General features: G+C 42.2%; 1 non-coding gene and 1 pseudogene across 1 annotated transcript; one reads left to right on the top strand and one right to left on the bottom strand.

Annotated features, from left to right (window-relative positions):
• Window positions 1–30,707: 30,707 nt before the first annotated feature.
• LOC131502056 (nucleoplasmin-3-like) lies at window positions 30,708–53,412 on the bottom strand (annotated as a pseudogene).
• Window positions 53,413–54,603: 1,191 nt separating this feature from the next.
• On the top strand, window positions 54,604–54,688 carry TRNAR-UCG (transfer RNA arginine (anticodon UCG)). Its single transcript has one exon. It is a non-coding gene; the product is annotated as a tRNA-Arg (tRNA).
• The last annotated feature ends 17,401 nt before the right edge of the window (window positions 54,689–72,089 follow it).

The raw sequence follows: 72,089 nt of genomic DNA, 5'->3' as shown, positions 1-72,089 counted from the left end.
GAACCCTCGGGACGTCATGAAGACAACAAACTTCTGCACAATGACGGAAACAATCAGCAAAACTAAAAGACGTCAGACGGAATGGGTGGCTTTGCACCTTGAAAGAAAGGTCGTAGAACTGGGAAAGACTGCTGCAGACTTCCGGGGGAGTAGCATATGATAGGGCACACGTTTGGGGTCAGAAGAAATCTCTCCGGGAAACTGAAGTTGTACCATATAGCGGACGGTCCCAATCCTTGGTCCGTGGCTGGCAAGCATTTTATTGGACCCACACGGTGTTTTTAAAAACTTGAATATCCGCCAACATTTAAAAACTAGGCGATTCAACCTAGAAAGCTAGCTTTGTACTTTTCTCCTGAAAAATCCGAGGACCTGACATGACCGTATCCATATTCTTCGGTGACAGCAACCTCCTGGAGCTGCCCTCTGGTGAGATCCAAGCTCTCCTGTCATCACAAGCCCTACAAGTTTTCTGGTCTATTTCGCTCACTTCTGGGCTGCTGTAGGCATCTGAGTTGAAGGCCTCTGAAGTACATGACGGTCTCTTCTGCCCATGGGAGGGGCACCATCCTTGAAGGTTAAGTCTATGAAGAGACCTGGAGGCCAAAATACTGTTTGCTTTCTCTTCCATTTTCCTTCCAGAGAGCAGAGAATAAGTACATCAGCCCTCATATTCCAAGGCTGGGAAATCTCTGACAAAATAAGGGCCCCGTGAAATAAAAAGCGCCCCAGACTTGTGGGCAGGGCTCTGCAGTCTGATGAGGCTGTGTTCTCATTAAGAGTCAGACCTTTGTCTCAATCATAATTAAGGTGCTGAGGCCACGGAGAGCTGGCAGCTAGCTACATTCACCACTACGATTTAGCTGAGAGAATTGAAAAGTATCCAGGCCCACGAAAATGGCAATAGGCCCATAAAACTCACAGGACCTTACCCACTTTTGTAGGCATTCTTTCTCCCCTAACTTGGTCGTCGCGATGTCCACTCATGGGGAAACCTACTCCCTCTGTTGATCCTTAACTAATCATAATGCATTTCCAATCGAGGGGTCACATAGGAAAAGTCGTCAGGATTCATGCTATATTGTAATAATCACAACTGCAATTGTACCTCAAATTCATCCAACTTCTGGTTTATAACCAGGCGCTGTGCTGAGCTCTTCTAATGCCATATCTCATTTGATCCTTGCAACGATCTCGGAACTAATCATCATCACTATTCCCTGTCTACGGATAAACAAACCGAGACCAAAGGGGTTGAGCCATTTGCCAAAGGTCGCACAGTTAAAAAGTCTTGGAGTCAGAATTCAGGACCAATTACCAGGGATGGGTACCCTTCCCGTGGGCAAAGACGGTCTCCATCTACACTATTAACTTTGGAAATCTTTCATTAAAAACCCACAATTAGGAAACCTTTTCAATCAGAGTTTGATATGTGCTGAGAATTTAGTAGTGAGTGGGAGAACTTGAGCAGATCTGTTGAAGTCGAGACAGTACCAATGATTTCCCCTTTAATGGGAAATGCCTTAAACTTTATATCCATGGAATATGGTGCTCGCGTGTGCCTGGATAATTTTATGTCTCGGGGCGACGTAAACATGGCCATTATTCTACCAGCCACCATTCTTCTGTTTTATGTGGGACTCCATAGAATGGAGCAGTTCCATTCTCCTATTCGCAGAAGGTTGTTATTTTTTCTCCCCCGCCCGGAAGAAAAATATGGAGTGTGCTGAGTTATGTTTAGGTGGTAGCAAAGAACAAAGGTGCAAATGACAGTTTGAAAAATTTTGGTGTTGAGTGGGCAGCTCTAAAATGTCATAGAAATAAACTCAGTTAGATCTTTGGCTGGAAACCATCAAAATGGATTATCACCGCTTAGGCTGGCTTCTTGTAGCCTGAAACAACGTGGCACAGAAAGGGTATTCAAAGGCATTGGTTGTAGGAAAATTGCTACCCCAAGCAGGGCTTGGGCAGGGTGAGTTTTGGGGATGGAGGAAAAAGAAACCTCTTTGTATATGGGCCAGAAGTTAAAAAGGAGACGGTGATAAAACCGAGACAGCACTTTTCTGTATCAAAGCACAGACCTCACCTCTGAATTAGCAAGCAGGTGCCCTGAGCAGGTGGCCTGTGCGTCCACCATCAATCTCTATTGAGCTCTGCAAAGCGTGAGGGGAGCGCGAAGGGTGCCAGAAGGGCCAAGTTTCAGAGTGAGTTAAGGCATGCGGAAAGCACAAAGAACACAAAAAGGGCTCATTTAGTCATACACAAAAGAAATGCAAGGAAGGGAGCTGTTCACCAAACGGGAGCAGGTCACGGGATAAAAGCAAAATGCCTCAACTTTTTTTTTTTTTTTTTTTTTGCCTTCACAATTGAGAAAAAGGATCTTCAACCTCCCAAATATATAGTCAACAATGCACGGAGGGACAAAAGCGCCAGAGAATTAGAGAGCTATAAAGAGCTCTTACCCAATAAAATGGATTTAAATTATACCCTGGACACTGAAAGAGGGTGTGAGAGGCTCCCGAAGAATGGGGATGGTCCTATGAGTCTAGTTCCCTGGGAAACAGACTCTGAGTCAGAGACTCACATTAGGGTGTGCCTTCAGGACCAACGCTGGTGAAGCAGAACAGGAAAGAGAGAGAGAAACTGAATGGAAATTCAGTTACAACAAAGACCTGGGTTGATCCCATGGTGGGCTCTGAGGCAAGAGAACCAGGTCTTTACAAACTCACTTCCACCAGTTGACAGATATGAAGATTAACCACTCCCTCCCCCCACCCAGGAGCGGGAGGTGGCCTTAGGAGAGGTGGCTTCTCTTTAGCAGGGGGCAGTGCCCAGAGAAGGATGCAGCTATAAGCTGTCAATAACCTAACTCCCAGAAGTTGGAGAAATGAGTTCCTTGGTCTTAAAGGGGTATCCAGCCGTGCACCGTCAGAGTATCCCGATCTACAAAAGGAAGAGAAATTTAGATTCCAGAAACTATATACCGGTACCCTTGATATTGTACCTCAACCAAATTGTAGAAGGATTATCAAATAGATGGTCTTGGGGCCTTTAGAAAAGGAAGTGGGGACCACTAAGAACCTAGGTGGGATCAGAGTGCCTGGGTGGCTCAGTTGGTTGAGTGACTGACTCTTGATTTTGGCTCAGGTCATGATCTCATGGTTCATGAGATCAAGCCCCGCATCGGGCTCCGTGCTGAGAGTGCGGTACTTGCTTGGGATTCTCTCTTTCTCATCCTATGCCCCTATCCTTCATGTTCTCTCTCTCTCTCTCTCTCTCTCTCTCTCTCTCTCTCTCAAAATAAATAAACTAAAAAAAAAAAGAGAGAGAACCTAGGTAGGATCATTGGGAACAGTGTTACATGCATGAATTTGTTATTGTCCATCATGGTGACAGCCCTCCAGACTCCACTTAACTTTGCCATTTTCAGCATTTTAAGTCAAATGCCTGGCAGAATACATATAAGACACATTTGTCAAATCTGCAGATGACCTAGAGTTTGAAAGCTAGCCAAACCCAAAACACGTATAACGTATTTTTTTTAAACCGTGTCCAAAACATCAACAGAATGAAATTTAGGAAGAATGAATGTAAAGTAATTCCCTGAGGTCCAAAAGTGCAAGAAGGAACAGATTTGACTAACAGTAGCTCATAATGAAAGGTGACGTTGGCTTTCATATAATTTCAATCAGCGGCGTGACGTGATTGCCAAGAAGGTTAATGCAGTATTGGGATTCACCAAGAGAGAGATGATGTCCAAATTAATTGAAGTAAATCCCAACTTATCAGCAGCTCTATTAGAGAGAGTGCTCTATGTGAGGTTTTTCATGTCTTTAGAGAGAGACCTTCTAAGATCATCACCATGGAGGCAGAAGCAAGGAACCTGCCTCAGAAGGAGTGGTGGCCTTGGAATCCCTGAAAGCAAACTTTCTTATCATGGTGGGACTGAGAACCTTAGAAAAAGGGTGCCAGATAGGCTTTAAGGGGTTGCCTATGATCCCAACCTTCTAGGATTCACACCTTTCTATGATCCCCTCCCCTTGAATGTAGGCAGGACCTGAGACTTCCCTCTAACTAATAGAACCCTAGCAAAGGTGATGGAATGCAATTCCTGTGGTTATATTTGGTTATATACCATTCCATCTTGCTAGCGGACTCACTCCTTTCCTCCGTTTCTGAGTCTGGAGAAGCAAACCGCCATGTTGTTGGGGTGCCTAGGGAGAGAGCCACGCGGCCTTCAGGAACGGTGAGAAGTCTCTGGGAGTCCAGGGCTGCCTCCAGCTGGCAGCCAGCAAGAACCAAAGCCTGGAATGGATTCGGACAACAACTTGAGGGAGCTTGAAAGCAGACCTAGTTCCAATTGAGCCTCTGAATAATAACTGAGCCTTGACCAGCACCTTGATCCGAGCCTGACAGAGGACTCAGCTAAGCCAGGCTCAGACTCCTGACTGACCTCCATAAACTGATACTTTAAGCTGCTACACTCGCGGCAAATTTGCTTCGCTCAGCAACCAGTCAATAATATGGAAGGGAAGGCAGGGTGGAGGAAAGAAAGAGAGGTTGGGTTGGGGGGCTCTGTGTTTGTGAGGTAACAGATGCCCGATCACGTGCCCATACATGATCCAATCAGTGTGGCCACAGAAGGTGACACTCGGATTGATCAGGCCTGTGTCCTGTAACTACCCTGAACACAGAGTCTTGGAGGGCAGGTAGCGGACCCTGTTAATGCCTTTTCCCTCAGCCCATCTTTAGTCCACTGGTAGCTGAAGTTTTTCAACCTCAAATTCCTGAGCCTTTCTGCTTTTTTTTTTTTTTTTTGCCTGAGGGCTTGCTCAGCCTTCCAGTAGGGCAAGCCAGAACTATTAACCATGTTACACCCCCCCCCCCCCCACCCCGGGGCCACCTCCAGCTGCTGAGGGATGGGAGTCAATAGATAAATGCTGCAGCTTCCCTCGCCCTTGATGGAACAATTGTGAGGCATGTTTGACACAATTCCTGTGAGGGTCACAGTGGGATTGAGCAAACTACCCATTAACACACCCTTTATTGACTTTCCTCTCTTCCTGTCTCACGTGTGCTTCTGGGACCATCTCCCAAATCAACTACCTACACCCAAGTCCTTGTTTCACAGCCTGCATTTGGAGAAGCCCAAAGTAAGACAGAGGATCAAACCCACTGGCGTCACCTAAATTGACAGGAGGTGGTGTTGAAGAAAAGCAGAGAAAACGCATTCAGAGCAAACCTGAATACCAGATTTCATGGCAGGATTGATTTCAGGCATTTTGTCGACTTCTCTGTTCCTATTCCATAGGGAATGCCAGCATCAGTTTCCTATACTTCTAAGCCTGGCCATTCCCCTTACTGGAGAAGGCCACTGGCGACTAGAGAGGCCAAGTTAGAGTGCGGGATGGGTTGGAGAAAGCCCATTCTTTCACCTCAAAATACAAAAAGTCAAAATACAGGTTTAGTAGACAGTAGCTCAATGGTATCATCTTTCTATCCTTAAAGGTGAAATTTACAGTCCATTTTCTGAAGTTGAGGCAAAATTTAACAAAGTGGGAAGATAATGTGATCTTGCGTACGTATACATACAGACTATCTTATTTTTAATGCTTATGTATTTGTTTTTGAGAGAGAGAGAGCACACACAAGCAGGGGAGGGGCAGAGAGAGAGAGAGAGGATTGAGAGAGGGAGACACAGAATTCACAGCAGGCTCCCGGCTCCGAGCTGTCAGCACAGATCCCGCCCGACGCGGGGCTTGAACTCACAAGCTGTGAGATCATGACCTGAACCGAAGTCGGATGCTCAACTGACTGAGCCACCCAGGTGCCCCCAGAATATCTTATTTTGATGCCAATAACAAAATTTAGACAACATGTTCATGTTCCCTTGCTTTTATAAAATAATCCAGTGGGATTTAGAATTCAATACTCAGAAGACTGTACTGTTGATTACTAGGCATATTATAGGAGAGATAATATCCATTCTTGCCTTCTTTTACCTACTGGAACCCTGTATTAATGGAAGCAACTATGTGCCTGGCTAAATGCTACCATCAGTTACAGATGGGGGGGCCGATAAGGGGTGCTGATATAATTGGGAAATGTACCTTTCCCCCTCTTCCCCTTTCCTTCCTTTCTGATGCGAGATTGTTGGAGGTCTAGAACCATGTCTAATGATGAGAGTCTTAACAAAGGGAGCCGTGTGTTAGGATGAGTTAGAGCCATGTGTTAGAGTCAAGGGACTAAAGGGACGTCTCTGACATCTGTAGACCTGTTATACCAGTTCTAGAGAGCTTATCATCACAGTATAATGTGGGCAAGAAATTGGTGTTGCGTCTAAAACATGGTTAGTTGGCTTCCGTGGTACCTTCAACCAACCTTGATCCTAGCTGCTACATATACCCGCACATAAAGTCAGAAGACAACCGTTGAAAGGCTAGCTTGAAATTATCAAGAGTGAAGATGGTTCATTAATATCAGCGATGGGTATGCTTGCACAACGCAAGAATAGTTCCACTGCAAACCGAATTATGATGTGCACAAACATATCCACAAACATAGGCACGGTTGGATAACGCCGTTGTTTGGGAGTATGGTCGAATTCAACAGCAGGATGTTGAGAAAGGGGACCTGTTCTGGACAAAAAGTCTGTGTCCCCTCCAAATTCATATGTTGAAGCCCTGGCCCTCAGTGTGATGGCATTCAAAGGTGGGGTCTTTGGCGGGTCATTAGGGTTGGTTGAGGTCACAAGGGTGGGCACCTCGTGATGGGATTCATGCCTTTGCAAGAGACCAGAATCAGTTCTTTCTCCTTCTGCCATGGAAGGACACAGCAAGAAGGCAGCTTTCAGTAAGCCAGGAAGGGACTTTCATAGGAACTGATCTGCCAGCACCTCGACCTTGGACTTCCCATCCTCCGAAACTGAGAAAATAAATGTCTGTTAGTTAAGCCGCCCAGTCTGTGGTCGGGTATAGCAGCCTGAGTTACACCACGAGAATGTGTGTGTTTTCAATTTTTCCCTTCCCCTCGATTATCCGAGACTCAGAGATCTTATATAGCTTGATGTAAACTCAAGCATCTCTTTTAACCCCATCCCTTTCGAAACGAGAGAGCCAAAGTCGCCCCCTCCAGTCCCTCTGTTACCAAGTTGCGCAAACCTTTCTTTGAAACACGGCAGATTTATCTTCTCTTTCTTGTGTGTTCTCCTCACATATCAAACCAGCTCTCACCGCTTCACTTGGGAGAGTCCACTACCCCCTCACTGAACCTCCCTGTCTACGGTCTCCCCTTCCTTCAGTTAATTCTATGCCTTTCTCCTGTGCCAACGATCCTCACAAAACCCTACTTTTGCCCAGCGACTTCCCTTTTAGAGCACCTCCGACGGTCTTCAGTGGGCTCATCAACCCACCACCGTGGGTCCTGCTTTTCCCCAGCTCTAAATTTTATTCTTTCGCATTCGACTGTGCCCAGAGAAAGCGTTTACATCAATCTTTACTATTTCAATGGGCTCATTCATCAGTCTCAATAACGGATCCATCAGATTTAGCTGCCCCGCTGCACACTCAGGCATTGGTTTGACTTGCAAACAGGCAGAGGCAGGTTGAGACAGAAAGCAAGGACAAGGAACAGAAGCAGTGTGTGCAAGGACTGCTGCGTCCACAGGGAAATGGGATTCGCCACCTTGCCTCTGATCGCGCTGTGCTGACCCGGTGCTCCTTTCTTCTCTCCGACCATTCAAATTCTGTGACATCCACCCAGAGAAGTCAAGTCCCCCTCCTCTCTCTATGACTGTTGGAGGCATTTGGCTGGGGATTTTGTTTTATTTTCCAGCTTATTATATAGCCTGGTTTGGCAGTAGCATTGTCTGAGATATGCAAGGCCCATCTCTCCCAAATAATGTTTCCAAATAATGAGAACTAGTGGTATGTTGTCGTAGACAGATAGATAGATAGATGATAGATAGATTGATGGATAGATAGATGATAGATAGATAGATAGATAGATAGATGATAGATAGATGATAGATTGATAGATAGATGATAGATAGATTGATAGATAGATAGATGATAGATAGATAGATAGATAGATAGATAGATGATAGATAGATGATAGATTGATAGATAGATGATAGATAGATAGATAGATAGATAGATAGATAGATAGATGATAGATATATAGATAGATAGATGATAGATAGATAGATAGATAGATGATAGATATATAGATAGATGATAGATAGATAGATAGATCGATGATAGATAGATAGATAAATGATAGATAGATAGATGATAGATAGATGATAGATTGATAGATAGATGATAGATTGATAGATAGATGATAGATAGATGATAGATAGATTGATAGATGATAGATTGACAGATAGATAGATGATAGATTGATAGATAGATGATAGATAGATGATAGATTGACAGATAGATAGATGATAGATTGATAGATAGATGATAGATGATAGATAGATTGATAGATAGATAGATGATAGATTGATAGATAGATGATAGATAGATACATAGATGATAGATGATAGATACATAGATGATAGATATAGATATAGATATACATATACATATACATTTACATATACATTTACATATACATATACATATATTATCACAACAGGGCTTGGCATATAGAAAGTACCAAAGAGATTGACTGAGATTATCTGAATGTAGACAAAATATATTTAACATATATAAATATGTACAGTTGAGAAAATTTTCTTCAATATAACAAATATTCTCTTCAATATAATACAAGTAAATTTGATTTGTATAATATTTTACTAATAAAATTGAACATTCTGTAGTCATTAAAGCTATACACACCCCGGAGGCACCTGAGTGGCTCAGTTGGTTGAGCGTCCAACTTCGGCTTGGGTCATGATCTTACAGTTCGTGAGTTCGAGTCCCACGTCGGACTCTGTGGTGACAGCTCGGAACCTGGAGCCTGCTTCGGATTCTGTGTCTCCCTCTCTCTCTCTGTTCCTCCCCCACTCACGCCGCTCTCTCTCTCTCTCTCAAAAATAAATGAAGATTAAAAACTAAAAAAAATATATAGACACCCCGATTCTTTAAATCGGCAGAAACTACATTCAACATGTTTTTCACCATTAGATTGACAGGGACTTAGGGACTCTGATCACACAGATTTCTTTTTCATGAAAATTTACTATATATACACCAGCAGAGCAATTTCAACCTGGATGGTTAATCAGATCATGAAAATAGGCTCGTTATGTAATTATGACAGTTCAGTGGTACTCATTAAGATCAGATTCCGCCTATAATATTACATTTTATAACATCAACAATAGAACATTTTCTCTGCACAACAGAGAAATACAACGTCTGTGAAAGCATATTCCATGGACTGATGATGTTAATGGGTCTTACGTTTAGAAAAGAGGTTCCTTAGTCCAACAAGCTCGGGAAAGCTAAGCTGACATCTCGGTGCCTTTTAGATAGTAATGTGCTTTTTGAGTCTCCATAAGAAATACGTAGCTACGCCAGCTATCCAAGAACAGGCATCAGACGTGTGGATAATGAAGTCATCTGAGACGCCCCAGCTCTAGCAAACGTCACGTGGAGAAGAATCCAGGAACTCGACCAACAGGTAGAGCCGTGACAGCTTTCTCCAGCCATTCAATCTACTCTAGTTAAGACCTTAGTTATTGTGGAGCAGAGGTGAGACCGCCCCACCGTGCCATCTGAATTCCTGGCCCCAAAGGCTGTGAGATGAATACAGTTGCTGTTTTGTGACACTAAGGTGTAGGCTAATTTGGTAGGCAGCAGCAGATTCCTGGGCAGTTTTGGTGACATGAGTACAAACGTGAGGTTTACCTTGATATTTGGCATAAAATGGATGTTCACTAACATGAGTTTCTTTCCTTTTTTTCCTCCAGAGGCCTTCCATCACGTGGCCCACATGCCCATGGTTGACTCTATTCTTATGTAGGTCGTGATGCTGAAAGAGAATAAAGGTGATGACAGGACAAAAGTCAAGATTCCAGATACCGAAAACACTGAAATTGTGGATATCCGTGGGGGTGAATATCTGGGCGAAAGAAGGTCTGTCTTAAGATTGACCGGCACTCAGTCATTCTCCATAAGGAATGTAAATTGTCCTCCTCTACTTTCTGGTGTATTTGCAGTGATTTTTAAATATGTCTGCAAATTTCTTGACTCTCACCACATTGAGAGGTTGGATCTAGATCCCCACCCATTGAAAATGGGTGGGATTTTGTGACTGGGTTGACCAAACAGAGTATGACAGAATTAATGTTATGTGACTTGCAAGGCTCGTCATAAAGACGATTCAGTTTCTACCTTGTGAGCTGGAATATTTGCTTTTTTTTTTTAATGTTTGTTATTTTTTTTTCAACGTTTTTTATTTATTTTTGGGACAGAGAGAGACAGAGCATGAACGGGGGAGGGGCAGAGAGAGAGGGAGACACAGAATCGGAAACAGGCTCCAGGCTCCGAGCCATCAGCCCAGAGCCTGACGCAGGGCTCGAACTCACGGACTGCGAGATCGTGACCTGGCTGAAGTCAGACGCTCAACCGACTGCGCCACCCAGGCGCCCCATGTTTGTTATTTTTGAGAGAGAGAGAGGAAGAGAGACAGAGAGAACATGAGCAGGGGAAGGGCAGAGAGAGAAGGGGACACAGAATCTGGATCAGGCTCCAAGCTCCGCACTGTCAGCACAGAGCCCGACACGGGACTCAAACCCATGAACCGTGAGATCATGACCTGAACGGAAGTTGGACGCTTAACCAACTGAGCCACCCAGGCGCCCCTGGAGTATTTGCTGCTGAAGCTTTCAGCAACCATCAAGCAGTCTGATAGTTACAACGAAATCCGAACTAGCCCATGTAGAGAGACCACATGGAGAGTCCCAGAGACTCCTGGAAGAGAGATACCTGAACAGCCCCTGCTGTTTCCAATCCAGTCTTTGCCCGGCTGCAACCACATGAGAAAATCAGAGCCAGAACCATTCAGATGAGCTCTTTCCCAACTCTCCTCTAAATTCCTGTCACACAGAAACCATTAGCAATAATAAAATAATTGTTCCCTTAGGCGGCTAACTTTTGTGGTGGCACGGGCTAATAGCCAATTGGAACTGTATCCTTTCGGGGCGCCTGGGTGGCTCAGTCGGTTGGGCGTCCGACTTTGGCTCAGGTCACGATCTCACGGCCCGTGGGTTCGAGCCCCGCGTCGGGCTCTGTGCTGACAGCTCAGAGCCTGGAGCCTGCTTTGGATTCTGTGTCTCTCTCTCTCTTTATGCCCCTCCCCCACTTGCCCTCTGTCTCTGTCTCTCTCTCTCTCTCTGTGAAAAATACATAAACATTATGTGTCTCCCTCTTTCTCTGACCCTCCCCTGTTCATGCTCTCTCTCTGTCTCAAAAATAAATGAATGTTAAAAAAAATTAAAAAAAAAAGAAACTGTATCCTTTCAAATACATTAGTAAAGTGTTAGACTCTTGTTAAATTATGATCACCAGGTAGTGCCCATTTTCCTTTGTGTGTGTGTGATTCTATTAAATTTGGTACTTTTTTTTTTCTAACCACTCAACTATCTGTGGGCAAATGATATATTTACCCATGAGCAGAAAGCCTCCATTCGTTAAGCTAACTCAAACTGCAAAAAACAGTTCTGACCTATGAAATAAAAAAGTTACGGTGTGGGGGTGCCTGGGTGGCTTGGTCGGTTAAGCATCTGACTCTTTTTTTGCGTTTTTTTTTTTTTTTAATTTTTGAGAGAGAGAGAGAGAGAGTGAGAGTGTGCATGTGAGAGATGGGTAGGGGCAGAAAGAGAGGAGGGGAGCGGATCCGAGGCGCCCCTGACTCTTGGTTTCAGCTGAGGTCCTGATCTCACGTGGGATCGAGGGATCAAGCCCCCACTCTGGGCTCAGTGCCGACAGTACGGAGCCTGCTTGGGGTTCTCTCTCTCTCTCTCTCTCTGCGCCTTTCTTGCTCACCAACACGCATGTGCTCTCCCTTCCTCTCTCTCTCTCTCTCACACACACAATAAATAAATCAGCCTGAAAAAAGTTCAAGCGCATAATTGCTTTTTACATTTTCAAACACTCCAATCATTCTGTCTTCCAGTGGGCGCATACTTCCCCTGGGTATTAAGATTTCTGGCAGACCAGAGTCCAGAGTTTGTGGACACAAGAAAAAGCATTGAGGACGGTGTTACTCAGACTTCTTTTCTTTGATTCCTATTCAGGAGGACATGAATAAAAGGACTATTTTTACTCCTCTCTGGGCCATCTCTTATCAGTCTACTCTGTATGGCGAGTGAGACGTGAATATTTTAGAGGGGAAGAAATTTCAAGGAAGGATGCACAAACTCTTAAGGGCTCAGCTAACACAGATCTCCCCTCTTACTATCACATTGAAAACTGCATAGCTTCTCCATAACACTAATCACTGTTTGGCTCATTTGGCAGGGACCCCAAGTCCACAGCCTTGGCAAAACTCAGATTTTTAATTGCTCCTGAGCTGTACTTCCAAATGTGCCTCTCTGCTTTCCACATGATTGAAAGTGAAAAGACCGGTTGGCTTCTTTACCTGTTTTCACAGAAAATCACCTGCCAACTACGATGACCAAGAGTTCAGCAACTTTGCTGTAGATCTTAAAGGCCGTGGAGGGTTGTGAAGTCACAGAGGACAAGGTGTTCTTTCTCTCCTCTGGCTCTCACCCTCTTTCTCCTTATGTCACTAGATCATCTTCTCTCCTTTTCACATGTACTGGTTTCTTACACTTCTCACCCAAAAGACCTTTTGGATTTTAATTTTTGAAAGTATGCCTTAAAAACTATAAATCGAGGGGCGCCTGGGTGGCTCAGTCGGTTGGGCGTCCGACTTCGGCTCAGGTCATGATCTCACGGTCCGTGAGTTCGAGCCCCGCGTCGGGCTCTGTGCTGATGGCTCGGAGCCTGGAGCCTGCTTCAGATTCTATGTCTCCCTCTCTCTCTGCCCCTTCCCCACTCGGGTTCTGTTTCTCTCTCTGTCTCTCAAAACTAAATAAACATTTTTAAAAAATTTAAAACTATAAATCCAACTACAAACTAAAACTTTTGGCGTCTGGAGAGAAATATATAGCCTTAAATGCTTAAGCTGAAAAAGAAGAAAAGAAAAATAATTAACGGGATAAGCATCCGACTTAATAGAGGGTTTATAAAACCAAGAGTGAATTCTTTGAACAGACTCATATATGTGCAAACTTGTGGTAAGATTGATCAAGAAAAAAAGCAAAAATACAAAAATACTAAGAATGACAAAGGATACAGGGGTGCCTGGGTGACTCAGTCAATTAAGCACCTGACTCTTGATTTCAGCTCAGATCATGATCTTACGATTTCTGAGTTTGAGCCCCACATCAGGCTCTGCACTGACAGTGTGGAGCCTGCTTGGGATTCTCTCTCTCCCTCCCTCTCTGCCCCTTTCTCTCTCTCTGTCTTTCTCTTTCTTTCTCTCAAATTAAATAAATTAAATAAAAACTTTGAAAAAAAGAATGAGAAAGGATACAGGCATTAAAAAGACTTTGTCCAGGAACCCATGGGGGAGGGGAAGGAAAAAAAAGAAAAGAGAGAGGTTAGAGTGGGAGGGAGCCAAAGCATAAGAGATTCTTAAAAACTGAGAACAAACTGAGGGTTGAGGGGGGGTGGGAGGGAAGGGAGGGTGGGTGATGGGTAGTGAGGAGGGCACCTTTTGGGATGAGCACTGGGTGTTGTATGGAAACGAATTTGACAATAAATTTCATATATTTAGAACAAAACAAAACAAAACAAAATCAGGAAATTATTCTGAATAAAGTATGCACTTTAATTAATAAAAAAAAAAGAACTTTGTCCATATGTTAAAAATTTCAGGCAAAAAATTAAAAATATGATCCAGCAATAGCACTGCTAGGAATTTACCTAAGGGATACAGGAGTGTTGATGCCCAGGGGCACTTGTACCCCAATGTTTATAGCAGCACTCTCAACAATAGCCAAATTATGGAAAGAGCCTAAATGTCCATCAACTGATGAATGGATAAAGAAATTGTGGTTTATATACACAATGGAATACTACGTGGAAATGAGAAAGAATGAAATATGGCCTTTTGTAGCAACGTGGATGGAACTGGAGAGTGTGATGCTAAGTGAAATAAGTTATTCAGAGAAAGACAGATACCATATGTTTTCACTCTTATGTGGATCCTGACAAACTCAACAGAAGACCATGGGGGAGGGGAAGGAAAAAAAAGAGAGGGAGGGGGCCAAATCATAAGAGACTCTTAAAAACTGGGAACAAACTGAGGGTTGATGGGGGGTGGGAGGGAGGGGAGGGTGGGTGATGGGCATTGATGAGGGCACCTGCTGGGATGAGCACTGGGTGTTGTATGGAAACCAGTCGGACAATAAATTTCATATTTAACAAATAAATAAAAATATGTACAAGAAAATTTCAGGAAAATGCTCAAATTCCTAGAAAAATATAAAATTAACTCAAGATGAAATAAAGTGTCTAAAATACTACTTTAAAAACTCCTTTCACAAGGAGGACACTTACAAAGAACATACACATTTCTATAAGTGATTCCAGAGGGGAATTGCCCAACTCTTTTTATGAGACCAGCATAAGCTGGATGTCAAAACCCACCTTCGACAGTACGAGAAAGGAGAATCATAGGCTATCTGAATGATTGATATAATGCAAAATACTAAATCAAATACTACCCAATAGGACAGTGTAATGTAAAATAAAAGTAATACATCATGACAATATTGGGTTTATCCCGGCAATGGAAGCTTGGATGAAATAGAAAATCATCTGAATACACGTAAATGTGTTTAATGCACTTTTAAACAATTCTGAGCAAGATTCATACTTAACGTAAGAACGGTAAAAGCATTTCCTTACAGAGCAGGAACAAAAGACAACGGACTGTGTTATCAGAAGTTCTATATCTACAATTGTCATAATGAGCACAGTAAGGAGAGAAATCAAAGATGCGAGGGGCTCAAAAACAAGAAATAGTAAACTGCTGTTTTTCAAGAGTGAGATTATTGTCTCTATCGAAAACGCAATTTATTAGAATTTGTAAAAAGTTGAGCAGGATGCCGGGGGCGGAGGGGAAAGTTGTATTCAAGAACGGATTGTCCTCGACAATAGTTTGTTAATGGATAAACAATATAAAAAGGTGTGAACGGTGACATCCAAAGCATAAAAAGGTGGAGACTCAAAGGGTAGAGTGATCCAAGGTAAGTTGCTATCAGCTTAAAATAAACCATTATGTCTATAAACAGTGTTATGTAAGCTGCACGGGAACCAAAAAGAAAAAGCCTACAGTAGATACACAGAAGATAAAGAGAAGGGAACTAAAGCATATCACTACAAAAACATCAATTCACAGAAGCGCCTGGGTGGCTCAGTCGGTTGAGCGGTGACTTCGGCTCCCGTCGGGACCTCACGGGCTCGTGAGTTCGAGCCCCATGTCCGGCTCGGTGCTGACAGCTCGGAGCCTGGAGCCTGCTTCGGATTCCCTGTCTCCCTCTCTCTCTCTGCCCCTCCCCCACTTGCGCTCTGTCTCTCTCTCAAAAATGAAAGAAACATTACAAGATTTTTAAAAAATCAAGTCACAAAAGAAGACATTGAAGAGAGGAGGAAAAGAAAAAGCAGCCAGGGAATAATGAATAAGTGGCATTAATAAGTCCTTACTTATCAATAATTACTTTAAATGCACATAAATGGCTTCAGTTCTCCAAACAAAAGACAAAACTCAGCTATATACTGCCTACAAGAGACTCGCTTCTGTTCTAAGGACACATTTGTTAACATATCTGAAGGGAAAAATCAGCAGTGGTACAACAGTGTAGGGCTTCAGTACCTCACTTTCAACAACGAATGAATCTTCCAGAGAGAAAAGCAATGCAAAAATGTTGGACTTGAACTGTACGTTAAACCGGAAGGACCTAACAGACATACACAGAACATTCCATCCAACGGCAACAGACACACGCTCTTCTCAGAAGCACACATGAAGTATTCGCCAGGATAGGTCATGTTACATCACAAAACAAGCCTTAGCAAATTTGAGAAGATTAAAATCACGCCAAGTATCTTTTCTGACCACAATAATATAAAGCTAGACATAAGTAGCAGGAGGAAGATAAGGCAATTGATAAATATGTGGAAATTAAACAACACGCTCCTAAACAGCCAATGGACCAGAGAAGAAATCAAAAAGAGAATAAAAAAACATCTTGAAAGAAGTGATCACGGAAACAGAGCATACCAATACTTACGGGATGTAGCAAAAGCAGTTCTAAGAAGGAGAGTTATAGTGATAAACACCTACATTAGGAAAAAAGAAAGATCTCAAATCAATAACCTAACGTTACACCTCAAGGAACTAGAAAAAGAGCAAACTAAGCCCAAAGTTAGCAGAAGGTAGGAAATAACAAAGATCAGAGCAGAAATAAATGAAATAGAGACCAGAGGACATTAAAAAAAAAAGATTAACAACACGAAGGGCTTTTTTTTAAAAAACAAAAAAACACAAACCAAATTGACAATGCTCTAGCTAGACTAATTAAAAAAGGGAGAGGACTCCAACATATAAAATCATAAATGAAAGAGGAGAGATTACAACTAAAATAAATGTGTGTGTCTATAATTAACCAAATCGAGGGTTTCCGGGCCATTACTTTGTTGTTATAAATTTGTATTAGATTAAGAATCATTTTAGAAATGAGCAGAGCCAATGTAGCAAGAAGTCAGCACCTGTGAAGGCAGTCGGGATCACTGGATGGGCTGAGGACCAAGAAAAGGACAATCTTCCCTGTGAAAAGAAACCTTAACCTCTCATTCTTTAACGACCCCCTAGGCCCCCCCCAGGCCAGTCCCTGAAACAGCTACTCCCCAAAAAACCCCCAGGCCTGATTCCCACCTGTCTTGTCAACAGACCTTAGACCAACCCCTAGCAAAACCCGCAACTGCAAATCCCATTGGAGGGCAACGCATTCCGATGCACCTGCAACTTTTTACTCCTTGGAATTCTTGCCACTGACCCCTCTCTTGATTGATGGTACTATTTTTATCCCCAGCAGCAGGCCGAAGTTCCCTAAAGCTTCTACCTTATAGATTCCCTTATGCGGGCACTTCCTTGAATTCTGACACTATTAAATTTTCGCTAATTCTTCAAACTCTTTCTTCCTGACATCACGTACCCATGATTTTTCTCCTACTTCTATGTACGAGGGGCATCCTCCTCTGGAGGCTCATCAATAGAGTTTCTCAAGACTCGGTTTGTTTGAAGCCCCTTTTCCCTCTCTCTCTCTCTCTCTCTCTCTCTCTGTAACTCTTCTTATGAGGCAAAGTCATCCACATCCAAGGATGATTGTTATGTTTTTAAACATTTATTTTTATTTTGGAGAGAGAGAGAGCACAAGTGGGGAAGGGGCAGAGGGAGATTGAGAGAGAGAGAGAGAGAGAGAGAATCTCAAGCAGTCTCCACCCTCAGCACGGAGCCTGATGCAGGGCTCGATCCCATGACCCTGGGATCATGACCTGTGCCGAAATCAAGAGTTGGACCCTCAAGCTCCTGAGCCACCCAGGTGCCCCCACAGGTGATTATTAAAAACGGTATAACCCCATCCCAAATCGCCCCTCTGAGATTCAGACCAGTGCATCCAATGTCAGACACCCCAATTCAACAGGTCCACGTTGGACTTTATGCTTTCTCTCCAATGTCTGATCCTCTCTTAGTGCCCCTTACTGTTTTGATTGTTTCCAGTAGGCTCCATGCTGGGTGTGTCAAAGCTCAGGTCAAACTTCGTTTCCTGAAGGAAGCCAGGTAGAAATGCTTTTCTACCCGCACCAGAGTACAGGCCAAAGGAGGCCTCCAGGGCAGGAAAGGAAGGCATTTGTAGAACCTTGTTTTCTCATTCTTCCCTACATCTGTTATATATGTTGGTAACTTGGGAGCTCTAGTTTCCAAAACTCCCTGCATCTCCTCATATCACCACAAGGTCACAGCCGCGTCCCTGGGAAACACGGGTCCATGGTTTTGCATCATGGCCAACTTGGCAGCTGACAACTGACTCAACTTTGAGATATAAAGGACAAAAAAATCCATCCTTTCCTTGTCCCCATTGATCTTGAGATCAAGGAGCTGTTATTCTTATTAGGCACTAAGGAGCAGAAACCAAGAACTTCCCTTTTTCAGCCCGGATGGACACAGATCTCCAACAGTTCAAGATTGGGTCTAAATTTAGAATTGCTAATGTTGGAGTGTTTGCTTAGTCCGACAAGTACGCTATTCTCCCGAGTCTAATATTTAAAGCCTACCTATTTGTTTTTCCCATTCACGAATCGCTACAGACTGTGACTGCTAGTCAGCTGGGAGTTCTAATCGTAACCCTTAAAAATGCTCAAGTCATTCTGACTTGGACCCTGTTCACCCAAAGACATAACCAACGTATTTTACTTCAGCAAAACGTACTTACCATTTTCCCCATGCGAGTCTGTCTTACATGTCTCCTGGTTTCTCCCCAGAATTTAGTAGTGAAACTGCCATTTATGGGAGCACATTTTGCTAGTTGTCCCAATTTGGAAGAGTCACAGGAGCCACATTGTTAAGTTGTGATGACACATTGAGCTGTGGCTGAACTGCCCCAAACAGGAAAATATAAACTGTAACAATTTACTCCAGAAATGGGAGAATGGGCCACCTCCTTAGATTTGATTAGATATTAATCGTGTCAATCATTTAGGGGCCCCCGCCCATTTTTCAATCATTTAGGCACACACCCCCCCCCCCCCCCCGTTTTTTCCAGCTTTCTGGAGATGTAATTGACATATGACGTTGTGTAAGTTTAAGGTGTACAATGTCGTGATTCTTTATATATGCATATATTGCAAAATGATTACCACGATAAGGTGAATTACCTCACCTCCATTACCTCACATAGTTATAATTTGTGTGTGTGTGTGGTGGGAACTTTTACATTCTGCTTCATTAGCGACTTCCAAATACACAATACGGTATTGTTGTCATGCTGTCGATTACATCCCCTGAACTTAATCACCTTATAACTAGACGTTTGTACCATTTGACTACTGTCATCCATTTCCCCCACTCTACACTCCTCGCCTCTGGCAACCGCCAATCTGTCCTCTGTTTCTAGGAGTTCAAGTGTTTTAGGTTCCACGTATATGTAAGATCATACAGTATTGGTCTGTCTCTGTCTGATTTATTTCCGATTTAGTTCTCTGATTTCTTTAGCATGACGCCCTCAAGTTTCATCCACGCTTTTGCAAATGGCAAGATTTCATGAGTTTTTTTTTTATGGCTGAATATAAATACGAAGAGTATATCCAGGGGCGCCTGGGTGGCTCAGTCGGTTGAGTGTCCGACTTCGGCCCAGGTCATGATCTTGCAGTTCGTGAGTTCAAGCCCCGCGTCGGGCTCTGTGCTGACGGCTCGGAGCCTGGAGCCTGCTTCGGAGTCTGTGTTTCCCTCTCTCTGTGCCCCTCCCCCGCTCACACTCTGTCTCTCAAAAATAAATGTTTAAAAAAATTTAAAAATGAATATATATATATATATGTATATATACATATATAGTCTTTATCCATTCATCCAGTGATTGATGGACACTCAGTTTGTTTTTATGTCTTGGCTTTTGTAAATAATGCTGCTATGAATATGAGTTTGCAGATATCTCTTTGATATGATGATTTCATTTCCTTTGCATATACACCCAGAAGAGGAATTGCTGGGTCGTAGGGTAGTTCTATTTTTAACTTTTCGAGGAACCTCCATACTGTTTTCCGCAGTGGCTGCACCAGTTGGCATGCCCACCAGCGGTGCACCAGGGTTCCTTCTCTGTACACGTTTCCAAGCACTTGTTATGTCTTTTTGATAATAGCCGTTCTAACAGGTGTGAGGTGATGTCTCGTTGTGGTTTTGATTTGTATTTCCCTGCCGATGGGTGATGTTGAGCGCATTTTCGTGTCCTTGCTGTCCATTTGAGTAACTTCTTGGTTGTGACAGTTTCTATCGAATTTCTCAGTTAACTCGTTGCATTTCTCAGCTCTTGGATTTCGGTTTGGTTTTTTTATGGTTTCTATTGTTTTGCTGAGCTTCTCATTATGTCCCTGCACCGTTTTCCTAATTTTGGTGCCTGCCTGTGTGTCCTTGTAGTTTGCTGAACATCTTTATGAGGGTTATTCTGAATTCCTTATCAGAATTCCTTGGCGGTTGATAGATCTCTCTTTCCTCACCGTCAGTTATCGGAGCTTCGTTAGTATCTTTGGCGATGTCATGTTTACCTGATTTTTTTTTCCATGACCTTCGATCCCTTGCATTGGTCTCTATTCATCTGAATAAGGGGTCTCCTCCTGTAGACGTTACAGATTCACTTGGGCGGGGATAGTTCTGCACCACTCGGCTCAGCCTGGTGCCCAGGATGGGTCAGTCGGTGCCATCCTTGGGAAGGTGGAGCTTCCTTTTGAGGGTCTCTATTTGGGCAACACGCCGCAGCCTTGGGGGTGGGGTCTCACACGCTGTGATCCCCAACGGTTCTCTGCGATGAGGCGAGGATTCGCGCTGTGCCCTGGAGTCAGGCTGGGCCGTAGGCTGGGCTTCGTGATCAGGTAAGGCCCCTGGTTGTGCTCGGTTGCTGGTCGGGCTCACTGGCCGGACCCTTCGGTCAGGAAGATCGTCCAGTTGTGTCTTGCAGTTGGGTGGGGCCAGAGACTTGGCTCCACGGTTGGGTGGGGTCACTTTTCCCGGGCTTTTTGTGGTCGTTGTTGTGGGGAGGGGCCGCAGGGAATGCGTCATGACTGGACTGCATCACTGGCTGGGCTCTGGGGCTGGGGGGGACTGTGGACTAGCTTCTGAGGCCGTCCAGTGTCACTGTTAAGGCTTTCCGGTTATTCAGAGCCAGAGGCTCTATTCTTCACTGTTGGGCTGCAACACCGGCTTCATTTCCAGCCCAAGCATGGCTATCGGATGGGCTCTGTAGCTGCCCAGATTCTCTTGGCAGGTGACACTCCAGGTGGCAGTTGGGGCTTCACATTGGCTTTCCTGCCCGTGTGGCTCTGAACCAGGCAGAACTGCCCACTATGCACCCCAGTCATACGGGGGCCACTAGCTCAGCTCTGGGGCAGAGTTGCTGGCCGGAAGCCCTTCTGGAGCACAGCCGGGGCCTTATTGCCATCATGGTGCACGTATCATCCGTCCTGTGCCGGAAGGCTTCGACTTGCTCGTCCATAGATGCTCATGTACTCAGGCCAGATTCACTCACAAAGCCACACAGGCATTCCCGCAACACCACACTGCCAAACACACCAACTTGTGCATGGTGGGGCATTATCCGTGTCTTTTTGGTTGACTGCAGTTGTTTTAGGGAAGGCCCACCGACAACTTTGCGGCTTGCTACAGTGTAGGGCGTGAATCCGTAGGCCATACTCACACGCGGCCTGAAAGCGCATGACTGGATTGGAGAAAAGAACCTGTCCCGATCAAACGGTTAAAGTCCCAAGAGCTTGGCAGAAGAGAGGAAGGAATCATGGGTGGAATCTTCTCAAGACTGGGTTTTCCGCTTGCCGGGTAATCATACACAGGTGAGGGCGATACAAATACATTTTTTCCTGAAAGGTAAGCTACGGTTACCAACGCCAAGGTAGAAAACAAGACGGGAATTATTGTGACAAACAAAGAGCCATAAGCAATCGCAGCACCGCTAAACCCAGAGATCGTGCCAAGCTTCAGGTTATAGGGATGACTCCCTAAGGCCGGAAAGGGTGTGTTATTACTTGAGGTTCAAGTCCTGAGTGCAGTTTTTTCAAAACCAGAAATAACATCCTTTGCAGAATTCAATTTCAACCTGGCAGTGGAGTCACTTTGTTTTCGTGCTGATTCACTCAGAACATGCCGAAGAAAGTACCGGCAACGATGTTCATGAAGTTCTTGATAAAGCAGGAGACAGAGCGAGTGGTCTTTGAGGCTTCTCTGAATGATTTCTCTAAATTCTTCTTGAATTTGAAAGATGAATCTGCACTCCTTCAGGCTCTGAAGGTCAGGCTAGACCAGTTACGACTTTTCCAGGAAATGAGTCATAGTAGGACCAGGGGACTCATTTCTAGAAGCCGGGAGGGACGTTTCATCCAGAGCCTATAGGTGGGGTTTTCCCTCACAAAAGACTTCAGGGAGTTCCAGAGGCGTGTGCAAACTTGCGATGGGAATAGTCAACCTGACACAAGCTTGCCCTGGGGATTCTGCCAACTCTCTTAACTCTTGCCTTGGTTTTCCCCACCCAGCACGGCTGGTCCTTCCCATTCCTTCTCATTCTTCTCTCATTTTCAGCTCACTGTCCAACATTCCTCCCTACAAACTCCAAATCTTAAAACCTGAGAATTCTTAAATAAGCATCATTTAGAATTCTCTCTTCCTGGAAGACTTGGGAGGAGGTTGCAACAGCCGTGGAGAAATTCATAAGAATCATCGTTGGGTGGCGGGCGGGGGTGGAAGGCCGTGCATTCGTAATTCTTTTGAAATTTGTCTTCTCTATAGAGTGAAATTTATAGTTTTTGTGTTAACATTCAGTTAAGTGGCTTCACTTCCTTCCTTCCTTCCTTCACCGAAAATGTATTATGTGCCTACTGTATGCCAGGTGTGGTGGCTGGGAGATCCCGCGATAGAAGACACAGTCGCTCCCCACGAAGACTTTTATGGCGTGGCGAAGAAGGTAAGAAACATGATAATGATAATTACCCAATTCCTGGAGCCCTGAAAGATGAGTAGTAGTTAATGAGGAGGTGATGTGTATGCGTGTGTGCCCTCTCCTTTCAGTTGTTCAGTGTCTCTCCTTCTCATTAGGTTGTGATACTCAACACTGACAACATTGTTTCCAAGCAAAGCCTTGGGCTCAGGAGTCTCCATACGAGGATAGAGCAAACCGGTAAGTCATGCTCTCCCCAGAAAAGGGTGAGGAGACAGCGGAGAGATCACAAGGAGGGGAGCTACTGGGATTTTCAAACGTGAGGAACTTCTGGGGTTGCTCACTTTTACAAAGGCTCAAGTTATCACCCAAAGTCACTTTCTAAAGCTTATGACATGGCAGTAGGATTCTGTAGGCAGAAGAGTGAAGTGGACCAAGCTTTCCTCAGTCTACCTTTTCGTCTCTCTGGTACCCCCAAGTTTTCTTCTCCCTTCCCCTGCTTTCTTCCCAATGTTCAGGAAAGAAGCAGCAGGTTCAACTCTTCTTTGGGCTGTGTTTTATTGCTTACCCCTCACAAGGACATATGCACCTCAGTAAATGGCAGTGTCTCCATTCAAAGTCGAAATCTGTAACGGAATGTATTTGGAAATCAGGGGGTAGGTGGGAGGGAACCCTTCTGGTGTCTTAACCCTTGCCCTGGTAGGCAAACACCTCTTCTGCCCATCCTGCCCATTTCTTGAAGGAATGATCTTGACACTTAATGGCACTGAGGAGCAAAAGGGAAACCTATCCTACACACCTTCAACTGTAGGTCAGGGTCCATCAAGGTGAATTCCAACGGCTGCCCAAATTCTGTAGCTCTATTGGAATATAGTTGCATCTAGTGTTAGGCAAACTGAGTAAACTTTGCACTGGTTTAGAAATAGCTAATGTCGAGGGACGGATGATCTCTCCAGCTCCAAAGTGCCACAAATTCTATGAATTCTATCCCTACTAAGTTCTAGTTGTGACCTGGGGATAAGGCTACAAAATAAAATTAAAAGCTTAAGTTTGCCGTTTTTCATCTAAGTTTGTATGATGAAGCCATGCACGATAATGTTAAAAAGTCCACCCTCTGATGAATATACAAAATGTGAACTAAATTTCCCTGCCACTCCTGGTTTCTCTACCCAGAGTCAAACACTGTTAATATTTTCTTGTAGATCTGCTCAGATATTTTCTGCGCATGCACAAAGATCTTAGTCTTTTTAAGAGAAGAATTTTTCCATTATGCAGGACTGCTAGAAACAGACACAATGAATAATATATTTTCTATTTTAGTGTATTTAACTTATTATTCTTTCTACTGTTTCTCGTGTTAAAATTCTTGTTCTTAAAATGATTTTCTTAAAAAACGCATACATATAGGCAGCAGAATATTCTCGGATCATTTACATAAACTGGAGAATTTGGGGAACATTCGATTTTTACTGGTAGTTGGGTTCTTTTTCAAAACACACTTACATAACCTCAGATATATTTACACTTAAGTTAAAAGTGAGCAAATTCATGTCAAGCATATATTTTTAATCTGTCTTCAGAAAGGATCACACATGGGGGCGTCTGGGTGGCTTAGTCTGTTAAGCATCCGACTTTGGCTCAGGTCATGATCTCACGGTTCATGGGTTCGAACGCCGCGATGGGCTCTGTGCTGACAGCGCGGAGCCTGGAGCCTGGGGCCTGGAGCCTGGAGCCTGCTTCAGATTCTGTGTCTCCCTCTCTCTCTCTCTGCCCCTTCCCCTGCTCACACTCTGTCCCTCTCACGCTCTCAAAAATAAATGTTGAAAAAAAAAATTAAAAAAGAAAGGACCACACACGTCAGGTGGTTTGTATTCAAATGTTGATGTTTCATTCATGGATCCATATTACTTTATAAAATATATAGTTTCAAAAATTCTGTCAGTGTGCCTTCTCGAAACTGTGACTGTTTGACACATTAGTAACTTCCTGGCATGAGGCTTTTTTGAAGGAACCACCCTAGCTCTATTCTAGGTCTTATGAATGACATATTAGATGATATCGGGAAAACACGACAGTATAGTTAATAGCAATTATCAGATAAGATCTGTGTGATTTTTTTTTGTGGATTTCTAAAGAGAAGAATCCCAGGGAAGTGATTGTTTAGCTTCCTGAAATGCCTTTTAAACAAGGGTTTTTTTTTTTTTTTTTTCAGCTTTGTGGAAAGCCTAGACGCCGAGCTCTTTATTGTTACTAAATGCTAAACTCTGTACCTCCGGCCAGACCTCCTGCTGCCTGAATTGATCCTATTAACCAGATGGTTGCTAGGTTTCCATTTCAACCTGAAATGACTCCCCCAGAGATGAGAGGGGGGGTATTTTGAGATGAAAAACCCAGCCCCTGGATACAGTTTTTATATCAGCAACAAGGTATGTCCCTGAAGAGAGTGTGAAACAGATCGTAGGAATGAACAGCGGTTTGTCGCTTTGGCTTTCAGAATGCGTGTAGGTGACAAGGAACAGAACAGGTGCAATGGCACCAAAGCACATGGGGCTGTCGGCTGGGGCCCTGGGGGTTTCCCTGCACCCACACACCCCCTAGATGGCTCCAGATGGATAGAAAACTCGAAACTTCTCCTTCCAGCATCAAGAGGCAGGTGATGAGCATTTGCTGAGGCATGTGACACAGAAGAAGCGCTTGAACGTTAGGCAAAGACAGCCACCCTTGTTCTGTTCCCAGTAGGATGTAAAGGGAACACCCCACAAAATAGCAAGATCAGACCTGTGGAAACACCGAGCGGCTATAGCTGCAAACCTTATGTAAGTGCCTCTCAGGGATGCACAAAAGGAGAAAAGAGATGGGGAAAGAGAGCAGACTAAGTAAGGGAAGCCTAAGGAAAGGTACTGACATTTTTGTGGGGTGGGGAATAGTACTTGGAATCCGAAGGGATCAGAATGTTAGTGTGTTCGAGTAGTGTATTGGATCCAGGAAGACGAGGGGCCAAGTCAACAGTTAGGGAGAACTACAACAGAAGGGGAAAATTTGTCTACAGCGCTTTTTTTGGGGGGGGGTGGTTGAAGACAAAGGAATTCGACCTATGATGGCGTATGCTGATTCTGAGGAAAATCTGGAATCATGGTGGGGTAGACTGTTCCGTTGATGGCCTCCAATGAAACACACCTCGCGGCATTCATACCTTGTGTAGTCTTCTTCCGAACGGACTTAGGTTTGCCCATCTGACTGGCTTTGGCCAATGGAACGTGAGCAAGCAAGATGACAAGGAGGCTGGATGAACCCTCTACGTTGGAACTTGCCCTATGGGAAGACTGCATCTTGGAAGTACTGTTGTAAAGATACTTGGGCTAGGCCGTGGGGTGGAAAGAGGACACAGGGAGAGAGACCGTCGGTGGCGAGAGGCCACTTTACATGGTACTGCCCCAGCCAAACTCCCAACGGAATGCAGCTCCCTGAGTGACCTCGGCGATTCTACGTAGAGCAAAAGAACCTTCTGGCTAATACCAGCGAACCCACAGAGTTATGAGAATACTGAACTGTCATTTTAAGACACTAAGTTTTGGTGGCTTACGATCCAGCAGCAGCAGATATCTGAAACAAATAGTCATGGGAATGCCCTCCTTTTCCGAAGGGGAACCTGGGACAGAAAACGGCCAAGGAATTTGCCCAAAGTCCTGCAACTAGTTAGCGAAAGAATGGGGACTAGAACTCAGATCTCTTGACCAATCCAGTACCCAAAACACTACCATCAATATCTAACACTTCGTAAAGAATTTCTGCATGCCAGGCACTACGGGAAGCATTTTGTATTCACTGAGGCAGATACTACCATTATCCCCACTTTATAAGCCAGGGAACCAACGTTTAGAGAATAATTTGCCTGAAGTCACACAGCAGGTAAATGATAGAGCTTGGGCTTCTAAGGCTGCACTCTGGCTTCACAGATTTGTCTGAAGCAAGTCATTCTTGGCTTCAGATAAATTATAGGTTAAGTCTGAGTAAAATAAAGCAGCCTATACAACAGCTCATTTCATCCATGTCTGTCTTATTCGTCAACTCATTTGAATTAAAAAGGAGCTGATCCCCACTAACTACTGTTGTTGAGGATTAAATCAGCTGGGCCTTGATCCTGTTCAGATATATGGTCTGCCACTTTGGGGATTTGGAAACCAACACTAACACCTTGTCACTATTTAAATGTTTGGCAAAATTCTCTCTTTCTGTAAGTTCATATAGGACTTAAACCCGTGGCTTTTTTTTTTTCTTTTTGCAATAAAAGTATCCATATGGTATTTTCTCGGTTACATTTGAATGATTGATATGTTATTTAGCAAGAACTGTTTGCTTCATAAGGAGCCTTAAAAATGCATATCTTTTATGCTTGAAAAATGTTTTTGGCAACTGAAGTAAGACATTTAAGTATACCTCTTCTATAAAGCCTTTCTTGGCAAATCCTGGTCCTTAATGGCTCACTCCTTTATCCATTCTCCTTATTCAGTATATATTAAAGCGTTCTGGTGTGAATATACTAGACACAGGGGCACACAAATGAACAAAACAGAGCCCTGGTTTAACAAGTTCAGGGTAATGGCAATATATGTGGACATGTCCCGTAACAAAGGTTCGGGTGAAGTCTTCTTCATTGTTCATGAAGCCAATTTTGATTAAGTGCTGACCTTGGGCCAGATAGAGAGCAGATAGACAGACACAGCTCCTGTCTTCAAGATCCCACAGCCCAAGCGGGGAGGCCGCTCATGGTCTGGTAGACACATTGAGAGAAGTGACGGGAACAAAAATGAGGAGGCTGCTGGAATCATCTGGGGAGAGAGAGCTGGAGAGGGAGTATTGCTAAGAAAGGAAGATGGGGGAAGATCTCGGGCATGGTAACATTTAAACAGCCAGACGTGTGAAGGAGGGGAGAGGGGAGGAGACGCATTACAGAGCCAACGGAAAGTGCAAAGGTCCTCGGGGGAAGAGGCGGGGCTGTGACTGGGGCCTGGTGAGCTCAAGTACTGGGCAGCGGTAGAGGACCAGCAAGGCAGGGAGTAGATCACATAGGCCTTGAAAACCATGGTAAGAATTGTACTGTCATTGGGATGAACGGCCGAGAGGGGGACGGCAGGGGGACGGTGCGATGTCGAGATCAGGGACTCCGGAGCCACGCTGTCTTGGTAGTGAATGTGCTCTCCTGGGTAAGCAACTTAACCTTTCCGTGCCTCATCGTGCTCATCCGTAAAGTGAGAAGAGGAATACACACCCTTGTGAATATTTAAGGCGTCAATAGACACAGGGTGCTTAGGAGTGCACCTGACATGAAGCATTTGATCTGTTGTAGCAATTCAGCAAGGAAGGGGCCTGATCCGAGGCACGCTTTTTCAAGATCATTCTTCCTGCAGCGTGACGTCGAAATGTCCACCGACTGACAAATGGATCAAGAAGATGTGGTTTGTATACGCAAGGGAGTATTACCCGGCAATGAGAAAGAATGACATCTGGCCATTTGCAGCAACGTGGATGGAACTGGAGGGTCTTCTGCTAAAGTGAAATAAGTCAGGCAGAGAAAGACAGATACCATATGGTTTCACTCATAGGTGGATCCTGAGAAACTTAACGGAAGACCATGGGGGAGGGGAACAGGGGAAAAAAAGTTACAGAGAGGGAAGGAGGCAAACCATAAGAGACTCTTAAAAACTGAGAATAAACTGAGGGTTGATGGGGGGTGGGAGGGAGGGGAAAGTGGGTGAGGGGCACGGAGGAGGGCGCCTGTTGGGATGAGCACTGGGTGTTGTACGGAAAACAGTTTCACAATACATTATACTTAATTTTAAAAAAGGAAAGAAAAGAGGAGGTTGGGGGAGAAAGAGGAGAGACCTACCTTTGCTATTTATCTGAACTGGAGAGAGGACTTGGACTGGGCTTGGACTTTTACCTGCTATGCTCTCGTATTAGACCATATTGCCTCTCTAGCCATATGAGGTCACTTGACAGGTAGCTGAAAGGAGATTTACTCAGCATGGTCAGAAATGGACTTTGGTTGAGTTAGAACAAGCCAGACGCATATCCACCAGGAAGGTTAGTGAAACCAGAAAGATCTCTGAGATAGTAAATCATCCAGGTAGATGGGACTGGTATCTAGGACCAGAGGGACGCCTGGGTGGCTCAGTCGGTTAAGCATCTGACTTCAGCTCAGGTCACGATCCCACGGTCCGTGAGGTCGAGCCCCGCGTCGGGCTCTGGGCCGACAGCTCGGAGCCTGGAGCCTGCTTCGGATTCCCTCTCTCCCTCTCTCTCTCTCTCTCTCTGCCCCTCCTCCGCTTGCACTCTGATTCTCTCTGTCTCAACAATCATACATAAGTGTTAAAAAAACTTAGAACCAGAGTGATCCAGCGGGGGACTAACTGAGCTTCCCACAGACAAGCTGAGGGAATTTGGTAGAAACCAGTGTGGTTCAATGAGAATTTCTGGGTGTCGACTGTGTGTATGCCCACAGTTGGGCAGACGGTTGGCACAATGGGGTATGGCATTACCCTGATGTTCACAATCGTCTTCCAGGTGGGTAACAGGAGTTTATCCTGAATGCACTGACTTCTCGAGTCAGAAGTGAAGGCAGAGGCTCAATTCTAAACACCGGCAATGACCCTTTTACCCATGCTAAGAGTCGGGAAATGATCTTATGTGTATTTTAAAAGCTGGTAGCTTTATTGAGATGTAATTCACAGAACATAAAGTTCAATATTTTAAAATACGAAATTCAGTGGTTTTTATGAAGCACACAGTTTGCGTGGCAGTTTGTCTGGCTTCCTTCACTTAGCATAATGTTTTCAAGATTCATTCATGTTGTAGCAGGTGTCAGAACTTTATTCCTTTCTATGGCCAAATAATATTACATTGTACGCTTATGCCACATTTTGTTTATCCAGTTTTCAGTTGATGGTTTTTTCCATTTTTTTTCTTTGAGGGAGAGAGAGAGCGGGAGCGAGTGAGCGAGAGAACAGGGGAGAGGGGCAGAGGGAGAAAGAGAATATTTCTTATTTTATTTATTTGTGGATTTTATTATTTTATTTTTTTTTGTATCACTTACGGACAAGTTAGTAAGTTAGTTAACATATACTGTATACAGTGTGCTTTTGGTTTTGGGAGTAGATTCCCGTGATGCATCACTTAAGTAAAACACCCAGGGCTCATCCCAAGACCTGCCCTCCTCAATGCCCATCACCCGTTTTCCCCGCCACCCCCTTGCACCCTCAGTTTGTTTTCTGTATTTAAGAGCCTCTGATGGCTTGCCTCCCTCTCTGTTCGTAACTATTCTTTTTCTTTCCCTTCCCCTGTGGTCTTGTGTTGAGTTTCTCAACTTCCACATATGAGTGAAAACATATGATATCTGTCCTTTTTGGACTGACTCATTTCGAGAAAGAGAATCTTAAGCAGCCTCTACGCTCAGGGCGAAGCCCCATATGAGGCTCAGTCCCACGACCCTGGGATCATGATCTGAGCCAAAATCAAGAGTCGGGTACCTGACTGACTGAGCCACCCAGGCGCCCCAGGTTTTTTTCCAGTTTCGATTTTATGAATGATGCTTCTACGAACATTCATGTCCGAGTTTTTCACGGACATCTGCTTTCCCTTGAGGATACAGCTCAGGATAGAATTTCTGGGTCGTGTGGTAACTGTATGTTTAATTATTGAAAGAACACCTAAACTATTTCCCAAAGGGCCTACGCCCTTTAACATTCCCTCTGTCGATGTGTAAAAGTGCCGATTTCTCCACATCCTCGTCAACACTTATTCTTGTCCATCTTTTTTAGTATGGCCATCCTAGTGCCGTGTTGTTGTTGATTTGTTTGTTTTTGCAGAAAAAAAAAACCCCACTCCACGTCGTTGTATTTCAACCTTTATCGAAAAATGTGGGAAGTATTAAACATGTGTAGTCCTGAGCTTCCGATGCTGACCTCTGATCTCATAGGTAAAATGGGGAAAGAAGGTCAGAATAGAAGTTCAGAGGTCCTGCCACCCAAGGAGACTGGGGCCTGCCCCCTTGCCTCTTGGCAAGCAGGATGGGGCACAACTCGGCTTCCTCCTCCTCACTCCCCTCTTCACTCTCTTCTTCATCAGAAACGTCATTGCTTTTCGCGTTGCCCCGCGATCCGCGCAGGCCCGGAACGCAACTCCAGATGGAAGGTTACAGGGGGTTGGAGCTGGATGTCCTCCAACCTGAGCGTGAGTTGGACAACTCAGGACAACTCAGGACAACTTGAGGTTGGCCACCGGGACTGCAGTCTCCTGGCGGTCCTGGTTCCCGACCATGACTTCTAGGACATTACACTGACCTTTGGCCCCCTTGATGAGGCAGAGCGTGGTCAAAGCCAGCACACGCCCCACAACATCCTCTTCCTCTACCTTGAAGGTGAAAGAGCGGATCTGGCTGGATTGCTGACAGTCCACTTAGGAAAAGGAAAAACTGTCCGTGGTGACGGGAGGCCAGACCTGCCGACCACCCTCTACCCCGCCCGGGCATGGGCTCGGCTCTCCTGATTCTAAAATGCTAAGGCGGTGGCAACACTGGCGGCCGTGCTGCAAGCTCGCTGTGATTTTGGTTTACGTTTCTTCCCTGATGACTAATGATGTTAAGCAAGTGCTTTTTGACCATTTGTATATCTTCTTCGGAGAAAGGTCCATTCAATCCTTTGCCCCTGTTTTAATTCATTTAATTGTGTGTGGTTTTTTTAAAAAATTGTTAAATGGTGTTCTTTATTTACTCTGGGCACAACGCCCTATCAGATATATTATTTGCAAGTATTTTTCCACTTATGTGAATTGTCTTTTCATTTTCTTAAAGACGTCTGTTGACGCGCAAAAGTGTCTAATTTTGATGAAGTCTAATTAACGTATTTTGTCCTTAATTGCTTATGCTTTTGGTGTGGTTTCTAAGAAGACGTTGCCTAACCCGGGGTCATGAGGTTTTACTCCTTTATTTTCTTCCAAGAGTTTTATAGGTTTGGCTCTTACATTTAGGTCTATGATCTCTTTTGAATTATTTTTTGTATATAGTGTGAAGTAGGAGTCTAATTTCTTTCTTTCTTTCTTTCTTTCTTCTGTCTTTCTTCTCTCTTTTTTTCTTCTCTTTCTTCTTTCTTCTCTTTCTTTCTTCTTTCTTTCTTCTTTCTTTTGTATTTCTTCTTTCTTTCTTCTTTCCTCTTTCTTTCTTCTGTCTTTCTTCTCTCTTTTTTCTTTCTTTCTTCTTTCTTTCTTCTCTTTCTTCTTTTTCTTTCTTTCTTCTCTTTCTTTCTTCTTTCTTCTTTCTTTCTTCTTCCTTTCTTCTCTTTCTTTCTTTCTTTCTTTCTTCTTTCTTTTGTCTTTCTTCTTTCTTTCTTCTCTTTCTTTCTTTCTTTCTTCTTTCTTTTGTCTTTCTTCTTTCTTCTTTTTTCTTCTGTCTTTCTTCTCTCTTCTTTCTTTCTTTCTTTCTTTCTTCTTTCTTTCTTCTCTTTGTTTCTTCTTTCTTTCTTCTCTTTCTTTCTTCTTCCTTCTTTCTTCTTTCTTTATTTCTTCTCTTTCTTTCTTTTTTTTTTTTAATTTTTTTTTTCAACATTTATTTATTTTTGGGACAGAGAGAGACAGAGCATGAACGGGGGAGGGGCAGAGAGAGAGGGAGACACAGAATCGGAAACAGGCTCCAGGCTCTGAGCCATCAGCCCAGAGCTTGACGCGGGGCTCGAACCCATGGACCACGAGATCGTGACCTGGCTGAAGTCGGACGCCCAACCGACTGCGCCACCCAGGCACCCTCTTTCTTTCTTTCTTTCTTTCTTCTTTCTTTTGTCTTTCTTCTTTCTTTCTTCTTTCTTTCTTCCTTTTTGCATGTGGATGTCTAGCTGCCTTGGCACCATTCGTTGAAAAGACTATTCTGTCTCTCATTGCATTGTCTTGGCACTCTTGTCAAAAATCAGTTAACCATGAGATCATACTTATCTGTGATTTCTGCTCTACAACTTAGAGTACTGACTGAGCTTTGAAATTTCCTAGTTTAACTCAATTCAGACTTCCATCGTATTTGACCTGACATGACCTTTTAAGTCTGCCATGCTGATCCTTTGTACCACCAAGCTCTGGGACCTCCCCCCACCCCATTTACTCCTATCCATCCCCAAAGTTTTGTGTCCCTCTCTGGTGTGCATGTCGACAAAAGGAGCAGAGAGGTGGATGACCTCTGGTGGGGGATTTAAGGTTTACATATGCTTTTCAAGTATAGCAAATGGGTAGAGGGCTAAGCAGGAAATATTTATAGAACAAAAATAAAAAATACATATGCCATCAATGATAATAATGGGAGACTTCACTAGCCTATGTTTAATAGTGGCTAGAAAAAAAATAGATGATCAACAAGGAAATGGAAGATACGAACAATACTATAGATGACCTAGAAAAGACATCTTCAGATCACTCCATGGAACAACGGGTAGAATGCACATTCTTTTCAAGTGCACACAAAACACAATCCAAGACAGACCATACGCAGAGCTATATAACAAGACTCAATAAATTTCAAAGGATTTAAGCCATACGAAGTATGTTCTCTGACCACAAAGGAATGAAATGAGAAACCAACAACACAAATAGTTTGTGAAACTCACAAATACGAAGAAATCAAGTCACGTACTTTTAAATAGCCAATGGGTAAAAGAAGAAATCACAAAGGAAATCAGAAAATACTTTGAGCTGAATAAAAGTGAAGATAAAATATACCAAAACCTATTGGATGCAGTGAAAGCAGTGACTAAAGAGAAATTTATAGCTCTGAACACCTATATAAAAATGATCTCGTGATCAACAACCTAATCTCCCACCTTAAGGAACTAGAAAAAAAGGGAAACTAAGCCCAAAGAAAGCAGGAGGGAAATAATAAAGATCAGAGAAGACATGAATGAAATAGAGAATACAAAACCAATAGAGAAAATCAACAAAACCAGAAGTTGATTGTTAAAAAAGATCAACGAAATGGACAGGGCTTTAGCCAAATCGACCAAGGTGAAAAGAGAGAAAACTCATATTGCTAAACCACGTATGAAAGAGGGAATGTTACCTCCAATCTTACAGAAGTCTTAAAAAACTAGAAATAGAAGGGAAATTCCTCTTTCTGATAAAAGGCATCTACAAAAAATTCACGGCTAACATCACACATAATACTGAATACTTTCTCCCAAAGATCAGAAACAAAATAAGGGTATCTATTCTAACTACTTCCTTCCAACATTGTACTGGAGGGTCTAGTCAGGGCAATTAGATAAGAAAAAGAAATAAAAAGTATCTAAATTAGAAAGGAAGAAGTAAAACCATTTCTATTTTTACATGAATGGATCTTGTATATAGGATATTTTAAGGAATACATACACAGAAAAACTATTAGAATAAAGAAGTTCAGTAAGGTTGTCAGGTACAAGATCAATATACATCAATTAACTGTATTTTTCTGGGAAAGAAAAGAATATCAAAAAAAAATACGAATAAGTTTAACCAAAAAAGTGCAAAATGTATAGTCTGCAAGCTATAAAACAGGGTCGAAAGACAGGAAAGAAAATGTAAATAAGTAGAAAGCCATACTGTGTTCATGATTCAAAAAACCTAATATTGTTATATGGAGATACTCCCCACGTTGATCTATAGATTTAATGCAATCTCAGTGAAAATCCAAGCTGGCTTCTTTGCCAGCCAATCCTAAAGCTAATCCCAAAATTCATATGGAAATTCAAAGTTCTCATAATAGCCTAAATGATATTTAAAAAGAAAAGCAAAGTTGGAGGACGCATTCTTTCTGATTTCAAAACTTACTACAAAGATACAGTAATAAAGCCAGTGTAATATTGGCATAAAGATAGACATATAGATCAATGGAATAGAATTGGAGTCCATAAATAAAGGCTCACACTTATAGTCAGTTGATTTTATTTTTTATCTTTATTTTTAAAGTGCTTATTTATTTATTTATTTATTTATTTTGAGAACGAGTGTCTGTGTGAGAGAGCAGGGGAGGGGCAGAGACAGAAGGAGAGAGAGAATTCCAAGCAGGCTGTGTGTTGACTTGGGCCTCAATCTCAGAGTGATCATGACGTGAGCTGAAATCAAGAGTCAGATGCTTAACCAACTGAGCCACCCAGGTGCCCTATAGTCAATTGATTTTCAGGAAGAGTGCCAAGTTAATCCCATAGGATAAGAATCGTCTTCAACAAATGGTTCTGGGACAACTGGATATCCACCTGGAAAAAAAAAGGGATTTACTACCTCACACCGTATACAAAAAATAATTCAAAAGGTATCATTAACTTAAATATAAGAGCTACAATTAGAAAACGCTTAGAAGGAAATATAGGAGTAAATCTTCATGACTTGGGTTAGGCAAAGACTTCTTAGATATGACACCAAAAGCATGAGAGCAAATCATATGTCTGTTAAGGGACTTGCCCCTAGAATATATAAAATTCTAGAATATATGAAATATAAAATATAATTCCGTAATAAAAGGGCAAGTAACCCAGTTGAACCATGCACAAGGATCTGATTACACATTTCTCCAGGAAGATATACCAATGGCCAATCAACATAAGAAGAATGCCTGACATCATTCAACTTCAGGGAAACGCAAGTCAACAGCACAATGAGCTACCAATTCATATCCACAGGGATGGCTAAAAGAAAACAGATGGGCGAGAGTAACTGTTGGTGAAGATGTGGGGAAATCAGAACCCTCATATACTGCTGGTGGGAATGTAAAATATTTCAACCGCTTTGGAAAATGTCTTGCAGTTTTTCCAGAGGTTAAACATAGGGTTACCACAGGCCCCAGCAATTCCACTCCATTTTTACGTATGTATTTTCTTGAATAAATATATAATGAATATTAGATCAATAAGTACATGATAAATATTGTCATTTTCCACAACAATCTCTTAAGGTGGGTATGACCAGTATCCTTCTATCACTGTGACAAGATTGAGATCCAAGGTTAAGTAACTTGCCTAAAGTCATACAACTGGTAAGTCGTGAGGCTAAAATTTGAACCAAGGTGTCTGACTCCAGAGCCCATGCTTTCAACCATAAACTTCACTGCTTCCATATAAAAATAGGTATTTGAAATATGTGTATAATAAAAATCCACAGTCTTCTTGAAAGGCTTCTTGAAAAATTGCCCCTTGTACATGGTAACAAACCACTGGTTTTTAAAATTTTATCTTAAGAAAAAAACACAAAGCCAGCATTAAGATAGTGCTTCCTACGTGTCAGAGACCTAAAAAAAATTTTTTTTGATTGTGACATAAACACGTCGGCGTAGAAGCTACTTTTGTCTCATTTGTTAGAGTAGTTAAGCGATTTGCCCAAGTTCACGCAGCTAGTTAAGTGTCAGAGCTGGGATACAAACACAGCTAATCTGGCTCCAGTGTCCATGTTTTGAACCACTAGGAAATACGTCTCTCAATAAAATATATTGGGCTTAGGGGAGCCCCAATAATTGCCACCCTTCTTTTCCGTCTGAGCTCGCAGGACGCACACTATGAGATAGAAACACCAGCTTTGTTGTGGCTAATGCTGTTGGGAGAAATGAAACTTAGGTGGGTTATCTGCCTGTCCCAGGCCTCTCCCACGGAAACTCAAAGCTCTTTGCAGGCAGATACCAGGGAGAGGCCGAAACAGTCACGGCGGCCCAGGTCTTTCTCCCAACCTCACCCACTAGGTAAATCTGACCACGGGCTGGACAGAAGCCAAGGAGTGTGACCACAGGCCATCAGGAGAGGTCAGAAATTGTAGACAAATTCTACAGTTTGTTCACATGTAAACCAAGGTGTCCTTTTACAAATAGTGAGGCACGGCATCTGGAAAGCTTTCTCTACCCAGAAGGGAGGCAATACAGTGAAAAAAACCCCAGTTTAGGCATTAGGAGACCTGGTGGCCTGACCCAGCTCTGCCTGTACGACCATGGGCGTTACAGTTCACTCCTCTGAGCCAGTAACTAATTACTCCATCCAAGATTCTGCCAATAACATACACTCTGTGAGAACAGTTTCAGAACAAAATAAAGCAAGACAAAACAAAACTGTCCACTTAGAGAAAAATTAAGACTGTTCTTTCTTTTTAAAAAAAAAATGTTTATTTATTTGTTTTGAGAGAGAGACAGAGAGAGCATGAGTGAAGGAAGAGCAGAGTGGGGGTGGGGGGAGGGAGAGGGAGAATCCCAAGGAGGCTCCTTATTGTCAGCGTGGAGCCTGACGCGGGGCTCGATCTCACAAACTGTGAGATCATGACCTGAGCCAAATCATGACCTGATCGTGACCTGGGTCAGAGGCTTAACTGACTGAGCCACCCAGGTGCCCCAAGAATCTTCCTTCTTAAGTGATTTCCTTCTTCTGGATTTATTTCTCTAAGCTTACCAACTCTGCCATTAGTTTCTATTATGAAATATTTTAAACAGAATTCACCGGGTCTTTGGTGGTTTTCCTTCCTTTCTCCACTTCCTTTCCTACATCTTGTTATTCTTCTTCCCATGCTTTCTACTTGAGGAAAGTGTTCACGTTGTCTTTTAAGTTTCCCTCATATTGATATATTCCATTCTCTTTCAACCTATACATTCTCCAATAAGCAACAAGGGGAGGAGGAGGGGGCAGGAAGGAAGGAAGGGAGAAAAAGAAAAGAAAAAATTTAAAGCTGCTTTGCGTTCCTTTAAAAAAATGCTTTTTCTGGGGGCACCTGGGTGGCTCAGTCGATGAAGCGTCGGACTGTTGACTTTAGCTCAGGTCATGATCTCACGGTCCGTGAGTTCGAGCCCTGCATCAGGCTCTGTGCTGACAATGCAGAGCCTGCTTGGGATTCTCTCTTCCTCCCTCTCTCTCTCTTTGCTCCTCCCCTTCTTGCTGCCTCTCTCTCTCTCTCTCTCTCTCAAAATTAAAAAAAAATGTTTTCTCTTCATTTTTTAAGTATAAAGTAAATCACACTCATCATGTGTATATATTTGTCTAATTATGTATTCAAACCCTCTCTCTTGTCATCTAAACTATCAGCTCCATGAGGGCAAAAATTACAATGGTTTGTTCAGTTTGCATACCTATACCTTGCCTGATGTTGAGCATAAAAGTGAGTAGTTACAAACAAGTTCAGCAATCATTTTAAAGAAACCCAAAGTGTATGGGATTTCTCATTACAAACGAGTGACGATCTTCATCAATTGTGAGAGTAGGATCGTTTCTCTCCCGTTTTCTTCTCGGTGAGCATGCAACCTCTTCCCTCTAGCCCTAATGTTGCAAGTTGATTCAATCAATCCAGTAAAATAACTCGCCGATTCAGCTACAAATTACAAAGCCACCGTCTAAGTGTATTGATCATGAAATTGATTGACTAGAGTAGCGCCTAAGTTCATCAATAGTGCCACGGAACATAGCACAGGGCTTAATGAAAATGCTTTACCCAAGCGCAGTGACACAACCAGGTCTAGGTACACACTGCCAGTGAATCTGTCCTTTCGGGGGCATCCGTAGACATTTGAAACGGAAGGAGCTATTTAGACCATCTTAACCTGATAAAGATGAAAAAGGTGCATCTTGTTGGTGTCCAGCTTTTCCAAGTCTTAGAGTTTATTCCTCTGAGATGTTCAACATTTGTTATACTTGAGAAAATTACAAAAGGTAACTCATTGAAAGCTAAACGCTGTCATTGCCTCCTTTTTCTCTCCATACGTGTGTAAACTTCCCAAGAAGCTCTTGATGCTCATTTTGGCAGTTAACAACAGGTAAGGGAACCTTTTTTTCCCCCCTAATTTTTGCTGGGAGCAAATAGCAGTAATTCCTTCTGGAACCTCCCCTCTGGAAGCTCCCTAAGACTGGCAGTCGCGATGGGCTGAGATTTTCAGTCCTGCAGTATTTCCACATTTGTTCTATTTATAGGGCTGTTATTTTTTTTTTAATTTTATTTTTAAATTTTTTGTGCTTGAGTATAGGAGAGAAGTTAAGTCTCTAACTAACCAAGACATTTTTTCCCCCCAAACTTCCAGCGAGTCCTTTGCATCATTTCTTCCCGTGCTGATCCTTCTTTTTGGAGTGCAAACAATGCCTTAGGTAATGCTGCAAACATTCGGTTCAAGCTGAAGATCCCTTGGTTAAAGTCACATTTGCAGACCTTGAGGGTACTTCATACCAAACCAATGCATCTCAAAGACTTCCATAGGCCTCCCAGAAGCCCCTATACCAGTTTTTCACCAAGAAGGAGGAAAATGGGTGTGTGAGGAAGAGATAACAACTATGGTGGAAAGAAGAGACAGAATGTGTGTGTGTGTGTGTGTGTGTGTGTGTGTACATACATGCTCGTGTACTTGGGTAGTAGGTGCCCAATAGGAGTCTGTTCTTTTTCTTCCTATTATTACTATCATCATCATTGTTATTATTAGTCACATGTGAAAAAAATGTCTTCTTTCTAAAAGGATACAGATCACACAGGTCAAGGGTAATATTGGCCCTACGCTTCAGTGACTGATAGGTCAACTCCTTAATCCATTGTTTTTTTCTGTGTCAATAGCGAAGTATCTGCCAACATAATGGGGAAAATGTCCAAGCAAACATGGTAAGTGTTCCTCATGACAGCTGAGGACATCTGGGTGCTCCATCAAAATTCGACCTCAAACTCTTGGAGTTTGACCTGAAAACAGAAAAATGCAAAGTTTAGATTATATGAATAACAGTATACTTGTTTCTAAAAAGTCCCAGGCATAACAAACAATTGTTGCAAACATAGTCTAATCACTGGATTCTGTTGTATTTGTTCCTCATACGAGAGAACGATGTTTTAAGCAATAGTTGTTTTTTTTTTAAATGTTTCCTCATCGAAAAAGAAAGCCCAGAAATGGCTTATTTATTAGCTTTCAACCTACAGTGAAATCACAGCTGAAGGAAGGAAAAAAGACTAACTTTCTCTTCCATTAAAATGAGATGGAGGTGTCTGGGTGGCTCAGTTGGTCAAGAGTCTGACTTCGGCTCAGGTCATGATCTTGTGGTTTCACGGGTTCGAGCCCCACGTGGGGCTCTGTGCTGACAGCTCAGAGCCTGGAGCCTTGCTTCAGATTCTGTGTCTCCCTCTCTCTCTGCCCCTCCCCCGCTCATGCTCTGCCTCTGTCTCTCAAAAATAAAAAAAAAAAAGTTTAAAAAAATGTAAAAAAATAAAATGAGATAAAAATAGTTAAATGATGAATACAAAACTTACTTATGTTTTAATTTTTCTCTCCCATTTTGATAACTGACTCATGCGAGTTCATTTTTATTTCAACTTCTAATTAAATGAAATAATGTAAATTTCAGTCATAATACAAGTAGGTAAAGCAAGAAAATAAGTAATTCGTCTTTCCATGATTGGCTCTGTTACCAGATTAGAGTGGGTTCAAAAATATGTGTACTAACACTTGAATGATAATACTAATGTATTATTATTATTATTTTATATTATATTTATATTTATGTTATATTCTTTTATTTATATTTATTATATATTATATTATGTTTATATTACTTTTTATATTTTATATTATATTTATTTATATTACATTTATATTATTAATAATATTCTTCAACATTTTTTTTTTTTTTTTTTGGGACAGAGAGAGACAGAGCATGAACGGGGGAGGGGCAGAGAGAGAGGGAGACACAGAATCGGAAACAGGCTCCAGGCTCCGAGCCATCAGCCCAGAGCCTGACGCGGGGCTCGAACTCACGGACCGCGAGATCGTGACCTGGCTGAAGTCGGACGCTTAACCGACTGCGCCACCCAGGCGCCCCTTTTAATTTTTTTTTTAACGTCTATTTATTTTTGGGACAGAGAGAGACAGAGCATGAACGGGGGAGGGGCAGAGAGAGAGGGAGACACAGAACCGGAAGCAGGCTCCAGGCTCCGAGCCGTCAGCCCAGAGCCCGACGCGGGGCTCGAACTCGCGGACCGCGAGATCGTGACCTGGCTGAAGTCGGACGCTCAACCGACTGCGCCACCCAGGCGCCCCATTAATAATATTCTTAATATTCTATATTTATATAGTTCCTCACCTCGATAAAGAATATCTACAAAAAGTCTATAGTTAACACCATACTTAATGGTGAGAAACTAGAGGTATTTCCACTAGGATCAGGTACAATGCAAGGATGTCCCTCCCCATCAGTCCTTTTCAGCATTATCCTGGAATTTTTAGTGAATACAATAAGACAAGAAAGAGAAATAAAGGGCATACAGATTGAGAAGGGAAAATAAAACTATCTTTGTTCACAGATGACATGATGGTCAATGTAGAAAATCCTAAAGAATCAACAAAAAACTCTTGGAACTAATAAATGATTCTAGCAAGTGGGAGGATACAAAGTTATTATACAGAAGCCAGTCATTTTCTTATATGCCAACAATGAACAAGTGAAACTTGAAATTAATATCACAATAGCAATATTAGCAGCCCCAAAATGAAATACATAGGTATGAATCCAAAACAATGTGTATAAGATCTATATGACAAAAGCTACCAAACTTTGATGAATGAAATCAAAGAAGAACTAAATAAATGAAAAGACAGTCCATATTCATGGATAGGAAGACGCAATACTATGAAGATGTCAGTTCTTCCCAACTTGATCTATACAGCCAATAGAATCCCAGTAAAAATCCCAGCAAGTTATTTTGTGGCTATCAACGAACTGATTGTAAAGTTTATATTGAGAAGCAAAAGACCTAAAATACCCAACTGAATACTGAAGAATAAAGTTGCAGGACTGCCACTACTCAACTTCAAAACTTACTATAAAACTACAGTAATCAAGACAGAGTGGTATTGGTGAAAGAATATACAAATAGATCTATGGGACAGAATCGAAAAAGCCCAGGAATAGGGACATATAAATATGGTCAACTGATATTTGATAGAGAGCAGAGGCAATACAATGGAGCAAAACTGGTCTTCAACAAATGGCGCTAGAGCAACAGCACATCCACATGTAAAACAATGAATCTAGACACAGTCTTTACGTCATTCACAACAATTAACTCAAAATGCATTGCAGAACTAAACGTAAAATATGAAGCTATCAAACTCCTGGAAGAGAAGACAAACCCTAAATGACTTTGGGTATGGTGATGACTTTTTAGATATAACACCAAAGACCACGATCCATGAAGGAAATCGTTGATAAGCTGAACTTTACTACAATTAAAAATTTCTGAGTGACAGCACCAAGATGGTGCCACAGGTTGTTCCTGACTTCCTTCCCTATCACTAGAAGAACAACTGACAGCTTTTGAAAAACAAGACACCACTCAGGGAATTATAGTACGTGGGGGGCGAGGTGAAGCACCTTCCCGTATCACAGAAACCAAGGCAGACTGCATTCGAGGGGTAAAGGAAGTGGCTACACATTGGCCACATAACCCCTCCCCCAAACCAGTGCGGCACCACGCAGAGATGTCTCCTCTAAGCCTCCAGTCTCTGTAGGAAAAGAGAGCCCAGGTGGACAACTCATCCTCCCAGCATTGTGAGTTACCCAGCAGTAGGCGCTACTCTGATCTTGCACCATGGGGATTGTGGGGAGATCTATGGGGCTCCACCACGGGGCGTGTGAGAAAGGGGAACACAGAGACGCGGGGAAGGGGCTCATAACAACCAGCGCGTGGATCTTAGTAGACCGAGTTCATATCTGCAGTGCCCCAAGTAGTAATCCCAACCAGTGGCATTGCTCCTCCGCAGAACCAAGGCAGAGACACGTTCTGACCAGGGGAAGTGATGGGGTGCGGATTTGCCTGATTTGGATCCTCACATGAAAACTTTTGCCAGCTCAGGAGCCCGACTTGTCCACATGCAAGCAAGAGGCTGAATCACAGTCCCACCTTCTGCGGAGAGTGTCTTCTGGTCCTATCTTGACCAGAAGGGCTGGTAACAACTCCTGGAAGCTGTGCAGCCCAGAGGCACTCGAGCCAACAAGTGAGCAGGAAGAGCTGGTAGTTTGTAGAAGGAATCGGCCTTGTTCAATTAGGAAACTTGGAGTGTGGGTCAGCTTGAGTTGAGACAACAAAGAGCTTTACCAGCCTTAGAATGACTTCTGCCACTACACCTGGGCAGGGAATCTAATTTATAGCCTTGCTCATCACTGAATACAGCCTTCAGCTTGCCTGGCCAGGGAACCTAACTAGAGCATATGGGAAGCTGCAGAGTCCATTCAACAGGCCTCTGTACAATGGCACTTAAACAGAGAGCACATCCCATGGCTTCTTCCACCTGCAGAGCAAAACTGACGACTTCACTTCACCAGGGAATAAAGTACACTCTATGGCCTGATTTGGGTCCCCAAACAGTGAGCTGTACAGACCCTAAGTCTTATCCTACTGCTCCGCCCAGATAAGGAGGCTAGTTCATAGCCCCATCTATTATCAAATATAGTACCCAGCCCCAATCATCTAGTAAGCTTTACTGGAGAATCCACGCAACTTCACAGCTAATCGTATATCTTCACTTGGTTAGGGACCCAAGCCAGCTGTCCTATCTAACTGTTCTCAGCAAGTGGCACACACCCCATTTCTGTCCTTAGGGCTCAAACACTCGTCTTGCCCCCAAATAGGCCATAATACCAGTCCCGACCTGCCCAAGGACATTACCAGAAGACACATCCAGAAACCCAAACTGAGCTAACTGGTGAACTGTCTCTTTCCAAGCAAACCATTAAAGTCTGAAAGAGGAACCTGATTCCCCAAGTGCACAGATACCAATGTAAGGAATCAAGGATCATGAAAAATCAGGTAAATATGACACCACCAAAGGAAATTAATAAAGCTCCAATAACTGATCCTAAAGAAATGGAAGTCTATGAATTCTCAGACAGAGAATGCAGAATAATTCTCTGAAGGAAGTTTAGGGAACTACAAGAAAAAACAAACAGGTAACTGAACAAAATTAAGAAAACAATGCATGAACAGAATGAGAAGTTTGACAAGGAAAAAGCAAGCCACCAAAAAAAAACCCATAGAAAAGTTTAAAAATGTAATAACTGAACTGAAAAATTCTATAGAAATTTCAAAAGTAGACTTAGTCATGTAGAGGACTCAGCAACCTGGAAGACAAGACGCTGGAAATTACCCAGTCAGAAGAGCAAAAAAGAATAAAAGACTGAAAAAGAGTGAAAATACCCTATGAGAATTATGGATCAATATGAAAAGAAACAATATTTGCATTATGGGAATTCCAGAAGGAGAAGAGAAAGAGAACAGGACAAAAAGTATATTTAAAGGAATAATGACTGAAAATGTCTTGAATCCGTGGAGAAAATGGGCATACAGATGCATGAGGCCCAAAAGACCCCAAATAGGTTGAACCTGAATAGGGCTGCCCCATGACACACTATAATTAAATTATCAAAAACCAAACACAAAGAAAGAATTTTAAAAGCAGCAAGAAAAAGAGAAGTTACATACAAGGGAGCCCCCATAAGACTATTGGTGGATTTCTTAACAGAAAATCTTCAGGCCTTTTCTCAATAGAAACCCTTCAGGCTAGGAGAGAATGCAATGACATATTCAAAATAGTCAAAGAAAATAGCTGTCAGCCAGGAATTCTATACCTGGTGAAGCTGTCCTCCAGAAGCAAAAAAAGGATAAAGACTTTCTCAAACAAAGAAAAGGTAAGAGAGTTCATTACCATCCGACCTGCCTTGCAAAGAAAGATGAAGGGAATTTGGTAGAAGTAAAAGAATGCTAATTGATGTCATAAAAACATTAAAAGGGGGGCGCCTGGGTGGCGCAGTCGGTTAAGCGTCCGACTTCAGCCAGGTCACGATCTCGCGGTCCGTGAGTTCGAGCCCCGCGTCGGGCTCTGGGCCGATGGCTCGGAGCCTGGAGCCTGTTTCCGATTCTGTGTCTCCCTCTCTCTCTGCCCCTCCCCCGTTCATGCTCTGTCTCTCTCTGTCCAAAAATAAAAATAAAAAAATAAATAAAAAAAAAAACATTAAAAGGTAGTTCATCTCACTGGTAATGGTAAATATATAGTCATCGTCAGATTAGCAATATGGTCTTAGTGGGACATAATTCACTTGCGACTCTAGTTTGAAAGTTAAAAAAATGAATGTAATAAAAATAACCATCGTTACAATAATCTATCATTAGTTACACAATACAAAAAACACATAGATTGTAACTGCAATAACCTAAAATGCAAGGAGGAGACATAAAAGTAGAAAGCTTATGAATTCTTTTGAAGTTAAGTAGTTATCAGTTTAATAGGGTGTTCAAGTTTAAGATATTTTGTCAGCCTCACTGTAACCACAAGGGAAAATCCTGTAGTAATTGCACGAAAGAATACAATGAAGAACACAATAAACACAACAAAAGAATACAATAAAGCATACTGACACCAAAAGACATCAAAACAAAAAATCGACACCACGATAAGAAACAAGAAACAACAGGTTTACAAAACAACCAGAAAACAACTAACAACATGGCAATAGTAAGTCCTTATTTATCAATAATTACTTTAACAGTAAATGAATTAAATTCTCCAATTAAAAGACATAGAATGGGCAAACGAATAAAGAAGCAAGATTCAACAATATGCTGCCTGCAAGAGACCCACGTTAGCCGTCGACACACACATAGATGAAGAGTGAAGGGATGAAAAAGACATTTCAAGCAAATGGTAACCTCCTCCCACGCCCCTCCCCCCAAAAGCAGAAGTAAGCTATACTTACATCAGACAAAACAGACTTTAGGTTAAAAATAGTGAAAAGAGACAAAAAAGATCATTATATAATGACAAAGAGTCACTATATCAAGAAAACATACCAATTATAAGTATTTATGCACTTAACTGAGAAGCACCTAAATATATAAAACAAAAACCGGCAGAGCTAAAAGAAGAAATAAACAGTAGTACAGTAATAGCTGGAGGCTTTAATGCACCACTCTCAACAATAGATAGATCATCCACGCAGATAATAAGGAAACAGCAGATTTGAACAACATTACAGACCAAAAGGACCTAATAGATATACATAGAACATTTCAGTCAACAGCAGCAGAATAGACATTCTTCTCAAGTGCACACAGAACATTTGATAGGATAGACCATATGTTAGACCACAAAACAAGTCTTAGCAAACTCAAGATTGAAATCACATCTAATATCTTCTCTGAGCAACATGGCATGAAATCAATAACAAGAGGAAAACTGGAAAATTCACAACACATAGAAATTAAACAATGCTCTCCTGAACGAAGACGAAATTACAGTGGAAATGAAAGTTTCTTGAGACAAATGAAAATGGAAACACAACATACTAGAACTTGTGGGATGCAACAAACGCAGTTCTAAGAGGGAAGTTGATAGCAATAAACACTTACGTTAAGAAGCAAGAAGGATCCTAAATAAGTAACCTAACTCTCTGCCTTAACGAACTAGAAAAAGAACAAACTGAGGCCAAAGCTAGCAGAAGAAAGGGAATAATAAAGATTAGGGAGGAAATAAATGAAATAGAGAGCAGAGAAACAATAGAAAAGACTAACCAAACTAAAAGGCGGTTCTTTAAAAAGATCAACAAAATTGACAAACCTTTAGTTAGGCTAAGTTAGCATAAAAGAGGAAGACCGAAACCAACAAGGTTATAAATGAAAAAGGAGACATTACAACTGATATCACAGAAATTTAAAGGATCATAGGAGGTTGTTCTGAGAAACTCTCCACCAAAAAACTGGACCACCAAAAGAAGTGAAAGTAACCGTAACAACATACAACTTACCAAGACTGAATCATGAAGAAATAGAAAATCCAAATCAATCAATTACCAGTAAGGAGATTGGATCCATAATCAAAAACCTCCCAGTGAAGAAAATCCTAGGACCAGATGGTTTCACTGGTGAATTTTACCAAACATTTAAAAAAGAACACCGGTTCTTCTCAAACCCTTCCAAAGGGAAAAAAAAAAAAAATCAAAGAGAAGGGAACATTCCTAACCTCATTTTAGGAGGCCAGGATTATCCTGATACAAAACCCAGAAAAGGACACTACTAGAAAAGAAAACTACAGGCCAATACCACTGATGAATATAGACGCAAAACTTCTCAATAAAATACAAGCATGTCGAATTTAGCAGCACATTAAAAGGATCATCAAACACCATGATGAGTGAAATTTATCCCTGGGATGCCAAAGACGGTTCAACATATGCAAATAAGTCCAAATGATACATCGCATAAATAGAATGAAAGAAAAGAATTATATGGTCGTCCCAATAGATGCGGAAAAAGTATTTGACAAAATTCAAAATCCATTCTTGGTAAAAACTCTTAGCAATTTAGGTACAGAAGGAACATATCTTAAAACATAAAGGCCATGTATGAAAAGTCCATGGCTAACAACATACTCAATAGCGAAAGGTCCAAAGCTTTTCCTCTAAGAAGATGAACAAGACATGCGTGCCCATTCTCACCACTGTTATTCAACACAGTACTAATAGCCTGGAACAATGAGGCAAGGGAAAGAAATAAAGGGTACTAGAATTAGGAAAGAGGAAGTAAAGTTGTCTGTTTGCAGATGATATGATTTGACATATAGAAAATCCTACTAGGAAACTGTTAGATCAATTCAATACAATTGCAGGATACAAAATCAACAAACAAAAATCAGCAGCATTTCTATACGTTAATGACGTATTATCTGAAAAAGAAGTAAAGGAAAAAAGAATAAAATGCTTAGGAGTAAATTTAAGGAGGTGAAAGAGCTCCCCTCTGAAAACTATAAGACACTGATTAAAGAAATTGAAGACACAAATAAATGGAAAAATACCTTGTGTTCATGAATGGAAAGAATTAATATTGTTAAAATGTCAATACTACCGAAAGCCATCTATGGATCCAATGCAATTTCTATCAAGATTCCAATGGCATTTTTTACAGATGTAGAAAAAACAATTCTAAAATTTACATGACATCACAAAAGACCCCGAATATTCAAAGAAATACTGAGAAAGAACAAAGCAGTAGGCACCGCACTTTCTGATTTCAAGCTATACTGTAAAGTTATAATCAAAGCAGTATGGTACTGGCATAAAACCAAAGAGACCGGTGGAACAGAATAAAGAGTCCAGAAATAAGCCCAAGAATATACAGTCAACTAATAGCTGACTAGGGAGCCAGGAATTCTCAATGGAGAAAAATAGTCTTTTCAGGAAAAGCTGCTGGGATAATTGGATATTCACATGTAAAAGAATGAAACTGGATTCATATCTGACACCACTCACAAAACATAACATGAAAATGGATTAAGAAATTAAATGTAAGACCTGAAACTATGAAACTCCTAGAAGAAAACACAGGAGTAAAGCTCCTTGTCGTGGATCTTAGTAATGATTTTTTGGATATGACGCCTAAAACACAAGCAACAGAAGCAAAAATAAGTAAGTGGGACGACATCAAAGTAAAAACTACACAGCAAAAGAAACCATCAACAAAGGGAAAAGACAACCTACAAAATGGGAAAAGTATATGCAAACCATATATCTGATAAGGGGTTAATATCCAAAATATATACAGAACTCAGACTCATCGTGGTTTTGATTTGCATTTCCCTGATGATGAGTGAGGCTGAGCATCTTTTTATATGTCTGTTGGCCATCTGTGTGTCTTCTTTGGAAAAATGTCTAGTTGGGGCCTCTGCCCATTTTTATATAATTGCATTATTTGGTTTATTTTTGGTATTGAGTTGCATCAGTTCTTTATATATTCTGAATAGTAACCCCTTATAGATGCGTCCTTTGCAAACGTCTTTTCCCATTCAGTAGGCTGTCTCTTTTGTTTTGTTGATGGTTTCCTTCATTGTGCAAAAGCTCTTTATTTTAATGTGGTTCCAATTGTTGACTTTTGCTTTTGTTTCCCTTGCCAGTAGGAGACATAGCTGGAAAACATGTTGCTATGGCGATGTCAAAGGAATTATTGCCTGTGCTCTCTTCGAGGAAATTTATGGTTTCAGGTCTCACATTTAGATATTTAACCCATTCTGAGTTTATTTTTGTGTACAGTATAAGAAAGTGGTTCTTCTGCGTGTAGCTGTCCAGTTTTCCCAGAACCACTTATTGAAGAGACTTAGCGACCATTTACAGATTCATTGACCATAAATGCATGGCTTTTATTTCTGGGCTCTCTATTCTGTTCCATTGATCCACGTGTCTATTTTAAACAATGGAATATTACGCAGCCATAAAAAAAACGATGAGATCTTGCCATGTGCAATAATCTGGATGGACCTAGAGGTCAGTGAAATAAGTACAGAGAAAGACAAATACGATATGGTTTCACTTGCATGTAGAATGTAAGAAAGAACAAATGAATACACAAATAAAACGCAGAATCAGACCTATACATGTAGAAAACAAACTGGTGACTGCCACAAGGGGGGGTGAGGGGTGAGCAAAATGGGTGAAGGAGTAGGAGATAAGGCTTCCAGTTATGAAATAAATAAGTCATAGGAATAAAAGGCACAGCCTGGGGAATAGAGTCAGTGGTACCGTAATAATGTCGCATGGTGACAGATGGTCACTATGCTTGTGGTGAGCACAGCATAACGTATAGACTTGCTTAACATCACGTTGTATACCTGCAATGAATGTAACATTGTATGTCGATTCAAATTTAAAAAAGAACTCAAAAAAAAAGAACTCAGACAACTTGCTAGCAAATAATAAAATAATAGTGATAACAACAACCCGATGTAAAAAATGGGCCAGAGACCCAAACAGCGTTTGTCGAAAGAAGATACAAGAAAAGCCAAAGGTACATGCAAAGATGCTCGACATCACCAGTCCTTAGGGAAATTCACATGAACAGCACCATGAGAAATCATCTCGCGCCAGTTAGAACGGCCATCATCAAAAAGATTGGAGGTAACCAATGTTGACATGGATGTGGAGAAAAGGGAGCCCTGGCGAACTGTTGGCAGGAATGCAAATTGGTGAAGCCACTGCGGAAAACAGTATGGAGAATCATCAAAACATGAAAAATAGAACTACCATATGATTCAGCAATTTCACCTCTGGGACGATATCCAAAAGAAATGAAGGCATTAACTCAGAAAGGCATCTGCACCCCTCTGTCCATCACAGCATTATTTACAATAACCAGGACATGGATGGATGAATGGATGAAGAAGTTATGGTATATACATACAGTGGAATATTATTCAGCCATAAAAATGAGAAAAATCCTACCGTTTGCAGCAACATGGATGGACCTTGAAGGCATTACGCTAAGGGAGATAGGTTAGACAGAGAAAGACAAATCATGTATGATGTCACTTGCATGTGGAAAAAAACAAATACACAAACTCATAGAAAAAGAGATGAGAATTGTAGTTACCAGAGGCAGAGGGTGGGGGGAAGTGAAGGAAGGGGGTCAAAGGGTACAAACTTCCAGTTATAAGATAAATAAGTACTAGGGAGGGTCACCTGGGTGGCTCAGTCGGTTGAGCGTCTGACTTCAGCTCAGGTCATGATCTCACAGTTTGTGGTTGGAGCCCCATGTAGGGCTCTGTGCTGACAGCTCGGAGCCTGGAGCCTGCTTCGGATTCTGTGTCTCCCTCTCTCTCTCTGCCCCTCCCCCGCTCACACTCTGTCTCTCTCTGTCTCTCAAAAGTAAATAAACATTACAAAAATTTTTAAGAAGTAAGTACTGGGGATGTAACATACAGCGTGACGACTGTAGCCAACCCTATTGTGTGATATACTGGACAGTTGTTACGAGAGTAAATCCTAAGAGTTTTCATCACAGGGAGAAACTATTTTCCTTTTTTTTCCTTTTTATTGCATGTAGGTTAGAAGATGGATGTTAGCTGAAGCTATCACGATAATCATTTCACAACGTATGTAAATCAAACCATCATATTGTATATCTGAACCTTAAGCAGCAATTTATGTCGATTGTTTCTCAACAAAACTGGAAAGAAAAGATACTTGTAGTAACATGTTTATAACAAGCTACATACAAACTTCATCAACAGCAGTGTTATGTCAGTGAATGGAAGAGATACACATTCTGTAATGCGTGTAGAGAAGTGTCTAAAAACACTTGTAATAGTGATGTTTCTAACAAGCTACCTGAAAGCTGCCTTCAGAACAGTGTTATTTCAGAGACGGGAACTCATACTCATTCCTTAATGTATGTAGTGAAGTGTAAAAGTCTATCTTATTGAAGATTTTTAAGCGCCCACAGTTTTAAGCTGTGCTCGGCACAGTGTTATTTCAGTGAATGGAAGTGATCCCCACTCAGTGATGCAGGTAGTGAAGTGTTAAACAACGCTTGAGATGAACGTGTTTTTAACAAGCTAAAAACAAAAACTAAAAAATAAATAAAAACTCTCTCCTCTGCCAAAGACAAAGTGAAGACAATGAGAAGATAAGCCACAGTGTGTGTGTGTGTGTGTGTGTGTGTGTGTGTGCGTGCGGGGGGGTAGAATATAATTTATATTTGAGAGAGAGCACAAGTGGGGTAGGGTTAGAGAGACAGAGACACAGAATCCAAAGCAGGCTGCGGGCTCCGAGCTGTCAGCACAGAGCCCAACGCAGGGCTCGAACCCTCAATCCGTGAGATCATGACGTGAGCCGAAGCCGGGTACTCAACCGACTGAGCCACCCAGGTGCCCCCCAGGAGAAAATATTTTTAAAAAGACACTTCTGATAAAGGGCTGTTATCCAAAATGTACAACGATCTCTTAAAACTCAACAATAGGGGCGCCTGGATGACTCAGTTGGTTAAGCATCTGACTTCCGCCCAGGTCATGATCTCGAGGTTCAAGCCCTACGTCGGGCTCCTCTCTGACAGTGCGGAGCCTGCTTGGGATTCTGTCTCTCCCTCTCTCTCTGTCCGGTCCTGCTTTCGCTCTCTCTCTCTCTCTCAAAATAAGTAAATAAAGTTAAAAAAAAAAAACTCTCAACTATAAAAACAGACAATTAAAAAACGGGTAAAAGATTTTTATGGACACATTTTTATGGTCAAAAAGCAGTTGCAGAGAGCAGGCAAGCATATGGAAATATACCCCACATCTTATATCATCAGGGACATGTAAATTAAAACAATTGTGCTACTCCTGCATGCCTTTAAGAATGTAAAAAATCCGGAACACTGATCACTAAATGCTAGTGAGGAGGTAGAACAGTAGGGAACACTTATTCATTGCTGATGAGAATACACAGTGGTACAGCCATTTTGGAAGACACTTTGGCAGCTCTTTATCAAAGCGAAATATTCTTTTACTATACGAGCCAGCAACTGTACTCCTTGATGCTTACCCGAAGGAGTTGAAAACTCATGTTCTCACAAAAACCGGCACACAGACGTTCACAGCGGCTTTATTCACAGTTGCCAAACTTTGGGGACACCCGAGATGCCCTTTGGTAGGTGAACGGATAAATAATCCGTGGCACGTTCAGACAATGGAATATTAGGGCTAAAAAAGAAATGAGCTCTCAAGCCATGAAAACACATGGAAGGACCTTCAGTGCACGTTACTAAGTGGGAGAAGCCAAACTGAAAAGGCTGCCTAAAGTATGGTTCCAACTGCATGACCTCCTGGAAAAGGTGAAACTACGGAGACAATCTAGAGATCGGTGATCGCCAGGTTTTAGGGGTGAGAGAGCGTTAAATATACTCTGTGTGGTACTGTAATAATGGATAGATGTCATCATACGTTTGTCCAAACCCATACAATGTACAGCACCAGGAGTGAACCGGAAAGTAAACAATGGGCTTGGAGTGATGACGGTGCCTCCATGTAGGTTCCTCAGTTGTAACAAATGCATCATTCTGGTGGGGGATGCTGGTAATGGGGGAGGCTGTGGGTGTATGGAAGCAGGGAAGGGGGTACATGGGAAATCTCTGTGATGTCACCCCAATGTTTCTATGAACCTAAAACTGCTTTAAAAGTTTGATTTAAAGAAGATTTAGGGGCGCCTGGGTGGCTCCGGCGGTCGAGCGTCCAACTTCGGCTCAGGTCACGGTCTCGAGGTTCGTGAGTTCGAGCCCCGTGTCGGGCTCTGTGCTGATGGCTCGGAGCCTGGAGCCCGCTTCGGATTCTGTGTCCCCCTCTCCCTCTGCCCCTGCCCTCTCTCTCTCAAAAATACATAAAATGTTAAAAAAAAATCCTTTTTAAAATTTAAAAAACGTTTTTGTCAGTCATTATGCTTCTCCACTCAGTGATGATCCTGTGGCAGGCGGCCCTCACCTCCTGACTCTCCCAGAGCTACCCACCAGCTCTTCCCAGCCCCAATCAGATCCTTTCGCACCATTTCTCTCCCGTTGTGCGTGTGCGCCTACGAGCGCGTGCACACATGCACGCTCTTGCACAACGGAAGTAGAGGATTGCTGGCTACGAGAGGCGCCTTTCCTTTTCTCCCGTTGCCCGAACACCTGGCACGGCCATAGACGTCAACCAGACCCCGTGGAGATGCTGCCGCGCCCTGGCACCAACACGCACCTGAACCCTCACCAGCACGCACCCAAATCACTTGGGGGCTCCGGTCGAAGTGACGGCGGTACCAGATCTGGAGCCCAGGAATCTGTATTTCAGCCAGATTCCCCAGGAGCGTTGAATGCGCGTGGATGCTTGAAAGTGGATGTTTCAAACGTGGTGTGTTGCTCATAGTCAATTTTCAACAGTACGCGTTGCCCGCAGGAGTATATCGTTAGTATTTCAAACTTCATGTGTGGCGGTATTATTCTTTGAGAATATGCTTTAGAAAAGGATAACGAGTGAATGCGTTTAGGCTTTTAGACAAGCTCGAAAGGCAACATTCCGTAAGTTAATGGTCCTTCAAACAGACTTAATCGAAAATGCATCGCGTCTTGCTATGGACCGACTTGTATACCCCCCCAATTCCTGTGTTGCAGCCCTCCACCCTAAGTGTTGGGGTGTGGGAAGTGGAGACTTTGGAAGATAATTAGGGTTAGATGAGATCATGACGGTGGGGCCCTCCCGATGGGGTTAGTATTCTTATAAGAGGAGACGACAGAGAACTTGCCTTCTCTCTCTCTGCCAAAGGAAGACAAGCCAGCAGTCCAAGCAAGAAGGCAGTCATCTGTAAGCCAGCTAAAGGGCCCTCACTAGAGCCCGAGCATGCTGGCACCTTGATCTTGAATGCTCCACATCCAGAATTGTGAGAAAATCAGTTTTTGTTGTTTAAGCTACCCCGTCTATTGTATTTTGTTACGGTCGCCTGAGCAGACTAAAGCCATCCATCGTCAACGTCAGATTTGACGCTCTCCTTGACTTCTGAGTCTCTCACTTCAATTATCCACCTCTTGAAGCCTTTACTTCAGGAGATTGCACCACACCACATATCCTAGATCACTTCCGGGGTGTCTGGAACTCTGAAGTTGTGTCTAACAAACTCGGATTTATCATATTTTATTTCATCCACTTATCCTGTGATCCGTTCATTTTGAGACAATTTATTGAGGGCTTGCTATGGGCTGGGCCCCAACTTAAGTGGTGGTAAACAGAGGTGAATCAGATGTACGTGCTCCCTGCCTTTAGGGAGCTCCCGGCCCCATCAGGAGCCAGTAAGTTAATACACAGATATGTCATCATAAATCATGAAATAGGAAGAAGGAAAGCAGGAAGGCCTCACTGTGACACTGATATTTTAGCTCGTTTCTGAAGGATGAGTGCATGACATTTTCTAAAGGAGAAATGACTTTGAACTGAAAGACACCTCGGCAGAATGCTTATCATGTACCATCTAGATCCCCTTTCACTGAAGGACTTATTGTCCCAACTTCTGGGAGTGCTAAGGGCAGACAAGCTCTCTCTAAAAAACATCCTGCACAGGGGCGCCTGGGTGGCTCAGTCGGTTGAGCGTCTGACTTCGGCTCAGGTCATGATCTCGCGGCCCGTGGGTTCGAGCCCCGCGTCGGGCTCCGTGCTGGCAGCTCAGAGCCTGGATGGAGCCTGCTTCAGATTCTGTGTCTCCCTCTCCCTCTGCCCCTCCCCCGCTCACGCTCTGTCTCTCTCTGTCTCTCAAAAATGAATACACTTAAAAAAAAAAAAAAAAAGATCCTGCACAGTAAACTCCATCTCACGGTCTGCTTCCTGGGCAACTCAAACTACCATACCGTGTGTGATTTTTTAATTCTAGTGTACTGGAGACCTCTGAAAAATCTTTCAATAAGGCCTACTCCAACGCCTCCTTCCAATCATTAAAAAACATCAGAAAAACCGAAACCAGGGGACATCTGACTGAAGTAACTATTACTCTTCAAATGTGTCAAGGTCATGAAAGAGAAGGAAAGAGTGAAGAACTTTTATAGATGGGGGGAGATTAAGGAGAACCAACAACCAAATGCAATGTGAGATCCTGCATAGGATCCTGAAAGAGAAAGAAAAAAAAAAAAAAGGCAGTGGGAAAACTACTAAAATTAGAATGAAGCATGTAGTTTAGTTAGTATTATTGTGCCTATGCGAATTTCCTGGTTTTAATAAGTGTGCCGTGGTTATATAAGGTGCGAACGTTACGGAAACCTGATTGAGGGATACAAGGAACTCTCTTGTACTACTTATACACCTTTCCAATAAGCCTAAATTAGTTACACTTAAAAAACATAAAACAAATGTTATCCAGGCCGCTGTGTGGAGAATGGGTTGCAGGGAAAGCAAAAGTGAGAGAAGACAGACCCGTTGATAGAGAATCGTAACGGTAGTAGCAAAGACAGTAGTAACAGTAGGTGTTAACTTTGACCATAGCAGCTAGTGGAGGGGGATTTAAGGGGGAAAAAAGAAGTCAACCGTGTCAACCACACCGCGTCTTTTCTGTCGCAGACTTCTAGTCTGAAGCACATACAGAGTGAGAGAGAAATGTAGTTTAATGCTACATCAAGCTTGGAGTTTTGACTCAACCGGGACTGAACACTCTAATTTCTCAACGTAGACTGCCCCATAGAGCATCTTGAGGTCTGTCCAGCCATGGTCAAGAGTCTTAGGCTGCTGGAAGTTTTCAAGCCTAGGAAGTAGGGACAAGGCTGTCAAGACAATTCCGTGAAGGTTTCAGATGGAACGTATTACGCGTATAAAGGACGTATTTAACGCACACACATAGCTAAATGATAATTACAAAATAAACTTCTGTTTACCTACTACCTAGCTTGGTTCTCAACCCTTGTTGCCTACCAGAATCAACTGGAGAGCTAATAGAGAAGAAAGAGGTTCAAGTTCATGGAAGCAGGATAAGGCTCAGCCTTTGACCGAGTTTTCCTCCTGATTTTGACGCAGATCAAAGTTTAAGAACTGCTGAGCTAGAATATTACCAATATTTTTGAAGGCTTCTGTGTACCTCTCCCTAGTCACATCCCACTCCTTCCAGATTCAACTATTGTCTTCAAGCTTTGTTAACCATTCCCTCATTGTTCATCATGGTTTTTCATTTGCACTCATTCAGGTATCCCTAAAAATATTTTGCTCAGGGTTGCTCAGTCGGTTAAGCGTCCGACTCTTGATTTCAACTCCAGTCATGATCTCACGGTCGTGTGTTCGAGCCCCGCCTTGGTCTCTGCGCTGACAGTGCAGAGCCCGTTTGGGATTCTCTCTCTCTCTCTCTCTCTCTCTCTCTCTCTCTCTCTCTCTGTGTGTGTGTGTCTCTCTCTCTGCCCCTCCCCTGCTCGCTTAGTTTTGCCCATTTTCAAGCTTTATTTAGTTATAAGCACAGTATATGTTTTCTTCTGTGACTTGCTTTTTATTTGTCACATTATGTTCTTGAAATTCATCCGTTTTGACGCACGTAGCTACCATTTGTTTGTGGTCATTGGTGCACAGTATTCCATTGTATAAATACGTCCCGATTAATTATCCATTGTCCTGATGTTGAATATTTAAGTTGTCTTAAGTGACTACATATGGAGAACTTCGCTGGCTGCTTGGGAAGTGTTAGGGCCTAATGAAGGGTAGCATCTCTGCCCTCCGATACTCCCTTGCTGTCCTCTCCTCATCCACATTTTTGGTCCCCAACGGCTACCAAGGAGTGACAAGGAGCCCCTTTCACCCAAGGGTTAATGGAAGCTGAGTGGAGAACCTAACTATCATCCTCGCCCAACGGTAATGAGGTGACCCTCTCACTCGCCGGAATGGTATCAGAAAATACATGTTTATTTTCACTCGAGCACTTCCCACTGACACTCGACTGTGTATTTACCTCTTTTATCTGTCCCCAACACTAGAATGTAAGCTCGATGAAGCTTAAGAACTTTATGCTGCTTATTGGTGAATTCTTAGATCCTACAGCTTGCCCGGGGAAAATCACCCTAAATCTGTGTTTATTGAATGAATGGATGGATGGATGAATGAATAAGATGATATCATTTCATTTTTATTAGGTGTCTGTAAGCCACCTATTGTGCATGGAATATTCTCTGAAAGGTCTTTCAATGTAAATGTAAGTTTTGCAAGTTACGGAATTGCCCAGATTTGGTACAAGCGCGCAACAGGTTTATTCTACTCTACTCTTTATTCGACTTCCACCAGTGGCTCTGCTAAGGAAAGGATGGAGAAAAGAGAGCTTGGACTGGTGCTGTCGATGTTTCTCTTGGCTGTTGGATACCTTCCATGAAGTGCATTCGCAGAAGCTACCTCACTATACCTTTCTGTTACCTTTAAGCTTTCTGGTAGACCTCTGTTAATAATACCTCTCATCTTCTGCTTCTAGGGGGTTTCCCATAATCTCTATTCTTGTGGGGTCTTTTTTTTTTTTTTGCCCCAGCAGGTAGCTTTTTTGGGTGGAGTCCTTTCAAGGATCCCCTTCATGGCAAGGACTTGACTTTGCTCACCCAAAGGTGGCAGTACGGTTTGACCCAGTACTGATGCTCCTCTCCATGCCATGCCCTCATGATCTACTCTACCAGGATCGATATCAGTTATCTACTGTTGCATACAGACTTAGTGGGTTAAAACACTCCAAATCTTAGTAGATGGAAACAACAGCCATTTTATTTGCTCAAAATTCTGTGGGTCAGTAATTTGGAAGAGGCTCAGATTGATGGTTTTTCTACTGGTCCGCCTTGGGGTAACACATAAAGCTGAAGATCACATTAGTGGCCATCTAGCCTCATATATATATTCTAAAGATTGGAGATGGGGTGAGTAACTGAAGGACCAGTTAGCCTACATCTTAGCAAACCTTGGGGGACTGTGCCTAATGGAGGCTTTGTACTCAACTTTGGACAAAATCATTCCATACCTTGTCATGTAACCTGTTACCCAAACTTTTCCTGGGCTGGATACATACATATGATTTATCTCTATATAAATAATCCATACTGAAAGATGTGCAGTCCTCCCATCCTAGAGATCCTAAATCTTATCCTTGAAATAAGCGAGAGCATCAGAGAGCCGTAAATCTACATGTTGGCGCTCTGCCGTTGGCCTACACAGACACACGTGTGATTTAAAAAGAAAAAAAAATTAAAGCGAAGAGTTAACCATTCTATTTCCTCTCAGAACACTGCTTCACCCACAGGAAATGATGCCCCTGGCGCTTGCTTCTGCTGAACACCGAGAAGGCTTTATCTCACAAACACCGGAAGATTTGTAACAGGCCGAGTGTTTCATCTTGTTCTGGACATTAAAAAGTACACAAATGCTTTCCCTTCTCTAGCAATTGTTCAAGGTCATGACGGTTTGCAGTTCCCGCATCATCTGATCCTTCTAGACTTCTGCTTTTTTCCTTTCTTCCTTTCCTACTTTTCCCTCCTTAACCTCAGCATTGTCATGACCAGAGGCAGAGGGAGGCGGGGGCGGGGGGAGTGGAGGAAGGTGATCAAAGGTACAAACTTTCAGTTATAAGAGAATGGAACAGGGATGTAACATACAGCATGACGGCTGTAGCCAACCCTACTGTGTGATATTACCGGGCAGTTGTTACGAGAGTGAATCCCAAGAGTTTCCATCACAGGGAGAAAATAGTTTCCTTTTTCTCCTTTTTACTGTATGTAGGTTAGAAGATGGATGTTAGCTGAAGCTGTCATGGCAATCATTTCACAACATACGTAAACCGAATATGTAAATATTGTACATCTGAAAGTTACGCGGTAACGTGTGTCAATTGGCAAAAATCTCAATTTCTTCACCTTTTTAATTTTTTATCTTGTTTTATCACTCATGGCTTCATAAACGGCAACAATTTTTTTTTCTTTCAACCAAGAAGATGTACATAAAGAAATCATAAAAAGACTACTCTCCTCAGAGTGTGGTCCACGGGTCATCAGCATCACCTGGGAGTGTTAGAAAATGCAGAATCTCAGGCCTCGCCCCAGATCTACTGAATTAAAATCTACATTTTAACAAAATCCCCCGGTGATCCAAGTACACATTCAAGTTGGAAAAGCACTGTGCTGAGGCACTCCCTCTGTTTGGTGCCTTGGAGTCCTCAACAGTAAATTGCAGCAACGCCAGGGGCGCCTGGGTGGCTCAGTGGGTGGAGCGTCCGACTTCGGCTCAGGTCATGACGTCGAGGTCTGTGAGTTCGAGCCCCGCTTAGGGCTCTGTGCTGACAGCTCGGAGTCCTGGAGCCTGCTTCCGATCCTGTGTCTCTCTCTCTGTCAAAAATAAATAAACATTAAATTTTTTTTTTTAATTGCAGCACGGTCACATCGATGGGTGCAGATTTCATACTCATGAATTTCTGTTTGCTTCTTCGTTCTCAGGACTTTCTACCTTCATAATGTAAGAGCCCTGCTAAGTCCCTAAGACCACGTTCCTGGGAGCCCTGAACAGAATTCTGAGAATGTTCTACCATCTGTGGGGTAGGTGACACAACTTGTTTGGCTACCAAGAGTGTGGTGCTTTAGCCATGAAACTTTTTGTTAACAACTTTCAAATAGACTGTCCGTCAAGCCACACAGATTTAAAATGGTAAATAATAATAGAGGACAAGAGAAACTGGGAGCAATGAGGGAGAAAGATGCAGGAGAGTTGTTCAGATAAGAAAGGCTATAAAATAGAAAGTTCTCACAGCAGGAACTTGACGTGAATTGACACCAGATTGATTCCTGATCCTCAACTCCATGAATTACAATTTCTAAGTGATGTGTCTGAATGATGTGATGCTGTTTTTGACGCTAAGTCGTGGGAACATCAATCTTATAACTTTTGTAAGGTCCAATTTGGGGGGGGGGGTGTGGACTAGGAAAGGATAGTAAATGTCTTATCACCGATCTCCACTGTCTTCAAAATACGTAAAGCAATTTCACCTTTAAAACTGCAGGCTCAAAAGTAAGTAAATAAATGAATGAAGAAATAAATAAGTAAATAAAAGTGCAGGCTCAGCATTAATTTCGGAGTCATCTTTCTTCGACACGAACAGTGTCTGATGGGGGCACATTACTTTTACTCATCTTTGAAACTACCCACAGAACTGAAGAATGAGTACAAGCCTCCTTCCCTCTTCTAAATTTTAGGCAGAGATCTCTGGTAGACCCTTCTTTGGAAAGCACACTTCTGGCCAAACCACTGGAAGAATGGCCCTGCGACTCAGCATTTTGTCTCTGTGAGCAGCATCTTGGTGTACCTATGGCGAAGGGGTCACACATTCCAGAAACCATCCAATAACTCAAATATATAAAATTAAAAACTGATCCCAGCTCCCAGGTTTCAATGCACCTTGTCTTTCTTGTCTTCCATAAATATCTGTTAGGTGTCTACTATGGGCCAGGTACTACATTTTGAGCTGGAGATGGAGGGACAAATAAAATAGTCCCTGGCCAAAGACTCCTATTCTCAGCGGCCATTTTAAGAGATTTTTCATAATGGAGAACAAAAGACCATGTTTTCTGGGGGTGAATGAGTTGTTGAAGAACGTCCATCCTTCCGAATAGGATCTGGTTTTTCTCCATGGCCTTGAAGATTCCAAAACTTAAAGAGAGGGTCTCCGTCGTCATGCTGACATGTCCAACCAGATGGAAACCTAACAATGAGAACACCAATCTCTTCAAAAAGGATGTGGAATAGCATGTAGAGTAAGAGAACGGTCTTGAAGACATGGCAAGAGAGTATTACATGCAAGCAGTATTGACTTTAGCCATCCCTTACGTATGGATAGCCCTGTCCTAAGGTTCTTACTTAAGAAGCCTGACACACAGGCCCATTACATTGACCTAAACCACAGTCATCAGAGATAAAGGTGTCATAGAGCCCTGTATTATGAGTCAGTGTGCAACCAGAAGGTGAATTGTGGGGCCATTACGTGCCTTACCCTTTTAGAAGAAACTCTAGATCTGCAGGGAGTTGGGGGTCAGCCTGATGACAGTTCAATAAAGGTTTTCACCTGAGGCCACAGGGTCTCCAAGGAAGAATGGAGTAGAGAGCCAGAGCCATGCAGGGTTACTGAGATTCTGAAAGTCAGGAGGGATGTACAGGGCTGGCACGATCAAAAGAGGCCAGAGACAAATCACGGGAGTAGAGGCTGAGACTGAGGATCTAGAACGATGATTAGAATTAGATGCTGGGGGCTGTGGCTGGCTTTTAGAATCTTCAGCAGTCTGAAACCATAGGGTCAGGAACATAACTGGACTGGATGCTTGTTGGGAAACGTGACCCCACTCTGGATGAATGGTGTCCCCTGCAAACTCATGTTACAGCCCCAAGCCCCAATGTGACTGTATTTAGAGTCAGGAAGCAATTCAAGTTAAATCAGTTCATAAGGGTGGGGCCCTGATCTGATGGGATTAGTGTTCTTATAAGAAGAGGCGCCAGAGAGTTCCTTCTTTTCTCTTTGCCATGTGAAAATACAGCAAAATGGCAGCCATCCGCAAGTCAGGAAGAGAGCCCTCACTATCAAGTGAGTCAAATGGCACCTTGATCTTGGACTCCTGGCCCCCAGAACCACGAGAAATATGTGTCCGTTGTTTAAGCCGCCCAGTTTGTGGTATTTTGTCAGAACAACCTGAGCTAATACAGACCCCATTACAGATGCCATCCAAATGCCTGTTCATCACCAACAAAAACATAAAGAGCACAGTAGTAGAGGAAGAGCTGGCATTGATCAATGGAAGAGAAAGGAAAATCCAGAAATCGATCTGATCACAGATAACATAAAGGAGGCATCCAAAATATTGCAATTCAGATAAGTGGTGGGCAATGTAGAAAAAGAACAACTTAGAAGTGAATGTCACCGAATTCACCAAAATAAATTATAAGCATATAGGCAAGTTAAGTAGAAGAGTATTCGAATATCTTTCAGGTTTCTGGAGGAGAGTTAACTTTAAAAACTTTAAAGCCTTCGAAGGAAGCACAAGAGGAAAGATAGAGTCAATCATATAAACATCAAGACCATCGTTTTGAAAAACAAGATCAAACAGCAAGCCACATACTGAGAAGAATGCTTCAGGTAATGATTTGCAGGGATGTGAGTTTTAAACCCCCCCCCAAAGTAGAAATTGACCAGAATATAAAACATGCAGATATCCATGGAAGATTGGGACAAAGAAAATTCACACAAAAATTCCCTACTTTAGAAAATACAAATAAGATGAAAGTTTCAGCTTTGGTTCCAATTAAAGACGGGCAAATAAAAATCAAACAGAATGGGGCACCTGGGTGGCTCAGTCAGTTGAGCGTCTGACTTCAGCTGAGGTCATGATCTCATGAACTTTGTGAGTTTGAGCCCCACGTCGGGCTCGCCGCGGTCAGCGCAGAGCCCGCTGCGGATCCTCTGCCCTCCCCCCCCCCCCCCACTGCTCCTCTCCCGCTCATGCTCCCTCTCTCAGAAATAAACATTGAAAAAATCAAATAGAATATTTACACAAAAGCCTGCACATGATATTTACAGTAGTGTCATTCATGAATGTCAAACGTACAAGCAACCAAAATGTTCTTCAGCAGGTGAATGGGTAAAATAAACTACGGTGCATCCAGGTAATGGAATATTATTCAGTATTAAAAAGAAACAAGCAGCCAGGCCATGAAAAGACATGGAGAAAATCTGAAATACATGTTACTAATGGAAGAAGCCAATCTGAACAGGCTACATACTGTCTGATTCCAACTATAGGACATTCTGGTAAAGGCAAAACCATGGAGACCGTAAAAGATCAGTGGTTGCCTGGGATTGGAGAGGAGGAAAGGATAAATAGGCAGAGTGCAGAGGATTTTTAGGATAGTGAAACTGCTCTGTATGATTCTCTGATGGTGGATAAGTGTCATGATACGTTTGTCCAAATCCCTAGAATGTGCGATATCAAGAGCGGCTCCCCGATGGAAACCATGGACGCTGGGCGATAATGACAGGTCAACGCAGATTCATCAATTGTAATAAACGTACCACTCTCCTTCGGGATGTTGATAAGGGGGGGAGGCTATGCATGTGTGGGGCAGCGGGTATATAGAAAATTTTCCTCTTCGTTTTACAGTGAACCTGTTCTAAAAAATAATAATAATAATAAAGCCTTTAAAGTTAAAAAAAAAAATCAAATAGGTGATGGCATAGAATACTAAATGAGGCCACGTCTCATCTACTAAATGGGCCCAAAGCATGATGATTAAGATAATCATGTGCAGGAGTGCTGAGGAGAATGTGGCAGATCTGGAAGGTACTTGACGCTGAAAGGTTGTCATTTGATTAACGGTACTTTTAGAAAGCGATTTGACAAGACAGGTCAATTGCCATAAAAGCACTCATATTCTATTAGGGATTTATCTTAAGGAAACGATCGAAAGAGAAAGTGAACGCTGTAGAGGTGAAGACATTTTTGACACAATTTGCTTAATGTTGAAAAATAGGGAGCAATCTAGCTGTTTAATGGTAGAGAAATTATGCCATAGCCACTTTATTGGATGTCATCTTAGCACTAAGAATTATAACGTTGAAAGTAGGCACTTACATGATGAGATATGTAAAGGTGAGTAAAAAGCCCCCACTTGCACACACTTTGGGGCTATGTAAAAACGTGGGGCTACGAACAGAGGCTGGGAAGAAATGCACAGAATTGGACAGCGCCCTTGTTGTAGGATGGTGAGATGTTCGATGGGTTTTCTTCATCGTTTTGCCAAACTTTCTGCAACGCTTTTATATGGCCTTTCAGTGGCAAGGAGAGAATAAGACACGATCTGCCTCACTGGGGTAATATTGTGAGCATTCTCTTCTATAAAAAGAAGAAACGACTGGGAAATGAAGAAAGGAAAAAATAGTTGCAGTAAGAAATTCTCAGTGACAAAAACAACCCAGGGGGACACGGACAAAATGGTGCTAATGCTAATCCTTTCTAGTGCAAAAGACTCTCCTAGTGTTTTCTTTCTTTCTCTTCTGAGTTTGGAATGGGCTTCATTCTGGAGTAAATGTCAATTTCCTTCCTTCCAGTGAAATAGAAGATACTCTGAAATAAAAGTAGTTTTATAGCCCTAGAGAAACAACGCTTCAGGAATCAAGGCCAACCTCAACTTACATTCACTATAGAGTAAACCCTTTGAGTTTTGATAATTCAAAAAGAAAACCCCCCACCCAAACCCTCATAATGGAAATGGTTTTCTTGCATTTTAGTTTTTAGAGAATGAGACGTATTACACATTTTTTCGTCCTTTCCCAAGATGTATCCTATTTTTTTATATTAAATGTAATTTATTGTCAAATTGGCTTCCATGCAACACCCAGTGCTCATCCCAACAGGTGCCCTCCTCCGTGCCTGTCACCCACTTTCCCCTCTCCCCCCACCATCAACCCTCAGTTTGTTCTCAGTGTTTGAGAGTCTCTTACGGTTTGCCATATTATACACATTTTTAAGAGACTATCAGGTATTTTAGGAATGATCCCCAGAGACTGAATATTCAATCCAATGTTATGCCTTCTCTCCAGTGGCGGTTGGATATTGTTGCTAGAATATCCAGAATTTTTAATAGACATTACAGGAAACCTGGGGCTTTCTGGGCAGCATTTATGAATTTTAAGGGGACCGAAATAACCCATTTTTCTGGGAAGCACTCGCTTAGGTAGAATGGACTCTTCTTAATGATGTGTTAATGAGGCGGTGGCAAAGGCCTGATGCTGTGGCCTCCTGCTGCTCCCCCTCTGGGGCTTTTATTCAGGAGAATGCTCCTGCGGTCAAGTTTCTTGAATTCCTCCACTCCTTCCCTCTTTGGGGCTTGACCTCTGTGCACATACACGCGTCCTGATGTATACACCAGACCCCTCCCTGTCGCAGGCACAATCAACCCAAGCTGGGGTGTGGCCCATACCTGGTTTTAGCACTTGTTGTTCGACCTCTAAAACACCATCCCCTGAAACACCAAATTGCACATTTGCTTTGTGCAGTTAACGCCCTACTGACGTCTAAATGACAAAACCCAGAGACGTTTCCATCCTGCGAAACATGTGTTCTCCATTATGGAAGGGTCGACTTGGGGATTCGGAACGGGACCTTTTTCTGTTTTCTGATCACCCTGCCTCCTGCACCGGGGTTAAGATTTGAGCACAAAGGTTAACCCTTCCACCTGGCCTGCTCTCAAATGTTGCACCCGCCGCGAAGGTAGTATTTTTGGAGTAACTTTTTGTATGCTAATTTTTTACTTTGATTTGGTTTCAAGTTCCACGTATAAGTGTAAGGATCTCTCTTACGTTCTTCACTCAGATTCACCGATTGTTTATGTTTTGCCCCATCTGTTTTACTCTCTCTCTCTCTTCCTTTTCTTTTCTTAAATGTTTATTTTTCAGAGAGAGACAGACAGAGCGAGAGCAGGGGAAGGGCAGAGAGAGAGGGAGACACAGAACCCGAAGCAGGCTCCAGGCTTCGAGCTGTCAGCACAGAACCCTACGCGGGGCTCAAATCCATGAACTGCGAGATCATGACCTGAGCTGAAGTCGGCCGCTTAACTGACTGAGCCACGCAGGTGCCCCTCTCTCTCTTTCTTTCTACGTGCATGTGCATATATGCTTTTTTCTCTTAATTTTTTTAATGTTTATTTATTTTTGAGAGACAGAGACAGAGCATGAGTGGCAGAGGGGGAGAGAGAGAGGGAGACACAGAACTCATAACAGGCTCCAGGCTCCACACTGTCAGCACAGAGCCTGACGTGGGGCTCGAACCCACAAACTGTGAGATCCCGACTTGAACTGAAGTCAGATACTTAAGTGACTGAGTCACCCGGGGGTCCCTATGTGTTTTGTTTTTGGTTTTTTTGTTTTCTGAATTGAACACTCTAAAATGAAAGTAAGCTGGCAACATCAAGCCCCATTACTGAATACTTCACTGTACGTTTCCTGAGATCAAGGACATTCTCTTAAATAACCACAGTACCACAGTCAAAATCCTCCTTCTCCTCCTTTTCTCCTTCTTCTCCTCTCACTTTTTTTCTCGACCCCTCCCTCTCTTTGGGTATCACAGGCCTATAAATTTTTACTTATTTCCTGCTACAGTAAAATACAGCAATTTTCTCATTCATGCCCAAATTGTCAAATTGCAATTTGGATATCCTACAATATATTTATATTGTATATTTATTGTATAAATATATATGTATATATTTATATACAATAAATATACAATATTTATCCTACAATATATTTCAACCAAACTGATAGTATTGACAATAAATCTAGGGAGTAAAGTTTAAGATATATATATATATATAGCAGCTCTTTTTACCTTTAGAATATATGCCACTAAATATATAGCATATTGGAGTCAAAGAACAGTGCTCATAAGTCGCTTGAAAGGATTTATGGTTTTTTTCCCTGTGTGATTATATTATCAAGTTTTTTAATGTTTATTTATTTTTGAGAGAGAGAGAGAGAGTGCAAACGGGGGAAAGGTGGAGGGGGGGGAGGATGCAGACAATCTAAAGCAGGCTCTGCACTGACAGCAGCAAGCCCCAGGTGGGGCTTGAACTCACAAACCTGAGATCATGACCTGAGCCAAGTCAGACCCTCAACTGAGCCACCCAGGTACACTATCTATTCTTTGATACACAGCAAGGTTCATCGGTTTCTGCTTATGGTCCATATTAGGATTTGATTTTTTTTTTGCTTTTTTTGATGTAATTTTAGTCTTGAATATGTAAAATATTAATAGATTTCAAAAGCGACAACTACACAGAAAGTCATCCTCAAAGAAGTCTCAGTCCCATCTTGATACCTTTCTCTCCGTTCATACCTCCATAGTAGCAATTTTTATGTTTCTGATGGTCCTTCCTGCATATTTTTTTGTTTTTGCAAATATTAAGCCCATGTACATGTAACTATACATATGGGGTTATATATTGTTTTATGTTTTATATATATATATACAATATACACAATGTAAATAATGTATATGTGTGTAGACACACGTTGTTATACCTATGTGTGTGGCAGGTGGTATTTTCCCCCTTCTTTCGTACACAAAATGTAGCCGACTGTAGACTGTTCTGTACCTTGATTTTTTTTTTTTTTTTTTTTTTTTGCTTAATACATCTTGGGAAGTACTCAGGTTTTTTTTTTTTTTAAGTTTATTTATTTATTTTGAGAGAGAAAGATTGAGAGAGAGAGAACGAGTAGGGGAGGAGCAGAGACAGAGATCTGGGGCTTGAACTCATGAATCAGTGAGATCATGACCTGCGCTGAAATCAAGACTTGGACGCTTAACTGACTGAGCCATCCAGGTGCCCCGGAAAGTACTCAGTTTCGATTCATGGAGTTTGTCTCCATTCCTTCTTTATAGCTGTATCGTACTCCATTGCAGGGCTAGTTTGTTCGACCACTCTACAGGAACAGAGATGCATTATTTTCAGTCATGTGATAAATAATACATGACTAATAAACTTAAGAATGTATTGTGTTAGTCTTGTGGAGGTATATTTTCAGTACGGCTGAGTAAAAGAGTATGTATGTATTTAATTCCATTCCGTATTGCCAAAATCCCACCAAAGCGTTTATGCTGTTTTGCACTTCCCGTCATTAACGATGAGTGTGCATATGCTTGGGCACTATCTTGCAACAGAGCGTTTGGTCAAGCATTTCATTAAAAAAAATTTTTTTTAAGTATGCTTTGCACCCAGTACAGACCCCAACAAGGGGCTTGAACTCACAACCTTGAGGTTGAAAACTGAGCTGAGATCAAGAGTTGGATGCTTAACCGAATGAGTCACCCAGGTGCCCCAAACATTTCATTTATGCCCATTAATAAGCATAAAGGATCTTTGGGTAGTAGTAATTTATATTTCTGAGTGATTTTAGGCATATTTTCCTATGTGTAAGGGCCGTTTTATATTTCTCCCTGCAATTTCTCTGTCACATCTTTTTCTCGTTTTTCTGTTGGGCTTTTGGTATCTTTCTTCTCAATTTTAAAAAAGTTCATATATTTATTTATTTTCCTATTTTTATTTTATTGTGGTAAGGACACTTAATATGAGATTTAACCTTTTTACAAAATTTTAAGTGTACAATATATTGTTTACTATATATACAATGTTGTACAGTAGATCTTTATTTATTTAAGTTTTTAAATGTTTATTTAGTTTTGAGAGAGAGAGACAGAGCACGAGTGGGTGAGGGGCAGAGAGAGAGAGGGAGACACAGAATCCGAAGCAGGCCCCGGGTTCTGAGCTGTCAGCACAGAGCTTTACGTGGGGCTCAAACTCATGAACTGTGAGATCGTGACCTGAGCCGAAGTCAGACGCTTAACCGACTGAGCCACCCAGGCGCCCCTGTTGCATAGATCTTTCGAATTTATTCATCTTGCTTACCTGAAATGTTATACCCATTGATTACTAACTCCTTATTTCCCCCTTTCTCCAGCCTCTGGCAACCACCATTTCATTCTTTGATTTTATGAAGTTGACTATTTTAGATGCCTCAAATAAATGGAATCAGGCAATATTTGTTTTTCCCAACTAGCTCATTTCACTTAGCATAATGTCCTCAGTGTTCCTCCATGTTGTCACATATTGTGGCATTTCCTTTTTTTCAAAGACCAAATAGTATTCCGTTGTATGTATATACCATATATTTTTTAAGTCATTTCTCTGTTCATCGACATTTAGGTTGTTTCCACATCTTGGTTACGGTAAACAATGTTTGAATGAACATAAGAGTGTTAATATCTGTTTGAGATCCTAATGTCATTTCTTCTGGATAAGTACCCAGAAAGAGGATTGCTGGATTATATGGTAGTTCTAGTTTTAATTTTTTGAGGAACCTTCATACTATTTTCCAAAAAGCCTGCGCTATTTTTCACTTCCGCCAACATTGTGTGCAAGGGTTTCAAGTTCTCCACATACTTGCCAACATTTGCTGCCTTGTGTTTTTTTTTTTAAATAATAGCCACCCTGACAGTTGTGACCTTATTGTGGTTTTGATTTACATTCCGCTGATAATTAGTGATGTTGAGCATATTTTTTTCATATTCCTGTTGGCCATTTGTATGTCTTCTTTGGAAGAATGTCTATTCAAGTCCTTAGACCATTTTTAAATTGGGTTATTAGTTTTTTTTACAATTGAGTTGAAGGAGTTCGTTATGTTTTGGATATCAACTCCTTCTCAGATGTGTACTTCGTAAATATTTTCTTCCATTTTGTAGGTTGCCTTTTCACTCTTGATTTTTTTTCCTTTGCTGTGAAGAAACTTTTTAGTTTAGTGTGTGTGTGTGTGTGTGTTTTGGCCTGTGCTTTTGGTGTCTTATCCATGAAACTGATGCCAAGACCAATGTCATGAAGCGTTTCAACCTGTGTTTTCTTCTAGGAGTTTTACAGTTTGGGGTCTTACATTTAAACTTATAATTTATTTTATTGATACCTGTGTATGGTGTAAAATAATGGCTTAATTTCATTGTTTTGCATGTGGATATCTCACTTTCCCAATACCATTTGTTGAAGAGACTTTTTCCTCCATTGTGTATTCTTGGCTTCCTTGTCAAAGACGAGTTGACTATATATATGGGAATTTATTTCTTCGCTCTTTATTCTGTTCCATTGGTCAATATGTCTGTCTTTATGTTAGTCTCATACATACTGTTTTGATTATTATAGCTTGCTAATATATTTTGAAATCAGGAAGGATGATGCCTCCAGCTTTTTCGTCTTTCTCAAGGTTGATTTGGCCATTCATGGTCTTTGTGGTTCCATATAAATTCTAGAACTATTTTCTGTTTCTGTGAAAAAAAATGCCATTAGAATTTTGATAGGTGTTGCATTAAATCTGTAGAAAACTTTGAGTGATATGGAAATTTTAACAATATTAATTCTTTCATTCCTTGAACATAGAATGTCATTTCATTTGATTTTGTATTGTTTAATTGTTGTCATCAATGTTTTGTAGTTCTTAGCATACAACTATTTGATCTCTTTAGTTAAGTTTATTTCCAAGTGCTTAATGCTTTTTGGTGCTATTGTAAATGGATTGTTTCCTAACTTCTTTTTCAGACAATTCATTGTTGGTGTGTAGAAATGCAACAGATTTTTGGATATGATTTTGTGTCCTGCAACTTTACTAGAATTCATTTCCTAGATATAATGTTTTTTTAATGAAGTTTTTTTAGGGTATTCTATTTATAGAATCGCTTAACTGGCTGACCCACCCAGGCCCCCCTACTTATGTTTTATAAGAAAATTTAATTTTCATTTTTGTGTAGTAGAATTTATCTATCTTCTCTTTTCACTCCTTTATTTTTTTAAAATGTTTATTCATTTTTCAGAGAGAGAGAGAGACAGAGCGGGAGTGGGGGAGGGGCAGAGAGAGGGGGAGACACAGGATCTGAAGCAGGCTCCAGGCTCCGAGCTATCATCCCAGAGCCCGACGTGGGGCTCGGACCCATGACCCACGAGACCATGACCTGAGCCGAAGTCGGACCCTCAATTGACTGAGCCACCCAGGCGCCCCATCATTCCTTCTTGATTTTAAGGCCTATGTCCAAAAGCTGTCTCCACTTCTGTATTATAAAGGAATTTATCCATGCTTTATTTTAGTGCCTAAATTGTCCATGTGTTTTTGTTTTTAAAATACATTTTCAATTTTAGCCTCAAAATGTCTATCGAACTGAATTTCCCTTTAATAGCCATCTAGTTTCCTGTCTTGAGCTCCCCAGAAGCAGACCCTACGTTGAGGATTCATAAGTATGTGATTTATGTAAAAAGGGCTCCCAGAAGAAATTAGGAAGGAAGGGGGGAAGCAGCACAGAGAAGGGGAAGAAGCCAAAGCAGAGTGAAATGTCAGGCAAGGTGATCCCTCAAGGGAACTTTATGGTTAAGTTACGCCTCCAAGATGTCCCGACTTGCGGCAAGGAAGCTGAGTTTTCGTATTGCCCCATCCATCAGTCACTGGCTTAAAGCTGTCCCAGGCAAAGAAAGCAGGTCATCAGAAGAGCCTCATATGTGGCCTTTGGAAGCAAAAGCACATCCAAACCAGGAGGGGGGGGTGCAGAAACAGTAAGAGAAATCTGAAGGGATCTGAGTACGAGCCATGCTTTCGCCACAGCTGGCAAAACCTAAAAAGCTTTTAGGTTGTGGGAGGGGCATGGCCGGTGTTGAGAAGGAAAGAGAGAGAGGAAAAAAACAAACAAACAAACCCAGAGAAGCAATCATCTCTGGTCTCAGCAATCCTGTTAATTGTGACATTTTCTGAGGGTTCCCCAGGAGCCTGTCCGCGACCTCCTCCTGCTGGCCGATCATCTGGAAATCCGAGGGCAGACTGCTGACCCTGACCGAGGGTCCCTTCCAGCCAGAAGAACTCGTGAGCACACTTCTAGGTTTTCAGTGAGATGAACCCATGGAGTCTCCCTGGAGACCAAGGAGGTCATTGGAGGCCACTGACCAAAATGGGAGCTTCTCCAGCACCCACTCCCCTTCTATCCTTTCGCTGATTGAAAGATTAAGCCTCGAAGTCAAATATGGGATAATTGATTGGATACGTGACTTGAAACAAGTTTCTGCGTGCCCTCATTGTCCGTTTCTTCATATGAAAAAGAGCGATAACGCCTACATTGTGAAGTGAGAGTAGTAATGAAAGAAAATAAATATATAAAACCCTTGGTATGGCTTCTGACACACATTATTATTATCACCCGTGATTGTCATTCTCCCTGGATATTTCTCACACTGTTGCCTTCCCTCCAATCCTTTCCTCAAAGTCCCTCATTCTCCTCTAAATAACCTCTCTTGTATCCTCAACCACTTCGCAGAGCACTGTCTCCGGGCTCTCTCCAGAGCACAACGTCTTTCCTGAAATTTCCAAGCTGCTTCTATGGGAAAGGCTGATTCTTCCACACCCGCTTACCGTATGCTGTGGCTTGATCAGGTCTCCTAACACTCCCAGCATGACTGGCAGATTATTATTCCTCCATCCTGGGGCAAGAAATCCTCCTTTATTAAGATTTGTGC

The sequence above is a fragment of the Neofelis nebulosa genome, chromosome X (assembly GCF_028018385.1).
Source record: "Neofelis nebulosa isolate mNeoNeb1 chromosome X, mNeoNeb1.pri, whole genome shotgun sequence".
In the NCBI taxonomy this organism is placed as follows: Eukaryota; Metazoa; Chordata; class Mammalia; order Carnivora; family Felidae; genus Neofelis; species Neofelis nebulosa.
The sequence above is the reverse complement of the archived record's forward strand: the minus strand, read 5'-3'. Positions and strand labels throughout refer to the sequence as shown.